The sequence below is a fragment of the Marmota monax genome, unplaced genomic scaffold, assembly GCF_021218885.2.
Source record: "Marmota monax isolate L192 unplaced genomic scaffold, Marmota_monax_Labrador192_F-V1.1 WCK01_AAM20220418_F8-fsc00376, whole genome shotgun sequence".
Taxonomy (NCBI): Eukaryota; Metazoa; Chordata; class Mammalia; order Rodentia; family Sciuridae; genus Marmota; species Marmota monax.
Genome location: NW_026692651.1, coordinates 246,836 through 318,924, shown reverse-complemented (window position 1 = coordinate 318,924; position 72,089 = coordinate 246,836). Strand labels below are relative to the sequence as shown.

At 37.7% G+C, this 72,089-nt stretch overlaps 2 protein-coding genes and 3 pseudogenes across 2 annotated transcripts; all 5 read right to left on the bottom strand.

Moving 5' to 3' along the window:
• Positions 1 to 17,843: 17,843 nt before the first annotated feature.
• On the bottom strand, positions 17,844 to 18,776 carry LOC124093819 (olfactory receptor 14C36-like). Its single transcript, XM_046446358.1, has one exon. The coding sequence runs from the start codon at positions 18,774 to 18,776 to the stop codon at positions 17,844 to 17,846; it is 933 nt and encodes a 310-aa protein (XP_046302314.1).
• A 9,949-nt stretch (positions 18,777 to 28,725) lies between these two features.
• On the bottom strand, positions 28,726 to 29,873 carry LOC124093816 (olfactory receptor 14C36-like; annotated as a pseudogene).
• A 13,882-nt stretch (positions 29,874 to 43,755) lies between these two features.
• Positions 43,756 to 44,690, bottom strand: LOC124093815 (olfactory receptor 14C36-like; annotated as a pseudogene).
• Positions 44,691 to 54,516: 9,826 nt separating this feature from the next.
• Positions 54,517 to 55,452, bottom strand: LOC124093814 (olfactory receptor 14C36-like). Its single transcript, XM_046446357.1, has one exon. It carries the CDS (start codon positions 55,450 to 55,452, stop codon positions 54,517 to 54,519), a length of 936 nt encoding a protein of 311 aa, XP_046302313.1.
• Positions 55,453 to 63,807: 8,355 nt separating this feature from the next.
• On the bottom strand, positions 63,808 to 65,005 carry LOC124093813 (olfactory receptor 14C36-like; annotated as a pseudogene).
• Between the last annotated feature and the right edge of the window lie 7,084 nt (positions 65,006 to 72,089).

Below are 72,089 nucleotides of genomic sequence, written 5' to 3'. Positions count from 1 at the left end.
CCAGTTCTATCCATTTACCTGAAAGGGCCATGATTTCATTCCTCTTTATGGCTGAGTCAAAGCCCATTTTGTTTTTGTACCACATTTTCTTAGTCCATCATCTACTGACAGGCTTCTGGACTAGACCATGAGTGGTCAGAGTGAATTGCTCTGTCTGCTGTAAACATTGATGAGCACATTTCACTGTAGTATGCTGATTTTACTTCTTTTGGATCAATACCAAGGAGTATGATTTTAAAAATACTCACCAGGGAAATCTGTTTTGTGTTCAATATTCTATTTTTATCTTTGGTTTTGGTATGAAGTAATGCTAGTCTCAAAAAATGAGTTAGGGTATACTTTCTGCCTTTTATCATATAAGAGTTTTGTAAAAGTTATTTTTTGTGGTACTGGGATTTGAACCCAGGGACTTTATATCTGAAGTCCATCCCCAGGTCTTTAATTTTCATTTTATTTTGAAACAAAGTCTTGCTGTTTTGCTGAGCTTAGCATCATACTTTTAAAAATTTGAAGAATGAAGTACAAGCTGCATTGATTTTTCTTTGTGATGTTCTGTTTAGTTTTTCTTTTTTTTGTCAATCTCTATGACTCCATTCTTTCCTAAGTTTGTGTCTAATTTATTTTGCTTGTGCTGTGTCTTCAATGTGCAAGCTAAAGTGACTGTTGTGAAGTCTTTCTTGTTTGAATCTGAGTATTTTCAAATTCAAATTGCCTTTTCCCACTGGTCTCTTGGCATCCTTCCAGTTTTGTGAGTTGTGCTTTTATTTTCATTTTTATACATAAATTTTCTGACAGGGATGGCAATTTCTTCTTTAACTGCCTGTTTTCTCATGAGACAATGTTAATTTACACACATTTGTGTATTTATAATTTTTCCTCTGTCTTTGCTATGTAGTTGCAATGCATATTTCAAGTTTATCCCTTTCCTATCACTGAGTGGAGTGCTATATAGAGGTGTGTTAGGTCCAGGTGGTATGTGGTACTGTTTTAGTGTTCTATATTCCTATCTGCTCTCTGTGGTAGCTACTAGTAAAATTCAGTTGGCTATTGAAGTATATGAATATGAGTTCAGAGCTGTCTCTCCCTTTCATTTCTGCCATTTTTCTCAAAATATTATGAAGCTCTGATATGTGGTGAATATGTGCTCATGATTGTTAATCCAGCATGTGCATGATCTTTTATCATTATGTAATCGCCATTGTATTTTTAAAAGTTTTTGACTTTGAATTAATTTGCTTTCTGATGTTATTATAGCACCCTGGTCTCTTTCAGTTGCTTCTTAAATGGAATACATTTCTTTATCTTGTTTATTATAGCCTTTGTGTGTACTAAAATCTGAGTTGATACTCCAAGAGACATAAAATGTTTGTATGGTTTTTAAGATCCAATTTGCTCACCAAGTGCAGTGACACTCTCCTGTAATTCAAGCTGTTTGATAGATAGAGACAGGAGAATCTCAAGATCAAAACTAGCTTCAGCAAAAGTGAAGCACTATGCAACTCACTGTGACCCTGTCTCTATAATCAAATACAAAATTGGGCTGGGGATGTGGCTCAGTGGTTGAGTCCCCCTGTGCTCAATCCTGGGGACCAAAAAATAAATAAAAAAATAAAAATTCAATTTGCTGATGTGTGCATTTTGATTGGAAAATTGAATCCAGTTACATTTAATGATGTTAATGTCAGAGGACTTCTTCTTGTCACTTGTTGTTTTCTATGTGTCTTGGAGCTCTTTTCATTTTTATTCATTTATTTATTGATGTCCTTTGTGTTTGATTATTATCTGTAGTGGTATGTTTTGATTCACTTCTCCTTTGTATTAAGTATTATATATATATATATATATATAGATATAGATATATATAGATATAGATATATATAGATATAGATATAGATAGATACACACACACATATTGTGTGTGAGTGTGTGCATGTCTGGTTAACTTGGGAATGATATCTATCAATCTAAGTTTATCTTGGTTCATAACACTCTGTTTTAAAAAGTCACTAAGTTAATTTTGATCATGCACAAAATTTCTACTTTCTTAGATTTGACCTTACTACATTAACAATGTCACAAATGACATATTAATATGTTATCTACCAAATAACAAACCTTAAATTATTTGGATGTTTTTTCTTCTAAACTGTAAGAAAAATTAAATGTGGAGAAGTCAACTGAAATAACAATATTAACAGCTTTTATATTTTCCTTTATCAGAGAACTTTACTTTTATATGAAGACATATCTCACTCTCTAGTGTCATTTTTATTTTAATTTAACCATTTCTTGTGGGACATGTGTATTGCTAATTAACTTGCTTACTTTTTATTGTTTCTGGAATATCATTATTTCTCTCTTATTTTAAAGAGTAGTTTTGCCATATATAAAATTCTTATCTGTTAGTTTTTCTATCTCAATGCTAAATATATCAAACCACAGTTCTCTAGCATGCAAAGTTTCTACTGAGAGACTGACCAGTAATATTCTAGAGGATTAGTTTTATGTGATGAGTTTCTTTTCTCTTGTGCCTTTTAATATTTTCTTTGCCTTTGCTTTAGACACTTTGATAATAATGACTCTCGGTCTTCAACTCTTTGGATTTATTTTATTGGGAGTACATTGAGCATCTTGGATTTGCAGATATATTTACATATATATTTATTTAATATATATAGTTTTTGTATGTTTCTACCGAAGGTCCCAAATATTTCTCTACAATCTAATATTATCTTGTAAGTATCTAAGAATATTTACTTTTTTTCATTTTCTTTTTGTTAGACTTGATAATTGCAATTTAAATGTCTTGATTCTTCTTTTGGTGAGTTTGAGTTTGATATTGAACATTTAAGTACATTTTTCAATTCATTTCTGACTTGTGGCTCCAGAATTTTTCCATTTCTTTTACTTTACAATTTTAATGAAATTGTTGGTAATTTCACTTTTTCCAGGTATAATTTTTCTGTTTTGCTTTCTCTCTTTCTTAGTATTTTCCTTTACCTTTTTGAATGCATTTAAAGCAATGGATATTAAATCTTTGTCTCGTAAATCTGGAGTTGGTGTCTTTAGTATTTGTAGATTCGTATTGTTCCTTTAACTAGACACTTCCATGTTTCTTTATGCGTTGTATGATCTTTTATTGACAAGGGGGATTTTTATAAGACTTCAACTATATTCTGCTATTGAAGGCTGGTTCTGTGTGTGCTAGAAACATCATTGATCTGAAGGCTTACTGACAGGCATATTTTTCAGCCTGTGTCTTCCCTTCCCTGTGCATGTGTCTCCTCACAATCCTCCCAAGGTCATGGACGCTTTTATATGTCTTCACTTTTCTGTGATTCTTATCTATTCTTTTTCTTAGTGACTGAAAGTTCTTTTATGTTCTTTGGCCTAAAATATCTTGCCCCCACATATCTGCAGGTCTCTCTCCTTTGATCTTTCATTCCCATGGTGCCTGCCACAGAAATTGGCAATTTCCAACTTTGGGAAACAATTTTGCTGCTATTGTCTGTGAAATATGAGTCAAGTGATACAGAAATAGCTCCTATGATGTCCCACAGATAGAACAGACTGCATCAAATTCTGTCCTTTCCCTCCATCCCAAGGGAGGTAACTGAGAATATGACTACTTCCTCTTGTATGTCATGATGTATAAATGTGATAAAGATTTAAAAGAAAAAAAATGAATATGAAAAGACTCTACAAATTTCCCTAATAACTGGATGTGAGTTTTTGAGGATTGGACATCCAGAGGGTTCATATGGGTCATTGAATAGTGTCAACTGTTCTTAAAAGGCTATCTTAGCCAATCTATAGATTTTCAATATATCCATGGGGATTGATGGTTTGTTACTGCCTAGCCCATGATCATGCTGACTTCCTATAATTTTACCTAAAAGAGAATTTTCCTGGTGTTTGTGTTGCCATAAAAGAATACCTAATTTTGTGTAATGTCTAAAGAAAGAAGAATATTTGTCTGACCATTTTGATGGCTGGAAAGTGCAAACATCATGGTACCTCCACTGAATATGGGAAAACAATGGAGAATCAAAAAGAGAACTGGCTTTGTGAAGAAGGGGCACGGTGTGAGCCAGGAGCCATGAGGACAGGGAGAAAATCCTTGGTCACACTTTACAACAACCAGGTCTGACAGGAATGCATCTAGTCCTATCAGAGCCCCACTAGTCTCTCAGATGGTGCTGCTCCCGTGTGGTATCATTCCAGGCCTCACCACCTCAGGACTGTTCTTGTTACATATTTTTTGTTGGTGCATTAGAGTGGTAAATAATGAGACTCATTTTATATATTCATACTTGTGCACATATGACAATGTAATTCACCCCCATCGCTCCCCACTTTTCCACTTTCCCTCTCCTCCTCTCTCCACTGGACACTTTCCTAAACTCTACTATCTCCCTGTGATTTCCTGAGGTCCACTCCACACACATTTTTGTCCTTTCTAGCTACCACATCTGAGATCATATATATGACCCTGGACTTTATGAGTTTGGCTTATTTTGCTCAATCTAATTTTCTCAATCTCCATTCATTTTCCAACAGATGACATAATTTCATGCTTCTTTATGGCTGAGAAAAAAAATGTGTATTACCACATACTCTGTATCCATTCATCCAAGGACTGACATCTGGGCTGTTTGCACAGTTTGGCTATTGTGAATTGTGCTGCTATGAACATGGGTATGCATCTATCAGTACAGTATGCTGACCTTAATGATTTGGGGTAAGCACCACCCATACTGTTAAATTGGGGACCATTCTCTAGCACATAAAACCATAAAGGAAATACTCAAAAGACATTCAAAACAGAACATTATTTGTTTTTAATTATAATATGGAAATGAATAAAAAGTAACAGCAATGTAGATGATATTTTGTATGCACAAGTCAAACCCATCATCTTTCATTAAAAAAAAAACATTAAATTCCACACAAGAGTTTTACTTATGCATTATTGAATATTAAACAAGGGTCACTGTGGTGTGTAGCAGGTAAAGCAAGTGAATATGAAGAAGTTAACCTGAGACTGTAGTCTGAGCTTTGATTCTGTTTCCTGGTTGTTCCCACAACTTCCTGCAAAACATCTTCTGGATGCAATATCTAAATGTTTTTTTTTTTTTTCTGGAATTCATACATATATGTTTAAAGGAGCTGAAAGTTCAATTGAGATTGTACCTCTCAGTATTTGCCCTTAGTAATTCCTGGTGATGTCATCCTCGGGATAAAGAGAGATTGCTGTTCCAGTCCTGGGACACTGGGCATGCAGATGGCAGGCACTTTCTTCAAAGCCAAGGCACATGTTGTATTGGGCTCTGTATTCAACCACCTCTTATTTTTGCAGATTAATCTCCAATATGCTGTGTTGTGTTGTGTTGTATGTGTGTGTATGTGTTTGTCTGTATATGAGTCATTTGTCTGATGCTCGTGTATACTTCCCTGTATACTTTTTTATATTGGATGTCATCTGGTCTCATTTGGATATCAAGGTTTTATAGTCACATTTAATGTGTGAAGAAAGCTTTCATTTTACTGTCTTGTGCAAAAACTCATCTAGTGCCTGTATTTTGAAGGAAAAGCATTTGATGAAGTTCTATCACTGCTGGAATGGAGCCATGGACTTAGGATATGGGATACTTCTGGCTATCAGTCATCATTTTCAGTTGCTGTTTCTCCTGTTTACATTTGTTGTTGCACAGATGGATTTTTTCAATAAAAATATAGTTTACAAAAATGTGTTTGCCTGAATATTTTTGTAGTTTTCTTCTATGAATTTTTATCTCTGCTCTTTGGTTACATGTCTTCTTCATTTATTTTCCATTAGTCCTATAATTTTCCATTAGTCCTTTGTATTTTTGCAAACGTAATATTTAATACAATTGTACATTCTTTAAGTGTAAAAAATTCTGCCATTTGAAATATTTGATTTTTCCATATTTATTTCACTGTTTGAAAATATAAACATAAATGTCAAGTGGAATATATAGTTAACGATATGGCCATATGTGAAAAAGAGCCCTGATCACTGGTGCACAGGAAGCCAACCTGCTGAAGACCAGCCTGTAGAGGGCACCACCCCCTTTAGGGGTGTGGGCACCCAGCATCGGGCCCTCCCCTTCCCCTGCTCTTTGGGACCATGCTTTCTCACAGGAGTGCTTCAGGGGCTCCTGTTTTTCTTTAGTTTTTATTTTCTGCTCAGGAAGATTATGTGGGAAGACATCAGTTAAAATCACACAGAGCACCCAGAGTAGAATCTGTATAAATCTATTCAGTGTGATGGTGGCTTCAGCCGCATTGTCTGCAGAGCAGTAGGTCCTCCATCAGTGACAGTTGAGGGGTGACCAACAGCATTTGCTGGGGGCCCCTTCCCGGCACTTGCATTTTTGATATAAGATTTATAGAGACACTGTGCTTGCTCTTTTCTAAACACTGGGGCATGAGCTGGTCCCTTGGTCCTCTGGGTAAAATGAGAGGCCAAAGATAAGTGGTGACACCTATAAAATCAAGTAACCTGCACAGTCTCAAGTCACTGCTTAGAAACTTGCTTAGTGGAGATTTGGACAGTCAAGAAGGTCTAGGCCATTTTTCATATATTTGTATATCATCTTCTGAGAAGTGTCTGTTCAGGTCCTTGGCCCATTTATTGATTGGGTTATTTGTTTTGTCAGTGCTTAGCTGTTTGAGTTCCTTATATATCCTAGAGATTAGTGCTCTATCTGATGTGTGAGGGGTAAAAATTTGCTCCCAAGATGTAGGCTCTCTGTTCACCTCACAGATCGTTTCTTTTTCTGAGAAGAAACTTTTTAGTTTGATTCCATCCCATTTATTGTTTCTTGGTTTTAATTCTTGTGCTATAGGTGTCTTATTATGGAAGTTGGGTCCTAGTCTCGCATGATAGAGATTAGGATCTACTTTTTCTCCTATTAATTCCTAGGTCCTTGATCCATTTTTGAGTGAAGTTTTGTGCATGGTGAGAGATAGAGGTTTAATTTCATTTTGTTGCATATGGATTTCCATTTTCCCCACCACCATTTGTTGAAGATGCTATCTTTTCTCCAGTGCATGTTTTTGGCACCTTTGTCTAATATAGGATAATTGTAATTTTTGGTGTTAGTCTCTGTGTCCTCTATTCTGTACCATTGGTCTACCAGTCTGTTTTGGTGCCAATAGCATGTTCTTTTTTTTTTTTTTTTTTTTTTTTCTATGTCTCTATAGTATATTTGAAGGTCTGATATACCAATGTCACATGCTTCACTCTTCCTCCCAAGGATTGCTTTAGCTATTCAGGGTATCTTATTTTTCCAGATGAATTTCCTTATTGTTTTTTTTTTTCTATTTCTATGAGGAATGCCATTGAGATTTCGATCAGATTTGCATTAAATCACTATAGTGCTTTTGGTAGTATGGTTATTTTGATAATATTAATTCTGCCTATCCAAGAGCAAGGTAGATCTTTCCATCTTCTAAGGTCTTCTATGAGTTCTCTCCTTAGGGTTCTGCAGTTTTCATGGTATAGATATTTCACTTCTTTTGTTAAGTTGATTCCCAAGTATCTTATTATTATTTTTTAGGTTATTGTGAATGAGATAGTTTTCCTCATTTCCTTCTCAGAGAATTTGTCACTGATATACAGAAATGCCTTTGATTTCTGGGTGTTGATTTTCTATCCTGCTACTTTTCTGAATTCATTTACTAGTTCTACAAGTTTTCTGGTGGATCCACTTTGATGATTATAGCAGCACAATTCACAAAGGCTAAACTGTGCCAACCTAGATGCCCCTCAGTGGACGAATGGATAAAAAAATGTGGCATATATACATAGTGGAATTTTACTCAGCATTCAAAGAGAATAAAATCATGGCATTTACAGGTAAATGGATGGTGTTGGAGAAGATAATTCTAAGTTAAGTTAGCCAATCTCTCCACCAAAATACCTAATGTTTTCTGTGATATAAGGAGGCTGACTTATAGTGGGTAGGGAGGGAGAGCATGGGAGGAATAGATGAACTCTAGATAGAGAAGAGGGGTGGGAGGAAAGGGATGGGGCAGGGGATTAGCAAGGGTGGTGGAATGTGATGGACATCATTATCCAAAGTACAAGTATGAAGACTCATTTGGGTATATATAAACAGAGATATGAAAAATTGTGGTATATATGTGTATTAAGAATTGTAATGCAAAACAAACAAACAAAAAAAACCCAAAGTACATGTATAAAGGCATGAATTGGCAATGAACATACTCTATATACAAAGATATGAAAAATTGTACTCTATAAGTGTAGTAAGAAGCGTAATGCATTCAACTTTTTTGTATTTAAAAAAAAATAAAATCAATAAAACTAAACCAAACAAACAAAAATAAATAAAAAGAATAGTACTTTAAAAGAAAAAGAATGTCGAGGCCAATGCCAAGTGATTGCGCCCTCTTGTGTTCACTGTCAGGGTGTGCGCTTTCCCATGGGGAGAGGCAGTTCCTTATGCCTGTCAGTGGGTTGCAAGACCTTGGTTGATGCAAGTTTGAGAATATTCCGGGATAGGTCTTCTGCTTTTCTTCAAATTTTCTAGGCAAACCAATTCTAAATCATTTGAATTCAGGATACACGTGCTCATCATTATTTATAAAATGACAGTGATGCAGAATGTGTATTATGTGATGTTAACATGGTCTTCTTAACAAAATAAACACCACAATGAATTAATTGACAGATATAATTCCTAATTGTTTAAATTTTGAGTCTAGTAAAAATAAAGAATTAAAACAAATGGCTATCTAAAGATGGAAAATATCTATGTGTTAGCACATTTAAGTTAACCACAAAAGTTATGACTGATTAATGTAGAAATGTATGAAGACATTATTGTCACTGTAACACTAGCAAGTGTGCATGTTCTTCTGTCTGACAATCAATGCAAACCCAGAGTGTTTACACTATCCCTATAGAAGAAAGGTACTTCCTTGTATCTCTTATTCCATACATAATCATTAACCATTTCCTGATTAACTTTTCTTTATTGAAGCCATTTGTTTTCAGGTCATGTGCGTCTCCATGCCATTTCCCAGATGTGTGCTCTAGGACAGGCTCAGACAGCAGCAAACACCTTCCCCTGACCTTAACAAAAACTTAATACAATGTGTTTCTTCCCATCCCTCTTAATAAAACTTAATTCACAAACAGATGATTATCAAATCCTGCCCTCCTTGCAGTCCCCACTTGCCTTCATATGACAACACACCTCAGTTTCAACAGAATTTCCAGGAAAGCTTAGCTATGGGAGACATCCCTCAAACTAGCATATAGTTTTTAAATCTTTTTGGTTTCTGCAAAACATAAATTTTAGGGATATAATCATATCTAAAAATTTCTCTTTTTCACAATCTCCAAGTTGGCTGTTATTTTATTCCTGCTCTGCATACTCTAACTCATTTGTGAAAGCTGAAAAGCAGGTCTGAGGGAAGAAGAGAATAGGATGGTGTCATTAAAGACATGGAAGGCCAGGGGAAGTGAGGACATAAAGAAGTGTTAGGGTGGCCACCCCGCCAGGGAGAGGAGGGAACTGGGCACTGGCCCTGCTGTAGGGCAGTTGGAAGGTACTGGAGAGGTGGGGCAAAGTCTCAGAAGGACTGGAGAGGAGGAGGATGACATGACCAGCACACAGGAAGGCCAAGGTCTAAGGAGGTTGCTCAACTTTGATCGTCACATATTTGACAGGGGTATCACATTAACATGGTGTTCTGTCTAACACATACAGACACTACATCTCAACTAAAAATAAAAATCAAAATGAGTCAAAATTAGATTTGAAGTTAAAAGCATTTATCTATTTCATTTTCTTAGATCAACATATTCACTGCAATCTTTATATGCTAGACATTGTGTACGTAGTTAAATTATAGCATGCATTAATATTAAAAATGATTTCCAAAAAGTAAATGAAATTCCATTCATTTAAGAGAAATTTTTGCAACATGGGAAAAGACGTTAGTATAACAAATCAAAAGACCAAGTGTCTATTTTTTCATCTGACTGTTCATGAGTAGACTTCAAATTAACATGATAGTCTATATCAAAATCAGTGTTGAGCTGCATGCAAAATCAAAGTTTCATATTGGTGTCATGAAATGGATTGCTTCAAAATGAATGAGCATTATGCAATGTGTTATAAATGGAATTTATTGTAGATTATTTAGAGGAAATTTTTCAGATTTTTAGAGAAAGAAGATAGAAAGGAGATGTCTTGGACCATGCATCATGAGGCCAGCTGCTGGCCAGGATGGGCCACACTGATGATGTCAATGGGTGGCACCAGAAGTTGACACTAGAGAGGAAATGATTAGTAAGGAGGAAGCATATTTTCTTCAACTTTAGTTCTTTCTTTATATTCTTTAAATATCTAAAGTCTACATTGGTCAATAAAGTTACTCTTGTATACAACTATAATTTTGAAAAATTTCTCCTAGTAAAATATTGGAGATTAAAAGCAGATGCTATATATTAAATTTATCTTCCTAAACTTAAGCAATTCAAACATTATGTTTACTTATGATGCAGATCTAAAGATGATGAAGTTCTCCATCTATATTTAAATTTCTTTCCGCACCAGGGATACATGTGACTGACAATAGTGGTTAAAAGATATCACACCACCCAAAGCCAGAGTAAATAAAATAAAATTTTATTTCAAATGTGCTATCAATTTTGCAATTATTATTTCTGTGTGTATGTTTGCACATGTGCATGTTAATTCTATGTAACAGACAATGACAATGACAATTTTTCTTCTTCCTATTCTATTGGACGCATGCTCTTACTCTATCTCACCTTCTTGTCCTGAAGTCTTCCTTGCTGAGTAGAAGTTTCAAGAAGATGATTTCATGCCTGTTTCATAACTTCCCACAGATACCTTCACTTTGCACATTACTGGTCTGAACATAGGTTGTAGTTCTTCTCCCATGGCCTGTGGCAGGTGCATGAACTTAAGATTCCTTTCCTCATTCCAGGACTCCTCTTCTGCTGCTCAGCACGCATTTCTTCATGCTGGTTTCCTGTAGTGCTTTGTGTCTCTACAAAGCTCCATTTTAAATTAATTAATATATACCAATTAAAATGAAGAAATGTATTCACAGAATATGGCAAGAATCTGCTACAAAATCTGAAGTGTCTGTATTGTGCTTCACCTATAGGGTCCTACCAAATGCTCTGAGCAGTGTCACTGGAAGGCACTGTCATTTGAGATATATCTGGTTCTGCTGGAGCCTAGGGCTCAAGTGACTGAGAAGTTTGCATGCCAACTTGGACTTGCCACAGAGCCATCTCTTCTTCTCTTTCCCACTGAGAGTCAGAGGCTTCATGGCCACCTGGTCAATGGGCTGAAGTAGCACACCCATGCAACTAGTAGGATGTCTTGGAAATTCAGAGAAGTTCTCTATCCAGCGTGACTCTTTTCAGTTGTAGAAGAGACCAGATAGAATGACTTATACTTCACATAAGAGGGCAAATCTCATGACCCAGACCATGATATTTCAGCTGTTTTCCTGACATGTGAGACCCCTGAGCTTTTTTTGTTTTTATCCAGTTTCTGACACACAAATTATTGCCAGCCAGCCAAGAGCAGTTTCTGCTTCTTGCTTGGTTTGTCCAATCAGTATTGCACAATCGACCCATTGCTACTCCTGGAGATGGTGCAGGTTGTCAAAGTCTCTGCTAAAAATCATGATGTAAGGCTAAAATGTGGATATGTACCTCATTAGGACAGTGAGGGTGTGTTTTTGGTCTTACCAGGTGAAAGAAGTGTGCTTCCAGTAGCCTGTACTAAATTATACTGGGAAAAATCAACTGCCCGTGTCAGAGAGCCCAGGAAGTTCTCATTTTCTTATTTTTCTTGGTGCACAGTCACTCTGGGAGAAGACTGTAGTCTTTCCCAGATGGCTGCCAACACTTAACAGTTCCTGTGCAGCTTTAGCAGGACTTCAATGGATTTTTCTAATAAAACCCATCTTAAGATTCACTGGGAGTTAAGGTTTTCACTTTGGCTCAGGTGAGGAATGTGCTGGAAAGCTGGGACTCTGGGGTTTCATGGTTCCATGGAGACTTGTTCCCTCAGTCAGAGCTCATGATTGTGAGTTGGTACTGATGGGTGGATACTGAAACAAGGACAGCAGGAGCCAACCCAACACAGGGCAGTGTTTCTGAGGTCAGAGTTTGTTGGGTGCAGCCTGTGAGTGAAGGTGGGTTCATTGACACAGCCTCCTGCTTCCCCGTGAGGTTGCCACCCAGGTATATGAAGACACAAGGGGGATGGTACTTCTGCTGTGACCGTGAGCTTGTCCATGTGTTTCCTGAAGTGACATGGAAAGTGGAACAGGGAATCCTCCAAGGGAGTCTCCCACATCACTGTTCAAAATGGCACTCATTTTTTTTTTTTTTTTGCTTGCTCATAGTTAGCACCAAAAAGAAGAGAGTGAATGGCTCTTAGAGTGAATGGCTATTAAGAAGCTCAGATATGATGGTTTTAAACTTGTTGACATTGACAAATGCTCCCCAAAGGTAAGAGACTACAGTTTTAGAAGAGGCTGCAGAGAAACATGGACTTTGAGTCCATTTGAAAAGAGCCTTCATCAATTGTGGTTAGCTAGCATGTAGTGAGATCCTGACAGTGTGCCCTGTGGACTCCTCCTTCAGATTTAAAACTAAGCAGTCATCCTGGAAATGACTACAGGATGCCACAGAGGAGAATTAAATCTGGACTCTGTAAAGGACATTGCAGAGCCAGTGTTCACTGTCATGCAGAGGGAAGCCTTCCCAGGGTCCTGGGACACCAGGCAGCCCCTGCCCAGCTGAAGTTGCCGATCAAAGTTCCTTGGCTGAGTGCTCTTATGTCTGAGCTCTTTGCTTTGCTGCCCTCCTCTTTAAGACTCTGGATGCATTACAGTGTTTTTACCAATTGGAGCTCTTCTTTCCTGTCACTCTTGTCATCTTGTTATTAATGTTCCTACTTTCTCCACGAAAAAGACACATGTGGTTTGATTTGACTCAGAATCTGCCTAAAACTGTCAAGCCAATGTTGTGCTTGTCCGTATTTCTCTTTGAGTACCACCAAGACACCTTGTTACTAAGATTTGGTGGTGATTTATTTATTTTCCTAACTGACTCCATTCAAACATGAGATAGCATTTTAGATGAGAATACCCCAAGTGGAAGTGACCAAAAATCCATGAGACCCAGTAAGTAAAAGCCAGAATGGAGTGTGACTGCTGAAATAAGATGTGGGCCTTTTGTAGACTTTAGCCATTGTGGGAGGAGATCCTTGCACCTGATTTGAGTTAGCTCTCTGGCTGGGTGAGAGGCACTTAGACATAGCTGTGTCAGAGCTTTCCCCACCCTTCTCCAGGTCTGAGGGCTTGTCCATGCAGAGGCATGTCTGGCAACTGCCCTGAAGACCCAATCATCACCCCTGATCTTGGGATGCTTCCCCCTTTAAACTTAATTGGATGGTATTTTCCCCAGAATTTCTTTTTCCCCAATAAATGTCCACTACCTGGCATGTTCTCTCTCTCACTAGCCTCAGTAAACCTTGCTACCACATTCGGTGGCTTGAGGCTAGAGCTCAGAGGAGCCATCCTGGAGCTGGTTTTAAAGGTAATTAGAGTCTTGTCTCTTTAATTTAAAACTTCCCAGCGTTTTCTCACAATTCAAACCTTGTTTCATGAAGCCAGCGTGAGTCGCAGGCTAGAAGCACTTCTCCAGATTTTCACAAAAATGGAGCTTAGAGAAGAACTGTGGATGTCAGTGAACAAAATTCAAGTCTTCCATCTGGGAACCTCACAGTAACCTCATTAGTTGGTGTTTACTGCTTATCTTTAGTTCAGTTTGCTGATCTTACTTCTTGAAGTCTCTCCACCTAGTAATACACCAGCGCTGAGAAGTGAGGCCCACACTGTGCTAATAGACAATTCCAAAGAGGTATTTTACCAAAAATAAATAATTTGCATTTCCACAGGGACTGGTATGTGGCCCCAGCCACTGAGAAAATGTTGCTTTCTGCTCCTAGGCCAGGCAGGGTTGTTCCCAGGGATTGCTTCTTACATTCACATCAACCCTTAAAACATCCAGGACTGATACTGTCTGCATTTTTTACTGTCATCATAAGAGATGTGACTAAGGGAGGAGAAAAGCTCACTTCCAGTTTAAAAATCAACAATTTGACTTCTGAAAGGAAGTTCTGCACTCCACCTTTTATCCTAGATCCTATACAATTCCAAGTTTAAATAAGGCTTGCAAAATTGGGGAAAAGTGCTACTGATGCCCCAAACACCATAAAATGTTCACTCTGATGAGTAGACTGAGCTGGACACATGTTAGTTTGACAGTGAAATCTGGACATGATACAGGATTCCTAAGATGGAAGAACATCCTATCTTAATGGGAATCTTGTGTCCTACAGAAGTCTGTGGCCTTTTGTGCCATTGCATTGGAACCAGTATCTTGAAATCAAAGTAGAAGCAATTTTCCTCATAGGAATTCCATTTTTTTGTTGGTACATTAGAAAGGAACTTTTCTGTCTTTGAATCAAGCATGATTGGCTGCTGGACCAGGTAGAGATGCACCACAGACTCTGATTCTACTTCTCTGCTTTTGGTGTGAATCTCTGATCTTTTAAATAATGAACAACTATGTTTGCATCCATAAAATTACAAAAATTAGAAGAACATCTAAAACTTTGAATTGAGCTTGATGTAATTATGGATCTGCACAGATGATTCAGCCAATACCAGTGCACATCTAATTGGTCCCTTCCATCCCTGGGTGTATTCTACACTCCAGCTTTGCATCACCAGATGCACTAACAAACCATGGGGTCCTGTAAGTTCTTACTGAGAAAGCAGAATCAAAGGGCTGGGGCTGGGGCTCAGTGGAAGAGTGCTTGCCTAGCATGAGCGGAGGCCCTCGTTTCGATTCTCAGGGCCACATATAAATAAAGGTATTGAGTGCAACTACAATTAAAATAAATAAATAAATAAATAAATAAATAAATAAATATTTAAAGAAAGAAAGAAAGCAGAATCAAAATACCAGAGTAACTTGAGCATTTTCTAAGGAAACTCATTAGATCCAGTAAGTCAAGGCCCATTGTGAGCTCATCAGCTGTCAGTCTGCTCCTAGGAACTGGCTCATCAAGCCATGCTGTTGAGGCTTGCCCCTTGCACCCAAGAGTCCAAAATCAGTACCTGTGCCTCCTTCATCCCCAGTCTGAGCCTTCACATAGCCAATTTCACCAAGTCACAATGACATTACTTATCATTCTATTTTAAATCATTTAACGGTAGACTCCACTAAATCACATGGTTAGGAACTTCTTCCATATCCATGTCTGTAAAGGTGATATTGTCTCTTGATGCAGATAATTTAATAAATAATATGATCACATGTGACTACCTGCTGACTTGTGAGGTAAGACAGCATGTTTCTTAAGAAGTAGTAAACTGATAATGAATCATTAACGCCCATCCATATTTAATGCATAGTGATGCAAGGCTATTGACAGTGAACTAAAAGAATTTTAAAGGAGTTGCCCTGAGAAATGCTATGTTTTTGTTTTTGATTCACAGACCATGTATATGAGAGATAAATGATTTTTAAAAAGATTAATTTAAAAGTGAAAATCTTTTCACTAACATTGATTATTTTAATATCAGATTTAACCTGGGTATTAAATGAAGCAATAAGGTATAAGCTGCTTAATATACTTGAGAAAACTCTGATACAGATTTAGATATGTACACACAAATGTTTTATTCTGTTAAAATTAAGATAACTAGGTTGAAATATGATGTGCAGATACTGAAATTGGAATTCATATTTCATGGCATGGCCTCTTTTCAGAACATTAGACTGAATTTGAGCAAAAAATAATATTTCATATTTTCATCTTCTTTAATGTATTTCTGAATAATTTGGTAATCCCAGAGAAGAACCACAGGAAATAGATTAAAACAATCCCTTATTTTATGTGTGAAAGAAATATCTTCATAATTAGCTGCTGCTATTGTATATTTTTAACTGATGTTCTCCTTTTTTTGTCCTCAAGAAGTTATCTTCAGGGCTTTGAATAATTTGACATCAGATATGGGATTCCATATAGTCTTTGTACCAATATTTAGTTATTTGCATCTCTTCTGCAACCAGCTTTTTGGGTATAAAACATCTTAAAACACAAGTTAAAAATCTAATGACTTTCACCAAGATGGATGTCTCTCAATAGGACTGGTGTATGCTATTTACTTTTTTCCAACTTTATATATTAAAATTAAACTTAATTTGCTTGTCACCTCAATTCATGCAAGATTTTGAATGCCACTCATTAGGATTCATGGTTATAGTTGGCGAGGAAATGCATGAAAAGTTGGAGGTTGCAGAATTCATCTGTGGTGCTCTGAAGGTTATTCTGCTCTAGCAAGGATATTGTAGCAGTGAGACCCAGTCCTCATGGACACAGTGGATGGAGCCTGTGTTCTGGTTGGATCACATGCCAGCAGGTCAAGGCTTCCTGCTGATTATCTGGGTGCTCATTGATTCCTACTACAAGTATTCCCTTGTCTGCAAACATTAAGAGACACTGTTATTCATTAATCACCTATATTTAGACTTCTGTGTTTTCCTAGGTAATACATACATTTATATTTTTGTCCATTATTTTCTTATTAGCGAACTGGTAAAAAAAAAAAAAAAACTGTTCTCAGAATTTGAAGTTTGATGCATTGCCTGCAATTTGTATGAACTGTTTTTTTTTTTCTTATTTTGTTATATTAAAATTTCTAGATACATTGACAGTGAGTATATGTGAGTGGCAATTAATACGTAGCAAAACACATACCAGTTAGGCCACCAAAATATGAAAAGAGATAACCTGTGTGAGAGGATGAAAGCCTGCAAAAGGCATTAAAGGACACGTACAGATACAGGCTTACATTACATACTTACAGTTGACATAGGGAGACACTTAGGTCAGATTATTATTGTCTGTCATTTCATTTTTATAAGACATGACAGATGTCTTAAATATTACATTAAGTTACATGAGGGAGACAACCATCTGAATGCTCACTTGCAACTTAGCCCCAGGGTTTGGTCCCCATCTCTGGGTCAATCTTGGACATAAAAATGACTGGCAGACACCATGGCCTAGAAAGGAAATTTGGCTTCCCCAGCAGATGGATTTAACTATCAGGACACAGGGATTGGTAACCATGGCCCTCTGTTTACTTCATGGACAAGGACTATCCTATGTTTTCTATGTTCCAGAAGGAGACAAATGTTACTATGATTCCCTCTACACTTTTGGTTATAGCTTCTTTAGGATTTGATTTTTGTGTATTACCAATGTATTTAAATTGACACAATTGTGTACCAGAGACCTTCCATATTTATTTCACACATCACTAAATGAGATCACTAAATATGATCAAATGATATAAGGTTGTTCTCATGATTGATTTGTAAGGTTTGCATCTTTGACTTTACTTGACAGAAGTACTACAAACTATTTGATGAATTATAAACAGATATAATCTCAAATGATTATAGCACACAACTTGAATTATACTCATTAATTAAAGATGCATTTTCTAACATTATACATTTTATGAAGAATAAATAGAAATGATGGCATAAATTAAAACAAAAATTATTTTACAAGTTGAAGTACCCAGGACCAATAAGGTGACATTAGAGTAAGCAGTATGACTTCTGAAGCACAGCTATGAAGAGCATGATCTCTAATTAAGAACCTCAAACAGTGAAATAAGAATAGTACTGAAAAGCATCTTCATCATTTCCCTGAGAACAACTGTCTTCCCATTAATCTCCTCACAGCGTCCTTTACCTGTTTGTTCCTGAGACTGTAGAGGAGAGGATTCAGGAAGGGAGGAACCATGGTGTAAAAGGCAGAGAGAAGCATGTCGTCGAGTGTGTCAGAGGTTGCTGAGGACCTCAGGTACACACCTGTGATGGAACTGAGGAAGACGGACACCACAAGGATGTGAGGTGTGCAGGTGGAGAAGGCCTTCCCTGGGGCTCTGATGGGAAATTTCAGCACAGCAGAAAATATGCGAAAATATGACACGACAATAAAAAGGAAGCAACCACCACAAATGACCACAGCAGAGACAAGAATAAGGACCTTGTTGCTGGTGGTGTCAGAGCAGGAGAGCCTCAGCAGAGAGGGGACATCACAGAAGAACTGATGGACCACTTTTGACTGGCAGAAGGACAGCCGAAATGTGTTCCCAGTGTGCACACCTGCATACAGCAGACCACTGAGCAATGAAGCCAGGGTCATGCGGACACAAAATTGAGGGTTCATGACAAGGGGGTACTGGAGGGGCTGGCAGATGGCCACATAGCGGTCCCAGGCCATGATGGTGAGAAACAGAAGTTCAACACTTGCACAAAAAATGACCAAGAATATCTGGGTTGCACAACCAGCCACTGAAATGGCCCTGTTGCCAGTGAGAGAGTTGACACAGGCATTGGGGACAGTGATGGAAATTAAGCACATGTCCAAGATGGACAGGTTCCTAAGGAAGAAGTACATGGGTGTGTGCAGGTTCTGGTCAGCAGTGGTGACAGTGATGATGAGAAGGTTCCCTAACAAGGTACCCAGGTAGGTCATTGGGAATACTGTGAAATAGAGGAAATTCAGATCCCAGCCATCAGGAGAGCTCAGGAGGAGAAATTCAGTTACCATGGTGGAATTATCCATTTATTGAAAATTCAGGTTGACTGGGATGATAAAGAGATAAAAGTGGAAAGAAAACAGAATTAATGCAATTACTTTATATATTCATATGCACCATGTTTACTTGTATTTTGCAGTTGATTTCCCTGGAGAGGAAAGTCACTCTTGGTTTTCTCAAATCTTTACTCATTTCTGAGCAGAGTGCTCCTCTGAGTTCAGGTGTGGAGGTCTGCAGCACAGGGTCTGGGCATGACCTGCAGGGCTTGTCCTCAGGTCCTCATCAGGCATAACCTCACCTACTGAAACTCCATGCAGAGCATGTGACAATGTGTTTTTTTAATGATCTATAATATAGTTACCTTCACTCTCTTCCATGAATATAATTTCAACATTATTTTGCCATTTTTCCACACTAAATAATTCAGAGTATTATTAATAATTCCAATTATAATTAATTTTCAAATATTTTTAAATAGGAAACTATTCATAATATAGGAGTATTTATCTCCATGAACATGAAAAAATTTTACTCATGAGGAAAGCCTCTCAAGAATTCAAACTTTTCCATACCAGGCTGCAGGTCCAGTGCTCTGGTAAAATGAGGGGATCTGACTCTCCCTGCTGCTCCTCAGGATGGGGTGATACTGTATGCAGGCCACAGAATCTCAGATAGGAATATATTCCTTTTCCCACTGGGACTCTTTTTCTCTCCAACAGATCAGTGTGAGGTGTTTAAAGCTCCAGATTCTAGCCCAGATGACATTCTCCTAAACTTTTATTTTTTGCCTTAATGTGTTTTTACTCTGTGTTCAGAACCATGAAGTTGAAGATTCCTTTGTCTAGACAATAATTTGTCATTTTCTTGTTGACACCTTCCATTTTAATCCTTTCCTCCAAATGTCATGATTATACAAAGTGATCCTGGCTGTATACCCTAAAAGGAAGATTTTGCTCATATTTATAGCACATCTGAAGCATCTCAGACTGGTTCAATCCCAAATCACCAAAATTGTCATTTCTTTAGCCCTCTGAAAACCTGGGTCCACCTCAGCACTTTGCCAGGTTAACCACACTCACCCTTAGAAAAACGATCTTCATCATGAGTTTGTCTGGCCTTTACTTAAAATTTGTGTCCTCCAGCGTCAAGGGTGTGTGCCCAGACACAGGTAGGTTGGTGTTAATTTCACAGTTAATTTCAAGGACCCCTACTCAGTCTAGCTGCAATCTCTTGCTTGCCCTATTCCCCATTTCTCACTGACACAGCCTGAATCTCACACCTCAGTGACCCCCTTGTTCACAGCATGCCCTACAACTTGCTGTCAGAGGCCCTTTTCTACTGTGACATAATGATTCCTTTTTCCCATTACTACATACTGAGCTTTAAAGGAGGCTCAAATGCAACTTTTCCTCAGAAACCCTCTTCATAGCTTCTAATTATTCTTCTATTTCTCTGTAATGTTAGAAATCGACGTGTTATTCTACCTTTCAGTAAATCAGTATGTATTTATCCCTGGAATTGCTGTTGCAAATTCCTTGATTTTTGGCTATGTATTGCTCAATGTTTTTATTCTCTTACTAGCAAGTGCATGACTTCATGCGTAATAGTTAATAAAAAATGCAATGTAGCATAATCATCTAACTGCTAACATGAACTAAGTTTTTATTTGACTTATTTAAAAATGAGTAATTCCTAAATTGGTGAAGCCCTTTCTTCACATCTATAAGAAATACAGTGTACCTTCTTTTGAAATAACTCACCCTTGCCTGTGAGCATAAGATCTTTTCAAATTAGGTAATCTTTCCCCAATTATTTATTAATGATTCATAACATGGCAAAAATCTGTTCTAGATACTGGGTTTTACTAAAAGAAGTAAATTATCATCTTTAAAATATAATTTGAGTACTGTGAAGGAAAAATAAAATGGTACATATGTAAAAAGTCAAATAAACATGAAAATTTTTGAAAGTGATATGAGACTAATCAGGTTTCTTTATGGAAATCTGACAGGTTTTTTACCTTTTATCCTGGATTCTGGGATCTCCAGGAGTTTTTGTTCACCACCCCAAAACATCCTGTCACATACAGATGGGATATAAACATGGGTTTAAATCTAAACGTTGCATAGAACTGTAGAGACATTTTCTTTCTTTTTAAAAAATGTTTTAATTTTTTGTGTATGTGGAGCTGAGTGTTGAACCCAGAGTGTGGTGCATGCGAGGCCAGCGCTCCATCAACTGTGATATGTCCCTAGTGCTCTTTTTTATTATAGTTTTTAACACAAAACCACCTCCTGCTTTTCTTTCTCCAATAGAACTTAGAAAATTCTCCACAACTAGTTTGAATTATATGAACTTACATCATTTCCTCTTTTCCTTGTGTGATTTTGTTACAGTTTGATAACTTCTTCTCAATTCAACTTTCTTTTTTCATATGCTAGTCAATATTAGGAAACTTCCAATTATGGAGAATTGATGTAAAGTCATTTATAAATGCAATAAGATAAATGTACAAAGCACCACCTATTTTTTACAGAGACCCTGACACAATTTCAGTAGATTCTAAATATATGGTGACTTTTTGAACCTGGATTTTTAAAATAAAAATATGGCTTTAAATCATCGCATAGACTGACCTTAAAATTGTAGTATGGTTCAGTATGACACCCTCATTTAAGGGGTAAAAAAATACCCATAGATGATTCCCTCTTAAAGACAATAAGATGAAGGTATAAATAACAGAAAGGGTTGGTAAAAGTGAGAGTCCGGACAATGTGTGTGAGGAGAACTAGCATGTTTTAACTCTAAGAACATGAAGAGGGACTGCCCAAGTGCTTTCTCTGGAAGTGAAAAGCCAGGAGTTTTTTTTATTTTTTGCAATTATCTTGATAGTGTTTTAAATAATTAAATATATGATAAATAGATCATTTCAAAACTGCTAAAAATTATTTGGCTTGAAAGATCCAAGAATTAATTATTTCTAAATTATATTTCCCATGTTAGGAAATTGATTAGTGTCTTTGATAAACCATTGAGGAATGCTGAGGTACATATAATCTGAAAATCAAAATATACTTCCAAAATGATGCACAACTTGGTACTTATATTGATACCACTAGACACACACATCCGTATAGTCATACTTAATATATAATCAGTAAAAAATGTTAAGAGTACAATTGAAAATTTGGGCACAGTGACACATGCTTGTAATCCAGAAGCTGAGGAGGCTGAGAGAGGAAGATGGTAAATTCAAAGCTAGACTCCCAACTTGTCAAGACTGTATCTCAGAATAAACAATCAAAAGGGCTGCGATGTGGCTCAGTGGTTAAGCACCCCTGGGTTCAATCCCTGAAACCCAAAAAACAAAAAGTAACAAACTGAAAAAGTGAAAAAAATGTATTTGTGATCAAAAGAAAGGGGTGAGATTAATGTTCAAAATATTCCAATGAAAATTGTATTCTACATTAAATATCTTATTTCTCACAGTTATTGACATATGTTCAGGTTTATCAGTTGTATAAAAGCATTCCTATCTACCTATGTATCCTATACCATATTTTGCATTTTGTTCTTGTTTTCTTAATGTGAATGTGTTTATTTTTCTCTGGAATTTTGTGAATTTTGCAAGTATAATTAATAGTAATCTGAAGAAAAGAATTTTAAACTATCCAGAATCAGCATAAAAATTTTTCACACACTATACTAGCATACACAGTGCAGACCTCCCCAAGGTCCTTGTGTTTTTATTGCAGCAGTGGCAATCACCCCCAAAACCAGTGCAGTTTTAAGGACACTCTGTGCTTGCTGTGTTCTTCTCAGAATTAAGAATCCTTTTCCTGGACTCGATGACTCTTTGGATGACACTGTAATTTTCTGAACAGAATAAAAGTGAAGCTCAGATGCATTTAAATTCTAACGGCTTATTACTTACTCCTGAGTGTCACATGTTGTCAACATGGAACAGAACCGTGTTTCCCCTTGCTTCTCCCATCAATGGTGTCTGCAGCCAGGGTGAATCTGTCCAGTCAGCCTAGTGCCATGTCAGATGTGGGGAGCTCAGTCACCTCTGCTTTATGTGAACCTGGTGCCTGGCCAGTGCGATCTGGGCCCCCAGGAGCCCAGAGCTCAGCCTGCAGAGACAACAGGAGACCTGAGCATACCACCAGACAGCAGCACCTCCAGAGCCCAGGAGAGAGGACCTGGCCACGTGCCAGCATGGACAGTGGAACTGTTCTGCCACACATGACAGTAAGTCATTACTGAGAAGTGAGTAACACTGAAAAGATTGATGGTTCTCCCTGTGTGTTTTCAACTCTCACTTGTAAGTCAGAAACAACTCACACTATCTGCAGTTCAGCAGAAAAATTTCTTATCATTGACATGAAATTCACATGACACAAAGTTTACCTTTGTGACAGTTCATGCTTATAAATGTAGTGATATTTACTACATTACCAAGTTGTAGAACATCCAACTAAACTTGTTTCCAGATACTTTTATTACTTCAAATGAACCATCTAATTTTTTACACATGGCCTTTCAGACTCTAGAAAACTCTAAGTATATTTTGTACCTTTGTAATTATATATTTTTAAAATTTCATATAAATAAAATCATTCAATATATGTTCTGAATTGACTTATCCTAACTTTTTCAAAATCAGTCCACCTTGTACAGGCATCATATGTTCATTCCTTAGGATGAACGTCATTCTGTTACATGTATATTCCACAGATCTTTAAATCAGCACATCCATCTGTAGACTTATTTCTCCTTAGTCTGGTAATATAATGTGGCTGATTTATTGTTTATCATAATTTTGGTCATTTGGTCATCTCTGGTATACACTCAGCACTCTATTTGATTATGATGAATAACTCTGTCAGATTTGCATGGCTGTGACCAAAATACGTGGTTTAAAAAAAACACGCACAATAAACAAAAACCAACCCAAAATTGGGAAATTATATTGTCTCAAGTGTTCAGAGATTTAGTCTATTTTCATCCAATTTCATGACTTTGTGCCCACAGTGGGGGCACACTGAGGACCACCACAGCAGAAGGAAGATGCTCAGAATATGGCTCCAAGTAGGCAAAGATAGGGAAGGGGAAAGAGGGTTAGGGTTAGGGTTAGAGGAAAGCTATCAGGGATTAATCCCAGTGGGCCACCTCCTCCAGCAATGTCCCAAATGCCTAAAGCAAACACCCAGTTAATTCGTTCAAATGAAGATGGATTGATTAGGTTGCAGCTCTCATAATACAACCATTCTACCTTTGAAAATTCCTGCCTGATAGAAAGGCAGCAGAATAAAATAGACACTAGTATTGCTGAATGCATATACATGTCTGTATAACCAATGTGATTCTGCAACCTGTACACTTGGAAAAATGAGATATTATACCCCATTTGATTCAAAAAATTCTTGTGTGAAAACAAGGTTTTATACCTCTGATAAAAACACTCAGGAATGAAAATTTAAAAAAGAAAGAAAAAAAGAATAAAAAATTCCTGCCTCAATTCAGGAACTTTTTGACACACCTCACATCCCATTCATAATGTTTAAACCCCAGATCTCCAAAACTTGTGTCCATTTCACAATGCAAACTGAATTTAGTCCATCTCCAAGTGTTTGATAGTCTAATAAATTCCAGCTTTATCCTAAAGTTTGAGCCAAAAATCTCACCTAAAACTGAAGGTAAAATCTTGGTTGTGAGCCCCCATGAAAATCAAAAGCAAGTTACATGCATCAATATCCACTGTAGAACATAAGCCTTCTTATTCCAAAAGGACTTAGTAGGGCTGTGGAAAGAATATATGGTGTAGAGGAATTATGAAACCAGCTGAGAAAACAACTCCATCTGTAATTCCTCATGTAGCAGCTAGGACTCTTGAATATAAGACAATATTTCCAAAAGGACTGGGTAATTCCTGCCCTTTGGCCTTGCCAGTTGCAGAACACAGGGGCTGGGGCTCTCTTTGCCTTTCATTGGCAGAGAGTTTATGCTATTGGTAACTATAAATTTCTTGGGATTCCATGCCAACTTTGGCTTCACATTCACAGCTACACCTATTCACCCTGTCAGGGGGAGACTGTAGGGCCTCAGACTATGCTACAGTTCACTTGGGCTACCAAGCCTTTCTTTGAATTGATGGTGAAAGTCATCATGACCCATTAATTTGGGCACTCTACATTCCTGCAGAGATGGCACAAAGTAAATGATGCTAAAGTCTGATGCCAGCTCACACCATAGATGGGTCCCCAAAATTAGTACAATGGTGGTTTCTTAATGTCTTCCTTGCTTATTATGGTAAAACAACTTCCTGTGCCCTCTGTGAAAGCAGGATGGCCACAAGATACTTCAAGGGAATTTTCCTTTCTACATCCTTGAGTGTGCAATAGGTATGGTCCTACAAATTTATTAGATGCTCTCAGCTTCTTTCCTATTGAAGAGGTATGAAATACTTAGCCTCTCCTTAGGGCCTGCAGTCTGTTTATAACCACTCATTCTTTGGACCCAGCTTTTAAAATGATCTCTTTAAAACTCTGATCAAATCTGGCTTTTAACTCTACTGATACAAATAACTGTATTCTTGCAGTTGATATAGTATTCTAAAAGCATTCAACATAAATATCCTAAAGGCTTTATGAAGCTGGGAAAAATCTGATGGTTCTGGCATAATATTCTCAGTCATGAATATTATGTTAAAAGTCTCTGTAGAATAAGTTACTACATTGCCTTGTTGATTGCTAAACTTTCATCATACTTCTAACTATGTACTGGGCTAAGGCTCTGTCTTCTGTAGCTTTCATACCACAGACACTTAGATAGATAACCATGGGCGATGATGATGTGCATCAGCTTTGTGATTGCCTCATGGTTGTGGTGTGCTGCTTGCACTGGGAACTCCCTGAGCAAATACACAGTTGAAAATCCCCCAGTTGCTATGGTGACACCTGGCCTGTGAAAAATCAGGGCAAAGGCTCAGAGTTATCAGTCTGAACCTTGAAACTGAGATAATATCTCCCAAGGATAGGGGATTCTGTGCACAGAAATGTAACAAGAACCACAATGTCTCATTGGTGGTGGGAGCTTCACACCTGCCTGCTTTGTTGAAACTTTCCCACAAATAACCTTTTGGTGACAAAACCTATAAAATAAATGTGCTGAGCCAGCTCTGGGTCACTAATCTCAATCAGAGTTGAATGTCCCACCTGATCCTGGCATTCTCTGTAAAGGTTTTTGTGTGTTTTTTTTAAATCTCTGGTAATCCCTGTCTGGTATCTGAATTAACATCTATGCAGGGGGCAGGACATATTCTCACAAAAGGCTCTAACAAGTACTCTTAAATATTGTGTCCTTATTAGAGTAAACCTAATATTTCATGAAAGCTGGATATCTAAAGAGACCTAACATTTCAGAAAACCTGCCTATCCAAAATATATCTTTGACATAATTGATATTACTATAAAAGTATATTCCTAGGCTCATGACAATATACAAAGTAATTTTTTGCCAACTTCTGCATATGTTCCATACCACACCAATTGACAGGGCTTTTCATTATTTGACACACAATGTGAGTTATAATGAAGTCCTTATATCAATATTTCTTTCTTCATCTCCTTTGACTCAAGGTCTTTCAAATAAAATATAAGTGAAATATCCAAAAATGTACCCCAAAGAACAACTCTCAATAGGACTGGTGGTTGAAATTCAATTTTTTTCCAAAGAAATTTATCTGTGAAATTTAAACTTCATTTATGTGGCCACCTCAACTCATGAAAAACTCATAAATTTAGATTCAGTAAGGCATAATTGAAGAGGAAATGCATGTAAAGGTGAAGTTTGCAGAATTTATCTGGGGTTCTCCAAAGGTCCTTTGCTCTAGCAGGAAACATTGGAGCAGTGAGAAACAAAAGCCATGGACATAGTTTGGGTGGAGCCTCAACTGCGGTGGATCATGTTAGAGCAAGTCAAGCCTTCTGCATCAGGCAGCCCTGAGGTGCTCATTGGCTCCTACTGCAAGTATTCCCTGGTCTAAAAAAGTTTAAGAAATGCCTTTATTAATAATCACATATATTTAGGCTTTCATATTTTCCTAGGTAATAAATACATTTTTTTCTCCCCATTTTCCTATTAGTGTATTGGTGAACAAAATTGATTGTTTAGATTTTGCAATTGAATATACTGACTGTTTTTTGTGTAAATATTTTTTCTTCATTTTGTTATATCAGTACTCCTAGGTAACTTGATATTGAGCCTATGTCAGTCATAATTAACAATGAACCAAGCACATGCCAATGAGGACACTAAAATATTTGGAGAGAAATAACTCATGTGAAATGATGAGCTGCCACAAACTGGGCACACGGGTGCACACCTGCAATCCCACACATGAGGAGGTTGATGAACAATGATTACAGGTTTGAAGCCAGCCTCAGAAACTCCTGGAGTCCCTAAGCAACTTAGCAAGACCCTATTTTCTGTGATACAATGTGGCACATTAGAAATATATCACTGGGTGAGTCTTGAAGTAGGACATTAAGTTTATTAGATGGTGGGTAGGAATGGCAAAAAGAAAGTGGGCTCTGCATCCTTCAACCTTTTGCAGAAGGTAGGGTGCATTTTTATAGCCCCAAACTACAAGCTACCAGTAAGTCAAAACCATAGTAACATGGGGAGTGGGTCAGAATTACCCAGTCAGAGTACAGTAAGCAGCCCAAGAAAAATAGGAATTAAAATGAGAACAACTTACACGTGTAGTTCCTAATAATACACTGAGAAAGAATAATTGAAACATTTTTTAGCCTTATATGTTGCCATACAGGGTGTGCTTGGCAGAAAGTGGATTACATATGCAGGGTTTTCTCATGTGAGAAGCATTTCTCATATGCAATGGAGTCTCAGGATAAAATGGAGTTTGTCTGGTCAAAGCATATATAGTTTGTCCCACAACAAAAACAGAAAAAATGGTTTAGGGATGCAGCCTTGGTTCAGTCCTGATAAATACAACAATAGCAACAACCAAAAAGATGGCCAGAAATGCTCCTAGAGGTTTACTTTACACAATCAAAAAAAAAAAAAAAGAGAGAAATTTTCAAGTTTACACAGGTCATAGAGTGAGGCCAGACAATTCCTGGTCACTTTTTCATAGTGATCATGTATGACTCATTATCACAGTTTTTACAGAAGTACCATGTGTTGGAGGAAAACCCTTAGAAAGCTGACCTGCAACTCAGCCCTGAGTTTGTGTCCCCCAAACTAGACCACTCATAGACTTAATAAAAGATTGCCAGCCATAACAGCCAGGGGAGCCCAAGGTGCTCTTCCACAGTGGATGGATTGTGCTGTGGGTTCATGATGGATGTAACCTTTGCTCTCTCTTTTCTTCATGTCAAAGGAGTATCTTCCTTTCTCTGTATATGTTAAATGGAGAAAAGTATCATTGTGATTCTCTCTACATTTATTATTATAAAGCCTTAATGATTTGATTTCCATATATTTTCAAAAATTGACACAATTTTGTATCACAGTTTGACAACAGATTATGTAACTGTACATTATCTTCATGTTTTATTTGTAAAGATTTTCTCTGTGACAGTAACTGATGAAACTTTAATATATATCCCCAGAAATGATTTTAGAAAATATATTGGATCATATTTATATATTAAAATGGATTGATAAAATTAAGCTTTTATGAAGGATCCATGGTAAATAACAAAGAAAATATGCTATAAAATAACTGAGATTCTAGTAAGGTGATAATAGGGTAGGCAGGGTAACATGTGAAGCCCATATTAGAAAAGTATTTGACCTCATTTAACTCCACTCAGTGAAATGAGGATAATGCTGAAAAGTATCTTTATCATTTCCCTGAGAACAACTATCTTTGCATCACTCTTCTCACAGTTTCCTTTACCTGTTTGTACCGGATTCTTCATGTAAGGTGATTCAAGAAGAGAGAAACTATGGTGTAAAAGGCAGAGAACAGTGTCCTGGACTGTCAGAGGTCACTGAAAGCCATCTGTAGATGCACATGATGGGACTGAGGAAAACTGAAACCACGAGGATATGAGGGGTGCAGGTGGAGCAGCCCTCCCAGACCTTCTATGGGAAATTTCAGCACAACAGAAAATATGTGAATACATGACATGGCAATAAGAGTAAAGCAACCACCACCCACTGCCACAGCAGAGACAAGAATGACCATGTTGCTGGTAGTGTCAGAGCAAGAGAGCCTCAGCAGAGAGGGGACATCACAGAATAACTGGTGGACCACATTTGACTGGCAGAAAGAAAGCCTGAATGTGTTCCCTGTGTGCACACCTGCATACAGCAGACCACTGAGCAGGGAAGCCAGGGTCATGCAGACACAAAACTGAGGGTTCATGATGAGGGGGTACTGAAGGGGCTGGGAGATGGCTACATAGCAGTCCCAGGCCAAGATGGAGAGAAACAGAAGTTCAACACATGCACAGAAAATTACCAAGAAGATCTGGGTTGCACAACCAGCCACTGAAATGGCCCTATTGCCACTGAGAGAGTTGATACAGGCATTGGGGACAGTGATGGAAATAGTTTCCCTAACAAGGTACCCAGGTTGGTCAGTGGAAATACTGTAAAATAAATGAAACTCAGATTACAGATATCAGGAGAGCCCATTGGGAGAAATTCAGTAACCATGGTGGCATTGGCCATTTAGTACAAATTCTGGTTGTCTGTGAAGATAAAGAGACAAGAGATAGGAAGCCAAAATATGATAAATACAAATACTTGGTCCTGGGTCTATAGCTCAGTGGTAGAGCACTTGAATAGCATGTGTGAGTCACTGGGATCGATTCTTAGCATGTACATAAATTAAAAAATAAGTAAATACAATATTAATGTTCATGGACAACTGAATATATATTTGAAAAATAATACAGTTAGTTTATACATTCATGTCCAACATGTTTTTTTGTACTTTTCAGTAGCTTTCCCTGAAGAGGAAGGTCACTCTTGGTTTTCTGATTTGTTTACTCATTTCTGAGCAGAGTGCACCTCCCAGTGCAGGTGTGGAGGTCTGCAGCCAAGGGTCTGAGTGTGACCTGCAGAACTTGTCCTCACCTCCCCATCAGGCCTCCCTGACCTCCTGAGACTCCCCACAGAGCACTTCTAGAGTGGCCTGCCTCCTCTTCTCCATGACCATGTGGGTCACCATGCATTCCTTTTGTTCTCCATTTTAGTCACCTTCATTTTATTTCACTAATATTACTGTCCAAAGTATTTTCTCATTTTTTTCTACATAGATAATTCAAATAAAAATTTTAAAAAAATTGTTTTATGTAGGAAATGATTCATAATGTTGGAGTATTTATTCTCATGAACATGAAAAAAAAATTCTCGTGAGGAAATCTGTCCTCCAAACATTCCCATTCCAAGATCTCAGCTCTGGTGTTACAGTAAACTGAGGTGACCTGACTGCACCTGGCTTCTCTGCAGTCCCCTACTCTCCCTGCTGCTCCCCAGGACATGAATGGTGCTGTCTCATGGTCACACACCATCAGACAGGCACCTGTTCCTTTTCCCACTGGGACCCCCTTTTCTTCTTCAACAGATCAGAGTAAGGTCCTCATAGCCTCCAGATGACATTCTCCTAAACTTCTACTTTTACACTCTTGTGTTTTTATTTCATGTTCAGCACCATGAAGTTAAAGATTATTCTGTCTAAAAATTAATTTGCCTTAGTCTTCTTGACATCTTCTATTATATTTCTTTCTTTATATTTATTTTCAATATTTTTATTTTGTTTATTCCTTTTTATGTGTTGCTGAGATTGAACCCAGTGCCTGACATGTGCAAGGCAAGCACTCTGTCACTGAATCACAACCCCATTCCTATATTTCTTTCTTCACAATATCATGATTATACAAAAAGATACTGAACAAATACATTGAAAAAAAAGAGATTTTGCTCATAGTTCAACACTTCTGTAACAGCTCAGACCACTTCAATCCCAGGTCACCTCCATCATAATCTCATTAGGGCTCTGTCATCCTGGGTCCTCCTCAGCACCTTGACAGGTTAAACACACTCACCCTTAATAAAATGACCTTCCTGATGAGCCTTCCTGGGATCCTCTGGAAAACTGTGTCTCCCAGAGAGATGGTGAGTGGCCAGACACAGGTAGGGTGCAGCTAATTGCACAGTGTCGGTGAAGTTCAAGAGGTCCTACTCAGTCTACCTGCAATCTGTTTCTTGTCATATACCCCCATTTCTCCATGACACAAACCTAAAGCTCAAGCCTGAGTGATGTTCTTGTTCACAGAATATCCTGGAACTTGTTGATAGAGCCCTTTTCTACTGTGACATAATGGTTTAATTTTACCCATTTACTTTGTACTGGTCTTTAGAGGAGGTTCAAATGCAATCTTTTCTCTGGAAACTGCTGAATAATCTTAATTTTTCCCCCATTTTGTGTAGCATTAGAGATCAGTCTGTGGAAATTTGTTAATTTGGGACCTTGTATCATTCATCTTTGTATTTTTTTAGATGCAAATGCATGACTTCCTACACAGTGGTTAATAAAGCTGGTGGCTTTGTTGACTGACCACTCACATGAACTGGCTTTCTGTATAATACTGGTTTACAAAGAAGTGTCTTCCAAACAGGCTCTGCCCTTTCTACACTTCTTTAGTACACACAGTGCAGTCTGGTGGGAGTTCATGCAAGCCCACTGCCCTGTGCACTTGAAAGGTAAGATCTCTTTACAGCAGTAATCTCTCAACAAACATTACTGATGACACCAATAGGGCCTCAGTTGTTTCAGTTGGTGACATTTTGGAAAGAAGAAATATATTGGTATTTTTGAGTAATTTGTTTACCATGATAGAAATTATAAAATAATACAATTTGACAAATTTAGAAGGTGATGGGTCATGAGACAAATCCATATGGAAAATCATGCAGCTTCTCACTCTTCAATTCTGTCTTCCAGGCACTCCAGGGGTCCTTTCTGTCCTCCCCTACAACACTTGTGTCAAATATAAGATGGAAAAATAAACATGTGTTCAAGATCTGGAAGCTGGCATAGAACTACAGGTATATTTTCTTCATTTCTGTTTTCTTTTTCCTACTAAACAATGTACTGTTTTAGTTTCTTCAGAAGAATTTAGTAAATTCTCCAGTAAGTAGTTTAATCACATGAGCTTAATTTATGTCATTTTTGCTTATTGCTTTAACTACAACTTGAACACTTCTCCAAATTTGACTTGATTTTTTTCATGGATCAGACTCATGAAACTTCAGATTTTGGATGCGATAAAATATATGAATCACGGCCTAACTTGCGTAGATCCTCAGAGTGAGGATCTACAAAATGTGATTACTTTATGAACCTGGATTTTTTAAAGTAAGAAATAAGCTTTAGCTTTTATTGTTTGACCTCAATAATTTTAGAGTGTTCAGAACTACATTGTCCTTGAAGGAGTGCAAATGCATATGTAGAATTTGGTATAAAAACAAAAGTTTGGAATCAAAATAAAACCACGATCAGGTAGCATGAAGTTCAGAAATACAAGTATGAGGAAGAGTTATCATATTTTTAATGCCAATTATTAAAAGAAGGGCTGCCACAAGTACGTTCCTCTGCAAGTGGAGAAGCTGGATGTTTTCCTTTTTGATAGTTCTCTTGGTAGTGCTTAAAATAAGGAAATGTGTGCTAATTTTCCCATGTGGACAGTGGATGGCACAGTGGAACTTCTGTGCTGGACATCATGCTTAGTCACATTGAGAATCCAGTAACACTGAGGAGAGACTGGTGGTGCTCGCTGTGTGTTTTCATCTCTGCCCTCCTCCACCTCAGTGTGAGTTAGGGGTGTTTATGGTGATCAGTTAATACTGAGGGTGATGGGCAACTCCCACTCACTCCTCAACCTGTAAGTGGGAAACATCTAAGGCTGTCTGCAGTTCAGCAGCAAAATTTCTTATCATTGAGATGAATTCCATGTGTCATGAAGTTAAGTTTGTAACAGTTTGTGGTTACCAATTCCATATTATTTACCACATGACAAAACTGTACAACTTTCAACTACCTCTTGTTCCCAAATATTTGTAATTTTTTAAATGAACCATCTAATCCATTGCACATAGTTACTGTTTATCTTTACTTTGGAAACCACTAAGTATAATCACCATGTTTGAATATATATGTTCTGATTATTTTGTATGACTAGAATTATTAAATGTGTGATATTTTTCATGATTTGAATCAGCCTGATGTTTTCAAAGAATGTCCACATTATAGCATTTATCATTATTTTATTTCTTGAATGGATGAATTTGGTTCCATTATATGTATACATCAGCATTTTCAATATCGACCTATTGATAGATGATTTCCCTTTGTTCTGTTAACCCAATGTAGGATTTGTTGGTGATTTTCTGTACATGCTTATTGCATGCTGGGATTGATACATATGAATATAGTCTATTCTGGTTTTGGTGTCCTGTGGAATTTTTTGGCTAGATTTTGTTGAGAAGGTTTGCCTATGTTCTTGTCAGGGATATTGTATTGAGGTCTACTTTTTTTGATCTGGCATTTTCTTCATTGTCCTTAGCTACTAACCCCATAAGTTGTACCTATTTTAAAGAAAAAAAAATATGTGTTAAACCAGCCAAATAGACAAAGTACAAAGATCCTGTCTTTACAGCCACCAAGAATGATGGTCACCTTGTCTTTAGGCAAGAGAACTATAATCATCAAACATGGTGATTATACTTAGTGGTTTCCAAAGTAAAGATAAACAGTAACTATGTGCAATGGATTAGATGGTTCATTTAAAAAATTACAAATATTTGGGAACAAGAGGTAGTTGAAAGTTGTACAGTTTTGTCTTTAGATTGGAGAACTAAATGAGCAGGCATGTCACTGGATGGACCCAGGGTCTTTCTTTCTTTCTTTTATTTTTGGCTGTGATTAAAGTACTCATCTACACACAATTATAGAGGAGGAAAAGTTTATTTGAGGGCTCACAGTTCAGAGCTTTTAGTCTATATAAGGCCAGGGTCAATCCTCAGGGCCCGAGATGAGGCTAAACATGGTGTGAGAGTTTGGTGGGGGGAAGAAGCTCACATCACAGTGATCAGGAGGCAGAGAGAAACTCCACTCTCCACATACAAATATAGACACCAAATCCATGCTCTAATTCCCACCTCCCCCAGTCACACCCCACCACTTCAGTTACCACTCAGTTAATCCTCATCAGAGGATTAAATCACTGATTGGGTTAAGACCCTTACAACCCAATCACTTCTACTTGGAAACTTCTTACATTGTCTCACAACTTAGCTCTCAGGGGACACCACATTCAAAACCTAACAAATGGGCATCAGCTACTTGGAGCCCTCTAGGAGTCCAGTGGTCACAGTACTGAACCCCGTGCAGGCCACGGAGTGAAAGGAGCACTATACCCTGCAGTGGACTCCTGCTTGATCTTGGCCTTGGCCTGTCTCTTACTATTGTAATTATTTTTCCTCCCAAACCTCGCAAGCCAAAGAAGTGAGCCCCATTGTCCAGGACAGAGCCAGCTGCAGACTTCTGATCACATGACACTCATCAAGCTCAGGCATAGTGCACTGGCCAAGGTGGGCATGTTGGTTGGGGGGCCTGGCCCTCCTATGCAGATGGCTTTTATGGAAGTGAGAACCCTGTACTCAGCGCTGGAGCAAATCCAGTTGTCCTGTGAGCTGCTTTAATGGAGGGATGCATTGATCCCTGAGTTTTACCAAGCACAGTGTTAAAACAAGGTTTTCTAGAAAACAGGCTGGATCAATACTGATCCCTGCAGCCAAAAGCAGCCTGTCTGCTCCAGGCACACTCCTGTGCATGCTCAGACTCATGTTCACCATGCACCACAGTCCTGCTCAGTGGTCACTGGACAATGCTGTTGAGCCTAAAGTGATCTCCTGGCTGCTCAGTCAAGAGTTTTCATTTGAACTTATATTTTCACACCCGTTCACATGCAGAGGAGCACAGAGACAAAACACCTTCTACTCTGATTTTTAATCATTTTATTTGTGACTGTGAGAAAATATATCATTGTCAAAATGTGTAAAGCTATTTACTTAACTCAGCATGTTCACTGACATATTGTGTAACTTCTAAATATATCTTTTTTCTATAGCTTTTTTCTATAGCTTTATCTTTTTCTATAGCTGAACCTAGTGTTATTTTATGAAGGATAGATATAAAAGTATAAATCACATAACTATTATGGTAAATTTTACTATACTTGGTCTTAATAAGTTGATACTAGGATATTAGTGTAATATGGAAGGCCCAGATATGAAGAGCTTTATCCAATTATGAACTATAATCAGTAAAATAAGGATGATGTTGAAGCACATCTTTAGGATTTCCCTGAGAATAACTGTCTTGGCATAAGTCTCCTTACAGCTTCCTTCACCTGGTTGTTTCTGAGACTGTAGATGAGAGGGTTCAGAAAGGGAGGAATGATTGTGTAAAAGGCAGAGAGATCCAGGTCCTGGAGGGTGTCAGTGGTTGCTGAGGACCTCCGGTATACACCTGTGATGGAACTGAGAAAGAGTGACACCATGAGAATGTGAGGGGTGCAGGTGGAGAAGGCCTTCCCTGGGGCTCTGGTGGGAATTTCAGCCCAGCATAAAATATGCAAATGTATGATGTGATTATTATAGCAAAGCAGCCACCACCAACTATTGTAATAGAGACAAGAAGAAGGATCATGTTACTGGATATTCAGCAGAGAGGGGCCGTCACAGAAAAACTTAAGGACCACGTTTGCCTGGCAGAAGGACAGCCGAAATATGTTCCCAGTGTGCACACTGTATACAGCAGACAATTGAGCAGAAATGTCAGGGTCATGTGGACACAAAACTGAGGGTTCATGATGAGGGGGTAATGGAGGGGCTGGCAGATGGCCACATAGGGGTCCCAGGCCATGATGGTGAGAAACAGAAGTACAACACATGCACAGAAAATGACCAGGTAAATCTGTGTTGCACAGCCAGTCACTGAAATGGCCCTAATTCCCCTGAGAGAGTTGACACAGGCATTGGGGACAGTGATGGAAATAGTTTCCCTAACAAGGTACCCAGGTAGGTTAGTGGGAATACTGTGAAATAGAGAAAAGTCAGATTACAGATATCAGCAGAGTCCAGTGGGAGAAATTCAGTAACCATGGTGAAATTGGACATAGAGTGGAAATTCTGGTTGTCTGAGAATATAAACAGATAAGGGAGATGAAACAAAAATATTATTAATACAAGTGGTTGGGCCTGAGTCTGTTGCTCAGTGGTAGAACAATTGAATATCATGTGTGAGCCACTGGGATGGATTCTTCGCACTGCATATAAATAAAAATAAATAAATAAAATATAAATGTTTATAGACAACTGAAACATATTTGAAAAATAATACAGTTAGTTTACCCATTCATGCACAATGTGTTTTCTTGTACTTTTTCGTAGTTTTTCCTGCAGTGGAAGGACACTCTTTGTTTTCTGATATCTTTAATCATTTCTGAGCAGACTGCACTTCCCAGTGCAGGTGTGGAGGTCTGCAGTCCAGGGTCTGGGCGTGACCTGCAGGGCTTGTCCTCAGCTCCCCATCAGGCCTCCCTGACCTCCTGAGACTCAATGCAGAGCACTTCCAGGGTGGCCCACCTCCTCTTCCCCATGACCTTGTGTGTCACCATGCATTCCTTTTGTTTTCCATTTTTGTCACCTTCATTTTATTTCATTAATGTAATTGTCCAAATTATTTTCTCATTTTTCCCACATTAATAATTCAAATCATAATTCAAAAAAATTTTAGGTATGAAGTGATTCATAATGTTGAAGTATTTATTCTCATGAACATAAAAAGAAAATTCTCATGAGGAAAGTTATCCACAACACTTTCCCATTCAAAGCTCACAGGTCTGGTGTTACAGTAAACTGAGATGACCTGACTACACCTGGGTACTCTCCCTGCTGCTCCCCAGGACATGAGTGGTGCTGTCTCATGGTCACACACCATCAAACAGGCACCTGTTCCTGTTCTCACTGGGGCTCTCTTTTTTTGTTCAACAGATCAGAGTAAGGTCTTCATACCTATAGCTGACAGTCTCCTAAACTTCTATTTTTACCCTTTTGTGTTTATATTTCATGTTCATCACTGAAAGAAAGAACAAGGCTCATTGCCGGAGAAAATGCCCATTTATTGAGGAATAGCTCTCTATATTTATAGAGCCAGGGGTGGTTTGACAGTTATGACAGATTAATGGTTGAAGAGTTTGACAATTGACATGGGGTGCTTTCTGATTGGTGGGTAAGGATCATCTGTGTCAGGAGGGCTGTCTGATTTTGGGGTAGGGATCATGTGAGCCAGTAGGGCTAGTCTAATTTGTAGATAAGGAGCATGTGAGCCAGCAGGGCTAGTCTGATAGGTGGATAAGGATCATGTGAACCAGCAGGGCTAATCTGATTGGTGGGTAAGGATCATGTGAGCCAGCAGCACTCACCATTAGACAGCAGGATCATGTAAGCCAGCAGGGCTCACCATTGGAGGGCTCTTCTTGGGGGATGGGGAAGTTAGTCTTTGGAGCCAGGGCGACTCCCAACAAGCACCATGAAGTTAAAGATTCCTTTGTCTAAAAATTAAATTGCCTTAGTCTTGTTGACTTCTTCTACTGTGTTTCTTTCTTTCTTTTTAATTTCACTATCTTCATTTTGTTTATTCATTTTTATGTGTTGCTGAGATTGAACCCAGTGCCTCACATATGCAAGGCAAGCACACTTCCACAGAGTCACAACCACAGCCCTATATTTTTTCTTCACAATTTCATAATCATACAAAAAATACTGACTGAATACACTGAAAGGAAGATTTTTTCATAGTTGAATACTTCCTTAACAGCTCAGACCACTTCAATCCCAGGTTACCTCCATCATAATCTCCTCAGGCCTCTGTCATCCTGGGTCTTCTTTAGCACCTTGACAGGTTAAACACACTCACCCTTAGTAAAATGACCTCCCTGCTAAGCCTGCCTGGGCTCCTCTAAATATGTGTATGTCTCCTGGGGTAGATGTTGGGAGGCCAGACACAGGTAGGGTGCTGCTATTGCACAGTGAGGGTGAAGTTCAAGGGGTCCTATTCAGCCTTTGAAGTAGGACAATATATATAATGTTGAAAGAACACACAGTAATATTGGTAAGGAACCACAAGCAGAACATTTAAGAAATATGGGATATCATAAAAAGACCAAATTTAAGAGTTACTGGGATAGAAGAAGTCATAGAGTTCATAACAAAGGAATAAACAAATACATATACAAAGGAATAAACAAAAATAAACAAAGGAATAAACAGTCATAGAGTTCATAACAAAGGAATAAAATTTAATGAAATAATGTCAGAAAATTTTCCACACATTAAGAATGAATAGGAAATCCAAATTCAAGAAGCCTACAGAACACCAAATGTACAAAATCACAAAAGAGTCACACCAAGGCACATTATAATAAAAATGCCCAACATACAGACTAAGGAGAGAATTTTAAAAGCCATGAGAAAAAAGAATCAAATTACAAAAAGGGAAACCAATTTAGAATAACAGCAGATTTTTAAACACAGACTCTAAAAGCTAAAAAAACCTAGAACAACATATATCAAGCTCTGAAAGAAAATGGATGCCAATTAAGAAACTTGTGTCCAGCAAAATTAAGCTTTAGATTTGGCGAAAAAATAAAAACCTTTCCTGATAAACAAAAATTAGAAGAATTTATAGCTAGAAAACTGGCACTACAAAACATACTTGGAAACATATCCCATGAAAAGGAAACAAAACAAACAAGAAAAAAACAATGAAATCATCAGAGGGAGGTAGTACCCTAAAGGAAAAACTAATCAAAGAAGAAAATCAAGTCAAATTAAATAACAAACGTAAATAAATATGGCTGGGAATATAAAACATGTCTCAATAAATACCCTGAATGCTAATGGCTTAAACTCACAAATCAAAAGACATAGGCTAACATATTGGATTAAAAAAACCAACAATATTCTGCCTCCAGGAGACTCATCTGATAGAAAAAGATATACACAGACTAAAGTTGAAAGGTTGGGAAAAATACTACCACTCACATGGACTGTGGAAGTAAGCATGGGTTTCCATTCTCATATCAAATAAAGTAGACTTAAAGCCAAAGTTAATCAAAAAAGAAAAAGATGAAAATTACATACTGCTGAAGGAAACCATACCAACAAGCCATAAAAATCATAAATATATATTCCCCACAATCATAAATATATATTCCACAAACAATGGAGCAGCTATGTTCATCAAATTTTTCTCTAGTTCAAGAGTCAAACTGACCAAAACACAAAAATCTTGGATGACTTAGCACACTACTCTCATACCTGGATAGATCTTCCAACAAAAATTGAATTAAAAAAAACTAGAGATCTCAATAGTACAATTAATAACTTTGAGTTAACTGACATATAGAGAATACTTCAACTAGCATCAAGTGGATACACCTTCTTCTCAGCAGCACATGCATCCTTCTCTAAAATAGACCATAAAATAAGCCACAAAGCAACTCTTAGCAAATACAAAAGAGTAGAGATAATACCCTACATTTTATCAGATGATAATGGAATGAAATTGGAAATCAATTTCAAAATAAAAATTGCTCCAACACCTGAAGACTAAACAATATGCTACTGAATGAACAGTGGGTTACAGAAGATATCAAGGAGGAAATGGAAAAATTCCTAGTGGTAAATGAGAACATAGGCACAACATATTGAAATCTCTTGGAAACTTTGAAAGCGGTACTAAGAGGAAAGTTCATTGCATGGAGTTCATTCCTTAAAAGAAGAAAAAGTCAACAAATGAATGAACTCAGACTATATCTCAAAGCCATAGAAAAAGAAGAACAAATCAACACCCAAAGCAGTAGAAGACAAGAAATAACCAAAATTTGAGCTGAAATCAATGAAATCAAAGCAAAAGAAACAACTGAAAAAAACTGACAACACAAAAAGTTGGTTCTTTGAAAAAATAAATAAAATTGACAAACCTTTAGCCATGCTAATGAAGAGAAGGAGAGAGAAAACTCAAATGATCAGTATATGTGATGAAAAAGGTAATATCACAACAGATACTACAGAAATACAGAGGATAATTAGAAATAAGTTTGAAAACATACACTCCAAAAAAGTAGAGGATTTGAAGGCATTGACAAATTCTTAAGTCATACAATTTTCCCAGAATAAACTAGGATGGTATACAAAATTTGAACAGACAAATATCAAGTGATGAATAGAAGACACCATCAGAATTCTATTACCAACCAAGAAAAGCCCAGGACTGGATGGATACACAGCCAAATTCTACAAGACTTTTAAAGAAGAAGTAACACCAATAGTCTTCAATTTATTTCAGTAAATAGAAAAAGAGATAGCATTCCCAAACTCATTCTATGAAGCCAATGTCATCCTGATTCCAAAACAAGGCAAAGACACATCAAAGAAAGAAAACTTCAGACCGATATCTCTAAGGAACATAGATGAAAAAATTCTCAGTAAAATTCTGGCAAATCAAATACAAAATCCTATCAAAAAGATCATACACCAAGATCAAGTGGGATTCATCCCAGGGATGGTTGGTTCAACATATGAAAATCAATAATTGTAATTCATCACATCAATAGACTTAAAAATAAAAATCATAGGATTATCTCAATAGATGCAGAAAAGAATTTGAAAAAATACACCTCCTTCATGTTCAAAACACCAGGAAAACTAGAGATAACAGGAGCATATCTCGACATCATAAAGGCTATCTATGCTAAGCCCCAGGCCAACATCATTCTAAATGGAGAAAATTTAAGGCATTCCCTCTAAAAACTGGAACAAGACAGAAATGCTCTCTTTCACCACTTCTATTTAACATAGTTCTTGAAATACTGGCCAGAGCAATTAGACAGATGAAAGAAATTAAAGGGATACACATAGGAAATTAAAAACTCAAATTGGCACTATTTGCTGATAATATGATTCTATACCTAGAAGATGCAAAAAGCTCCACCAGAAAATTTCTAGAATTAGTAAATGAATTCAGAAAAGTAGTAGGATATAAAATCAACACCCATATATCAAAGGCATTTCTGTATATCAGTGACAAATCCTCTGAGAAGAAAATGAGGAAAACTACCCCATTCACAATAACCTCAAAAAAAAAGAAAAAAGATACTTGGGAATCAACTTAACAAAAGGGGTGAATAATCTATACAATGAAAACTACAGAACCCTAAATAGAGAAATCAAAGAAGTCCTTAGAATATGGAAATATCTACCTTGCTCTAGGATAGGCAGAATTAATATCAAAATAACCATACTACCAAAAACACTATACAGATTTAATGCAATTACAATCAAAATCCCAATGGTATTCCTCATAAAAATAGAAAAAGCAATCATGAAATTCATCTGGAAAAATAAGAGACTCAGAATAGCTAGAGAAATCCTTAGCAGGAAGAGTGAAGCAGGTGGCATCACTCTAGCAGAACTTGAACTATACTACAGAGCAATAGTAATAAAAAAATGTTATTGGCACCAAAACAGACTGGAAGACAAATGGTACAGAATAGAGGACACAAAGACAAACCCAAAAAATTACAATTCTATTAGACGAAGGTGCCAAAAACATGCATTGCAGAAAAGATAGCCTATTCAAAAAATGGTGCTGGGAAAACTGGAAATTCATACACAACAAAATGAAATTAAACCTGTATCTATCACCACATTTAAAACTTCAACTCAAAGTGGATCAAGAACTCAGCATCTAATGATAAAAATAAATAGGAAATAAACCAGAGACCCTGAGCCTAATAGAAGAAAAATTAGTCCCTAATTTTCATCACGTGGGATTAGGCCCCAATTTCCTTAGTAAGACTCCTATAGTGCAAGAATTAAAACTAAGAATCAATAAATTGGATGGATTCAAACTAAAGAGATTCTTCTCAGCAAAAGAAACAATCTGTGAGGTGAATAGAGAGACTACATCTTGGGAGCAAATTTTTATCCCTCATACATCAGATAGAGCATTAATCTCTAGGGTACATAAAGAACTCAAAAAGCTAAACACCAAAAAGCAAATAATCCAATCAATAATTTGTCCAAGGACCTGAACAGAGACTTCTCAGAAGAGGACATACAATCAATGAACACATTTATGAAAAACAATGTACATCATTGCTAGCAATTAGAAAAATACAAATCAAAACTACTCTAAGATTTCATCTCTCTGTCTACTATGAAGACAAACCACAGTAAGAATTGGTGAGGATGTGGGGAAAAAGGCACACTCCTACATTGATGGTGGGACTGCAAATTGGCGCAGCCAATATGGAAAGCAGAATGGAGATTCCTTGGAACACTGTGAATGGAACACCATTTGACCCAGCTATCCCTCTTTTCAGTCTATACCCAAAGGACATTCAAACAGTATAATTTAGTGACACAGCCACATCAATGTTTATAGCACCACAATTCACATAGCTAAACTGTGGAACCAGCCTAGATGCCCTTCAGTAGATGAATGTATAAAAAAATGTGGCATATATACATAATGGAATATAACTCAGTAGTAAACAAGAATAAAATCATGGCATTTGCATGTAAATGGTTGGCATTGGAGAAGATAATGCTCAGTGAAGTTAGCCAATCCCTTCCCAAAAATGACGAATGTTTTCTCTGACATAAGGAGACTGACTCATAGTGGGTAGGGAGGGGGAGTATGGGAGGAATAGATGAACTCGAGATAGGGAAGAGGGGTGGGAGGAAAAGGGAGGGGGCAGGGGACTAGCAAAGATAGTACAGATGGATGGGAGGGTAAGGGAGGGAGCAGAGTGTTAGCAAGGATGGTGGAATGTGATGGACATCATTATCCAAAGTACATGTATGAAGACATGAATTGGTGTGAATATACTTTATATACAACCAGAGATATGAAAACAATGTGCTCTATATGTGTAGTATAGATCGTAGTGCATTCTGCTGTCATATATAACAAACAAAAATTTTAAAAATATATATAAATAAAACTCTACCAACAACAAAAACAGCAAAATTACTATCACAAATAAAGATAGAGGTTTACATTACAAATTTAAGAAAAGTGAGAGAAATGTAATTGTTGGCATGGCCCAGAAACATGTGCCAGACAACTATGGTCCATTTCTCCATGATTATTAGGACTAAATCATTATCACAAACACTACAGGAGGAAGATGTGTGGAAGAGAAACCATCAGAAAGCTGACATCAATTCATGAACATAATCAAAGACTGGCCCCTGTCATGGCCAAAGAAGCACAGGCTGCTGTTCCCTGTGGAAAGTTGTGAATGTTGGGATACAGGGTGCATTAACCATTGCCCTCTCTTTACTTCACAGAAAGGAGTCTCTTCTTGCCTGGTCCAGATGGAGAAAAATATTACTGTTAAATTCTCTACATTTTGGCTATAACTTCTTTAGGATTTGATTTTTATATATATTTTAAAAGTAAATAAATTGACACAATTATGGATCACAGTGTTTACAAGTAGGTTCTACACTGTTCTGAATAAGAGCAAATTATATAAGAATAAGCTATCTCCAGATTTGATAGGTAGAGTTTTCTTTGGTGTCAGTATTTCATATAGGTAATTGACATATGGGATGATTCTTTAAAATATATAACCACGACTGATTCCAGCAAATATATTAAATTATATTTAATCATTAAAAGATGCATTGATGAAATTACACATTCTATTATGGGTCCATGGAAACAATATGGTAAGTCACAGAAATATATCTTATGAAATAACTCAGCTTCTAATGATGTAATAGAAAGGTAGACAGTGTAACTTGTAAAGTTCAAATATGAAGAGAATTGTATCTTATTAAGAACCATGATCCATGAAATTAGGATGAAGCTGAAAGGCATCTTCATAATTTCCCTGAGAACAATTCTTTTCCCGTTACTCTCGTCACAGCTTCCTTTTCCTGTTTGTTCCCGAGACTGTATATGAGAAGATTCAGGAAGGGAGGAACCATGGTGTAAAAGGCAGAGAGATCCAGGATCTCGAGTGTGTCAGAGGTTGCTGAGGACCTCAGGTACACACCTGAGCCAGAACTGAGGAAGAGGGACACCATGAGGATGTGAGGGGTGCAGGTGGAGAAGGCCTTCCCTGGGGCTCTGGCGGGAAATTTCAGCACATCAGAAAATATGCAAATATATGACATGGCAATAAAAAGGAAGCAACCACCACAAATGACCACAGCAGGGACAAGAATAAGGACTTTGTTGCTGGTGGTGTCAGAGCAGGAGAGCCTCAGCAGAGAGAGGACATCACAGAAGAACTGAGGGACCACGTTTGACTGGCAGATAGACAGCCAGAATGTGTTCCCTTGTGCACACCTGCATACAGCAGACCACTGACCAGGGTGGCCAGGGTCATGCGGACAGAAATCTGAGGGTTCATGATGAGCGGGTACTGAAGGGGCTGGCAGATGGCCACATAGCGGTCCCAGGCCATGATGGTGAGAAACAGAAGTTCAACACATGCACAGAAAATGACCAGGAAAACCTGTGTTCCACAGCCAGCCACTGAAATGGCCCGATTGCCAGTGAGAGAGTTGACACAGGCATTGGGGACAGTGATGGAAATGTAGCACATGTCCAAGATGGACAGGTTCCTGATGAAGAAGTACATGGGTGTGTCCAGGTGCTTGTCAGCAGTGGTGACAGTGACAATGAGAAGGTTCCCTAACAAGGTACCCAGGTAGGTCATTGGGAATACTGTGAAATAGGGGAAACTCAGATCCCAGCCATCAGGAGAGCTCAGGAGGAGAAATTCAGTTACCATGGTGGCATTGGTCATTTGCTGGAAATTCTGGTTGCCTCGTAAGATAAATAGATGAGAGAGGAAGTGAAAAATAATTAATACAATTATTTGACATATTTATGTCCAGAGTGTTTTCTTATAGTTTGCATTAGCTTTCCCTGTAGAGGAAATGTCACTCTTGTTTTTCTGATATTTTTAATCATTTTTAAGCATAGTGCACCTCCCAGTGCAAGTGTGGAGGTCTGCAGCCCATGGTCTGCATGTGACCTTCAGAGCTTGTCCTCAGTTTCCCATTAGGCCTCCTCTGACCTCCTGAGACTCCCATGCAGAGCACTAGCAAGCATTGTTCACCTTCTCTCTTTTTTGAGCAACTGTGTGACAGTGTGTTCTCTAACTCTGTAATTTAGTTACCTTATTGTCTTCCATAAATGCAATTTCACCACTTTTTTGCCTTTTTATGAACACTAAGTAATTCAAATAATAATTTATAAATATTTTTTTTGGAATGGTGTCAGAGTCATTATCATCATGAACATGAAAAACACACACATGCTCAGCCATACCTTATTCAGCTCCCCCAGGGGCTATTCTTCTCTCCAGCAGATCAGTGTAAGTTCTTTAGAGAATAACATTCTACTAAACTTCTACTTTTTACCTTAATATGTTTATATTCAGTGCTCAGCACCATGAAGTTGAAGATTCCTTTGTCTAGACAATCATTGTTCCTTTTCTTTTTGACACCTCCCCTTATATACCATTCTTCTTAAAGTTATCATAAGTGTTCAAAAAGATACTGACTGCATACCCTAAAAGGAATGTTTTGCTCATAGTTATAGCACTCCTGCAGCACCTCAGACTGGTTCAATCCTTTGTCACCAAAATCATTATCTCCTCAGTCCTCTGCAACCTGGGTCCGCCTTAGCACCTTGCCAAGTTAAACACACTCACCCTTAGAAAAGAAATCTACCTGATGAGCCTGCCTGGGCTCCTCTGAAAATGTGAATGTTTCCCAAGGACATTGTTGGGTCGCCAGACTCATGGACATTACTGTTAACAGTGTGGGTGAAGTTCAAGGGGTGCTACTTAATCTACCTGCAATCTTTTGCTAGCCCCATCCCCCACTCCTCCCTGACACAAACCTGAACTCACATTTCAGTGACCGCCTTGTTCACACTATATCCTGGGTCTTGTTGACAGAGCCCCTTTTCTACAAAGACATAATTGATTTAATTTTCCCCATTAGTATACACTGCACTTTAAAGAAGCTGAAATGCAATTTTTCTCTGAAACCCTTTCTTAGCCTCTAATTTTTCTTATACTTTTCTGTTAGTGTTAGAAGTCGACATGTTATTTTACCTTTTATGAAATCTATATGTACAAATACCCCAAATCACTGATATAGAAATTCTTTGATTTTGGACCTTGTATCATTCATCTTTTTATTCTCTTAGTAGCAAGTAAGTGACTTCATGCATAGTAGTTAATAAAAAATGCAATGTAACACAATTGACTAACTGCTAACATGATCTAAGTTTCTTGATTCCACTAATTTACAAGTGAGTACCTTCTAAATCAGTGATGTCCTTTCTTCACTTCTGTAAGAAATACAGTGTGTGTTCATTTGAAATACCATACCCCACTTCTGTGCTGAAAGAAAGATTGTTTCAAATCAGGTCTTGACAAATATTTACTAATGATTTATAATATGGGAAAATCTGCTACAGATACTGAGTTTTAGTAAAAGATTGTTTTTTTTTAAAAAAAAGCATGATTTGAGTACTATGAAGGAAAAAATGGTACATATATAAAAATTCAAATTAATATGAATAATTCTGAATGTGATATATGATGATACTAACTAATAAGGAAATCTGCCAGACTTTTTACCCTTTAACCTGGATTCCAGGAGCTACAGGAGCTCCTGTTGATCACCCCAGGACATCCTGTCACATACAGATGGGATGTAAACATGGGTTAAAATCTAGAAGGTGCATAATACTGCAGAGACATTATCTTTCTTTATTATTATTTTCTACACTAAGCCAAATACTGCCTTTCCTTCTTTAGTAGGATGTAGCAAATTCTCCACAAACCAGATGAGTTACATTAACTTACTTGATGTCCTCCTTTGTGTGATTTAGCTATGGTTTGATAAATTCTTCTGAATTTGACTTTCATTTTTCATGTATTAGTCTTCAAATACTTCCATTTATGGAGCACCAATCCAAAGTCATGTATAAATACAATAAAATACATGTACAAATCACCACCTATTTTTAACAGAAGGCCTCAGATAATTTCAGTAAATTCTAAAGATAGGATGACTTTCTAAACCTGGATTTTAAAAATAAAAGTATGGCTTAGGTTGCATATATTGACCTTAATATTTTGGTGTGATTCAATACTACATTCTTATTTAAGGGGCAAAAATGCCTATAGAGAATTCTCTCATAAAGACAATAAGATGAAGGTATAAATAACAGAAAGGGTTGGTAGAAGTGAGAGTCAGCACAATGTGTGTGAGGAGAACTAGCATGTTTTAACTCCAGGAACATGAAGAGGGACTGCCCAGGTGCTTTCTCTGTAAGTGGTAAAAGCTCAGAGTTTTCTCTTTTTAATTTCTCTTGATAGTGATTCAAATAATGATTTATATAATAAATAGATCACTTCAAAACTGCAAATATTATTTGGTTTGGAAGACACAAAATATTTTTTAATTATATTTTCCATATTAGGAATTATCGATTAGTGTCTTTGATAAGCCATTAAAATGTTGAGGCACATATATTCTGAAAATAAAAATATGCTTCCAAGTGTTGCACAACTTTATTTTTATATTTACACCACTGGACACACGCATCCTCCTAGTCATACACAACATGTATTTAGCATAAAAACTTAAGGATATAATTGAAAACTTGGACATGGTGGTGTATGCCTATAATCCCAGCAGCTTAAGAGGCTGAGACAGAAAGATTTTAAGTTCAAAGCTAGCCTCAGAAACTTGTCAAGACCCTATTTCCGAATAAATATTCAAAAGGGGTGGAATGTTGCTCAATAATTGAGCAGCCCTGGGTTTAATCCCTGACACCAAAAACAAAACAAAACAAAACAAAACAAAACAAAAAAAAAAACAATGGAATAATTGAAACATGTATTTTTGAACAAAACAAAACAAATGCCAAATGTCTTCTTTGATATAAGGAGAGTAACTAAGAACAGAGTAGGGTCGAAGAGCATGAGAAGAAGATTAACATTAAACAGGGATGAGAGGTGGGAGGGAAAGGGAGAGAGAAGGGAAAATGCATGGAAATGGAAGGAGACCCTCAGAGTTATACAAAAGTACATACAAGAGGAAGTGAGGGGAAAGGGAAAAATAATACAAGGGGGAGAAATGAATGACAGTAGAGGGAGCAGAGAGAGAAGAGGGGAGGGGAGGGGAGGGGAGGGGAGGGGAGGGGAGGGGGGATAGTAGAGGATAGGAAAGGCAGCAGAATACAACAGACACTAGTATGGCAATATGTAAATCAATGGATGTGTAACTGATGTGATTCTGCAATCTGTATATGGGGTAAAAATGGGAGCTCATAACCCACTTGAATCAAATTGTGAAATATGATATATCAAGAACTATGTAATGTTTTGAACAGCCAACAATAAAAAAATTAAAAAAAAAAACAAAGAAAGGAGATTAATATTCAAAATATTTCAATGAATCTTTCCTACCTCATTAAATATATTTCCCACAGTAATTGACTTACGTGCATGTGTATCAGCTATTATAATATCATTCCTATCTACCTACATATCCTATACCATGTTTTGCATTTTATTCTTGTTGTCTAAATGTGAATGTATTTATTAGTATTCTATGGAATTTCTGTGCAAACTACTTTGGATGTTATCTAAGTAAAAGTTAAAGTAATCTGAAGAAAAAAATTTTAAACCAATAAGAAGCAACATGAAGGACTATTACACACTTAACTTCCATACACCATGCAGATGTCCCCAAGGTCCCTGTGTTCCTATTGCAGCAGTCACAATCACAGCAAACAACATAATGCAGTTATAAAGACTCTCTGTGCTGCCTGTGTTCTTCTCAGAATTCACCAAACCCTTCCTGGGCTAGCTGACTCTTTGGATGAAATTGCAATTTGCAGAGCAGAATAATTATGAATCTTAGATGCATTTGGACTCTAAATGCCAAGTACTCACTCCTGAGTGTCACCTGTTCTCCATGATAGGTGCAGTACTACATCTCCCCTTGGCTTCTCCCATCCACTCTGTATGCAGCCAGGGTGGATCTGTCCAGTCAACCCAGTGCCATATGGGTTGTGGGGAGCTCAGTCGCCATTGTTTTATGTGAGCATGGTACCTAGCCAGTGGGAGTAGGGCCCCAGGGAGCCCAGAGCTCAGCCTGCAGAGGCAGCAGGAGGCCTGAGCCCACCACCAGGCAGTGGAATCTGCAGAGCCCAGGAGAGAGGACCTGGCCATGTGCCAGCATGGACAGTGGATGACACATGGGAACTCCTCTGCTGGGCATTGACTTTAGTCGTTATTGATAAACTAACGACACTGAGGAGAGACTGATGGTTCTCACTGTGTGTGTTTTCATCTCTGCCCTCCTTCACCTCAGTGTGAGTTAGCAGTAGGTGTTTGTATGGATTAGTTAACATTAAGTGTGGTGGGCAGCTCTAACTCATTCACCAACCTTTAAGAGGGAAACATCTAAAACTATCTCCAGTTCAGCAGCAAAAGTTTCTTATCATTAAGATGAAATCCACATGATTTAAAATTAACCTTTGTAATAGTTTATGGTTCTCAAGTCAGTGTGAGTTACCACATTGCATAATTGTACAATTTCCAGCTACATGTTTTTCCAAAATACTTTTTTACTTCAAATTGGCCACCTAATCCATTACACACATTTTCCATATTATCAAAGATTTCAGTCATTGGAGAACACTAAATGTATTCTGTATCTTTGAATTTACATATTTGTGAAATTGCGTATAAATAAGTCACTCAGTATATGATGTGTATTCTGGCTGAAGTGAGTGTAACATCATTGAAATTAGTCCACTTGTAGCATGTATCATTTGTTCATTTCTGAAAGATGAATGACAAACCATTATTTGCATATGCCAGAAATATTTTAATCAACATATCTATTTGTGGACATATTTTTCATTCTCTAGTATAATTTGACTGAATTTTTGATTATCTTATATTTTGCTGTATTTGACTTCTCTGATAAAAACTCTACACTCTCTACGATTATGTTTAGAACCTTTCGGTGAGCTTTGCATTGCTGTGACAAAAATACCTGAACAAATACAAAAAACAGCCAGGCACTGTGGCACGTGCATATCATCCCAACAGCTCCTGAGGCTGAGGCAGGTGATTTGCGAGTTCAAAGCCAGTCTCAGCAACAGCAAAGTACTAAGAAACTCAGTGAGACCCTGTCTCTAACTAAAATACAAAATAGGGCTGGGGATATGCCTTGGTGGTTGAATGATCCTCAGTTCAATCCCCAGTACTGCAAAAAGAAAAAAAAAATTCCTTAGATGCTCTCAGCCACTTTCCTGATGTCTCTGTGTGAAATGCTTAGTATCTCTTTAGGTGCTGGTATCTATTACAATTACACCTTCCTTGGCCCTAGTTTGTTAAATAATCCCTTTAAAACTCTGATCCAATTTGTTTTTTAATTCTACTAATATAACAACTGGTATTTTTACAATTCAATATATCTCTGGTATTAATTTAAATAATTCTAAAGTCTTTATAAAACTTAGAAAAGTCTGAATGTTCTGGCATAATAGTCTCAGTCATGAATATTACCATAAAACACACTATAGAATAATTTACTACATCTTCTTGTTGGTTGCTAAACTCTCATCAAATTTCTAACTATGTGTTGTTCTAAGTCTTTTGTCTTCTGAAGTTTTGATTCTACAAAGCACAGAAAAACATAATCACAATAAAGATTCTAACAAGTACTCTTAAATATTGTTTCCTTAAAGGGTAGAGTTAATATTTCAGAAGAGCTCACTTTTCAATAGATATCTTTCACATAATTTATATTACTATAAAAAAAACCTATTTCTTTGTTCATGACTAATCCACAAAGAAAATGGTTTTGTAAATTCTGTAGAAATTTTATATCATTCTCATGCACATGCACGGTTTTGTGTTATTTGACAAAAGATTTGAAATGTCACAAAGTTCTTATACCAATGTTTCCATTTTTCATATCTTTTGCTACCAGATCTTATGATACAAAATATCTTAAAACAGGTGTTAAATATCCAACAGCTTTTATCAATACAACAGGTGTTTGCTTCTTAGTTTGAATCCATGCCAATTTTTGATTCTTGATTTTCTTTTTTGAGATTTATGAGTCTTGTTAAGTAAGTCCAGTGCTAAGCTGACACAACAAAAATTTGGGCAGACTTTTAGAATGGAGTCAAACTAAAAAGCTTTTTCTCAGAAAAGAAACAAAGTATAACATGAAGAGACATCCTATAGAACGAGAGAGATAATCTTTACCACATGCAACTCAGGTAGAGCGCTAATCTCCAGGATATATAAAAAACTCAAAAAACTTAACTCAAAAAAAATGAGAGGAAAAAAAACCCCAAATAACCCAATCAACAAATAGGCTAATTATCTGAAGAGACACTGTACAGAAGAAGAAATACAATTGATCAACAAATATATGAAAAATGTTCAACAACTGTAGCTATTAGAGAAATATAAATTAAAATTACTCTAAGATTTTATCTCAATCCAATCAGAATGGAAATTATCAAGAATACAAATAAGCATTGGCAAGAAGGTGGGTAAAAAGGTGCACTCATACATTTCAGGTGGGACTGAAAATTGGTGCAAACACTCTGGAAAACAGTATGGAGATTCCGCAGAAAAATTAGAATGGAACCACTGTAAATAATCTCAAAGAAAGGAGACATAGAAACAAGGTGCAGAAGCAGGGAAGGAGGCAGAGTGGCTCCTTTTCCAAGTGGCCACATTTATTTATAACAATAGGTTACATTAGGTCATTAGTACCATAACCACATTATTGTTTAGAGTATCAGGAAAGTTGCTTATTCTGCAGTTTCATTTCACAGTTACAATATGCGATGTCAGGAGCTTTGTGCAGTTCTCAAGAAAGTCCGTTGTCTGAAGTTATTATTAGGTGGGCAGCTCCAGGAGCACCAGAGCTTGATGAAACATGGTAGTTATCTAGCCAACAAATTCTTCTATTCCCAGGAGCTATGTGCCTAAGATCAAGATTGCAACCCTCATGAAGAGCATTACTACAGTGGTCAGGCATCCCATGTCTTTAACATGCAAGTTTTCTAGCAGACAGGCATTCTGCACCTTTGCACAGAAACTTTCTAGCCACCAAAGTGCCACAGTCATGAAGTTTATCAGAGACCCAATCTCAAACACATAACTCCTACAAACCACCACTTGACCCAGCTATCCCAGTCTTTGGTTTATATCCAAAAGAAAATGTCAGCAAACTATTGTGACACAGCCACATCAATATTTATGGTGGCTCAATTCACAATAGCTAAACTATGGAACCAACCTAAGTGCCCTTCAACAGAATTGATAAAGGAAATGTGGTATAAATAAATGGAATATGACTCAGCATTAAAGAAGAATGAAATTATGGCATTTGCAGGTAATTGGACAAAGCTGCAGAATATCATGCTGATGGAAATGAGCCAATTCCTAAAACCAAAGGCCCAATGTTTTCTCTGATACACAGATGCTGATCTGTAATGGTGGGAGGGCTAGGGAAGAATGGACAAACTTTAAATTGGACAGAGGGGAGTGAGGGTAGGGGAGTGTGGGGTGGGAAGACAGTGGAATGAGGACATTATTATTCTATATACACGTGTGATTGCACCACACATGACTCTGCCTCATGTACAGCCAGAGGATGAGAAGTTGTGCTCCAATTATGTACAATGTGTCAAAATGCCTTCTGTAAAACTAATTAATTAGGACAAATAAAAAAAATACCATCTATACAAAAAATAGAACTGTTGTTTATAATTTAATTTCTTTCCAACTTTTTACATTAAATTTAAAATTAATTTAACTAGCCCTCTCATCCATGTAAAATGTCTACTCACTAGCATTCAAAAAGCTACAGTTGTAGAGGAAATGCATATAAAGTTAGAATTTACAGAACTTATCTGGGGTTCTTTGAAGGTCTTTCTGTTCTAGCAGGGAACATTGAAACTGTGAGAATCAGAAGCCATGGGACACAGTGAGGGGATGGTTGGATTCTGTTAAGCAATTTAAGGTTTCCTGTAGCGGTCAGTGCTGGGGTGCTCTTTTGCTCCTACCACAAGAATTCCCTTGCCTAAAAGCTTTAATAAGTGTATTCATCAATCAATCATATATGTTTAGTATTTTGTATTTTCTTAGGTAATAAGTACATTTATGTTTTTCTTCATATTTTCATATTATTGTAATGTTGAACAAATTGTTTTTCTGAATTTGTAATTTAAAATCTTGAATGTGATATTATATAAATATTTTTTCTCATTGTTTTATATAAGTAAACCTAGATAAACTTGTCCTTCAGCATATGTCAGTTATTATTGATAATTATCAAAGTATATGCCAGTGAGGGCACTAGAATACTTGGGGAGAAATAACTTTTGGGAGGTGATGAAAGAGTGCCACAAGACAGGTGTGGTGGTGCAAGCCTGCAATCACAGTGCCTCAGGAGGCTAAGGCAGGAGGATCAGAGGTTCCAAGACAACATTAGCAATGGAGCAAGGCCTGAAGCCACTTAGCAAGTCTCCATTCTAAGAAAAACACAAAAAAAGGACTGAGAATGAGACCTTAAGTTCAATCTTTGGTTAAAAAAAGAAGAAGAATGAAAATGATTGTGATGATGATGATGATGATGATGATGATAAAATAATAATAATAATAATAATAATAATAATAATAATAATAATAATCAGAGAGCACATACACTGCCATAAAGTTTTAGCGAACAAGTATAGACAGATGTACTTTAAGAAGTACAGTAAACTGGAGGAAATTTAAGAGTTGACCCAAGTCAGAAATTTAGGCAAAAATATTAGGGTCCACCTTGTCATAATTTTGAGGCATGACATATTATCAAAGATGTCACAGAAGTAACATGTGTAGGAGGTAAAACATCAGAGCTGACCTGCAACTCATGCTCCAGGCTTTGTCCCCCACACTAGTCACTCATGGACATAATAAAAGACTGGCAGCTGCCACTGCCAAGGAAGCACTGGGTGCTCTTCCTGGTGGATGGATATGTCTGTTGGGAAACATGGCCCTCTGTGTATTCATGGACAAGGAATTACTGTTCTCATGTTCAAAATAGATTGGTTATAACTTCTTTAGGATTTAATTATTGCATATATTCAAAGTAGTTAAATTGATACAGTTATGTACCATAGTGCTTAGTAATTTGCTTGATGTTTCTCTGAATAAGAGCATATTATGTGAGTGTAAGTTTTCTTCATATTTGATTGGTAAAGATTTCCTCTGAGACAGTACTTGATACAGGTACTGCAATGTATTTGGTGAATCTTTAATGCATTTTTCCACAAATGGTTTCAACAAATATATTAAATTATTTTTACTCATTAAAAGACAAATTGATTAAATTACACATTTTATAAAGGATTCATGGAATAATAGGTAAATGAAAAATCAATTAATAAAAAAATCTCATATTCAAATAAAGTGACATTAGAGTAGGCAGTTTAACTTGTGTCACCCAGATGTGAAGAACATTTGACCTAATCTTGAACTTCACTCAGAGAAATTAGAATGATGCTGAAAGACAGCTTTATCGTTCCCCTGAGAACAACTGTCTAACCATTACTCTCCTCACAGCGTCCTTTACCTGCTTGTTCCTGAGACTGTAGATGAGAGGATTCAGGAAGGGAGGAACCATGGTGTAAAAGACAGAAAGAACCAGGTCCTGGAGGGTGTCAGAGGCTACTGAGGACCTCAGGTACACAGCTGTGCCAGAACTGAGGAACATGGAAAACACGAGGATGTGAGGGATGCAGGTGGAGAAGGCCTTCCCTGGGGCTCTGATAGGAAATTTCAGCACAGCAGAAAATATGCGAATATATGACATAGCAATAAAAAGGAAGCAACCACCACAAACAACCACAGCAGAGACAAGAAGGAGGACCATGTTGCTGGTGGTGTCAGAGCAAGAGAGCCTCATCAGAGAGGGGACATCACAGAAGAACTGGTGGACCATGTTTGACTGGCAGAAGGACAGCTGGAATGTGTTCCCAGTGTGCACACCTGCATACAGCACACCACTGAGTAGGGAAGCTAGAGTCATGCGGACACAAAACTGGGCGTCCATGATGAGGGGGTACTGGAGTGGCTGGCAGATGGCCACATAGCGGTCCCAGGCCATGATGGTGAGAAACAGATATTCAACACATGCGCAGAAAATGACCAAGAAGATCTGGGTTGCACAGCCAATCACTGAAATGGCCCAGTTGCCAGTGAGAGAGTTGACACAGGCATTGGGGACAGTGACAGAAATGTAGCACATGTCCAAGATGGACAGGTTCCTGAGGAAGAAGTACATGGGTGTGTGCAGGTTCTGCTCAGCAGTGGTGACAGTGATGATGAGAAGGTTCCCTAACAAGGTACCCAGGTAGGTCATTGGGAATACTGTGAAATAGAGGAAACTCAGATCCCAGCCATCAGGAGAGCCCAGGAGGAGAAATTCAGTTACCATGGTAGCATTGGCCATTTACTGGAAATTATGGTTGTCTGAGAAGATAAAGAGAGAAGAGGGAGGAATGGAAAAGCATGAATAATACAATTATAATGAATAATACAATAATATTCATGTCCAGAGTGTTTTCTTCTATTTTGCAGTAGCTTTTCCTGGAGAGGAAGGTCACTCTTGTTTTTCTGATATGTTTACTCATTTCTGAGCAGAGTGCACCTCCAAGTGCAGGTGTGGAGGTCTGCAGCCCAGGGTCTGGGTGTGACCTGCAAGGCTTGTCCTCAGCTCCCCATCAGGCCTCCCCTGACCTCCTGAGACTCCATGCAGAGCACTTTGTGGGTTGCCCACCTCCTCTCCTGCATGGCCACCTGTGTGACCATGTGTGATTTAATGTTGTCTTTAATAAATTAGTTGCTTTCATTCTCTTCCATAAACACATTTCTAACATTATTTTGACATTTTATTAGCTCTAAACAATTCAAATCATGAATAACTATTCAAATTATAATTATTTTTTTAATGTTTCTACATTAGAACATGACCATAACCTTGAAGTACTTAACACCAGGAACATGAAAAACTTTTACTCATGGAAAACCATCTCAAGAATTCAAACTTTCCCCTCAGGCTCACTGGACCATTTTGTGGAAAACTGGGGTGACCTGACTGACCTTGTACTCTCCTGCTGTTCCCCACTCTCCCTGCTGCTTCCCCAAGACATGGACAGGGCTGTCTCACAGCCTCATGCCTTCAGACAGGGACCTGTCCCAGCTCCCACTGGGGCTCTCTTTTCTTTGCCAACACATCAGTGTGATGTCTTTAAAGTCTCCTGGTTCCAGCCCAGCCTACATTCTCCTAAACTTCCATTTTTTACCTTAATATGTTTTTACTCTGTGTTCAGCACCATGAAGTTGAAGATTTCTTTTCCTATATAATGGTTTGCTTACTTTTTCTTAACACCTTCCATTATATTCCTTTCTTCTCAAAGACATCATAAGTATACACAATTATACTGACTACATTTCCTAAAGGAAGTTTTTGCTTGTAGTTAAAACACTTCTTCAGTAGCTCCAACAGTTCAATATTGAGTCTCCTATATTGTCATTTCCTCTGACCTCTGAAAACCTAGGTTCTCCTCAGCAACTTGCCAGTTTAACTACACTCACCCTTAGAAAAGCCATCTTCCTGTTGAGCCTGCTTGGGCTCCACTGGTAATAAATGTGTCCCCAAGGTTAAAGGGTGGGTGTCCAGACACAGGTAGGTTGGTGTTAATTTCACAGTGGGGGTGAATTTCCAGTGGTCCCACTCAGTCTACCTGCAATCTGTTTCTCCCCTGCCTGATTCCTCCCTGACACAAACCTGAAGCTCACACCTGAGTGACATCCTTGTTCACAGCATGCTCCTTGGACTTTGGGACTCAGCCTCTTTTCTACTTGACATGCTGATTTGATTTTCTCCATTACTATGTATTCGGCTAGAAAGGAGACTCAAATGATAATTTTTCTCTGGGAACTCTGTACAATTTAATTTTTTTCCCACTTTTATGTAATGTTAGAAACAGTGCATCATACTACCCTTCACTAAATAAGTATGTATTCATCAGTCAAAACACTAGTACAAATTCCTTGACTTTGAACATTGTATCATTCACATTTTTCTCCTTTTAGTAGCAAGTGCATGACTTCCTGCCCAGTGGTTAGTGAACTAATTCCTGGTGACTTTGTTGACTGACTACTCACCTTCACTGGCTTTCTGTACTCTACTTATTCATAGATAATGAGCTTCCAAGCAGTCTCTGCCCCCTCGACACTGATGTAGCACATGCAGTGCAGGATGCTGTGAGGTCATGCAAGCCCAGGGCCCTGTGCACTTGCAAAGTCAGCTCTCTTTAAAGCAGTAATTTGTCAACCGGTGTTTACCAATGATAAAAATATGGCTACAGGTGTTTTAGATGCTGAAGTTTTGGAAAGAAGAAAGGTATTGGTATTTTTAAATAATTTCATTATCATGAGAGAAGTAATACAATGATACAAAGTGTAAGAAAATAAATGAATTTGACTAGTTCAGAAGATGTTGGGTGATGAGACAAATCCATATTGAAAACCTTGCAGGTTTTCACCCTTCAATACTGACTTCTGAGCACTCCAGAGGTCCTTGCCAACCACCTCTAGATATTTGTGCCAAATATAAAACAGACAATTCAATATTTATTTGGGATCTGGAAGCTAGCACAGAACTATAGAGACATTTTCTTTGTTTCTAGTTTTTGCTACTAAAACATGTACTGTTTTTGTTTCTCCAAAGGAACTTAGTAAATTATCCATTTTGAATTGTATGAGCTTAATTGATGCTCTTCTTTGCTTATATAATTCAACTCCAACTTGAAAAATTCTTCTCTAAATTTGACTTACTGTTTTCCGGGGTGAGTCTCCTAGGAAAATTCAGATTATGGATGTGATACAATAAATATATGCATCACCACCAAATGTTCATGGGCACTCAGAGTATTCCTGCAGATGTACAAAATATGGTTACTTTGTGAACCTAGAATATATAATATAAGAATTAAGGTTTAGTTTCTATAGCTTGACCTTAACAATTTTAGAGTGTTCAGAACTACATTCTACTTTAAAGGGTAAAAGTTATCATTGAAAATTCCCTCAGAAAAGTCCAAAGAATGGGTCATAAATAAAGCAAATCTCTGGTAACATGAGCCTCAGGAACAAAAGTAGGAGAAGTTAGCATGTGTTTAACGCTCAAGTATAAGAGGGTTGGCTCCAAGTGCTTTCCTCCTAAAGTGGGGACAGCTGGGAGCTTTCCCTTTTGTTACTTCTCTTGACAGTGCTTAACATGAGGAAAGGTATGACACACAGATCGCATGTAAAAATGTAAAGATTTCTTGGGTTTTAAGATACAGGTATTCATTATTTCCTAAATTACATTTTTCCTTATTAACAATTATGGCTTAGTGTTGTTGATCAGCCACAGAGGAATGCTGAGGGGTACTTTATTACTTCTTGACCTTCATAAGGTTCTTCTGAAAGCCACACAAGTCTCTTTTATTTTCCTTTAATTCTACCAATAGGCACACATCCTCATACTCACATCTAATAAACCTTTAATATAAAATGTGAAAAATTATCAAAAAAGAGAATATATTTGTGATCAGCGCACAAAGGTGAGGTTGATAAATTCAAAATGCTTCAATGAAAATTGTATAGAATATGAGATGTTTTTATTTTCCACAGCTATTGAAAAATATGTAAGTGTGTAATTTGCATAAATTAATTCATATCTACCTCCCTGTCACCTGCAAGATATTTGGCATTTAGTCCCTGTTGCCTTAATCTGAATATATTTCTTTGTTATCCCTCTAATCTTTGCAGATAAATTTGTGCATTTGTATTTGTGTTAAGTAAAAGCTAAATGAAAAGTAGGATTTTAAACCCATAAGAGGCAGCATGAAGAACTATCACAAGCGGTACTTGCAAACACTGTGCAGATGTCCACCACACTCCAGGTACATTACTAGTGAAGAATAGAAATCATCGCAAAAACTACAGTGTTTACAAGACTCCTGTGTGCCAGTTATTCTTTGCAGAATTAACTTCCTGGTCTAGCTGACAATATGGATGAGATTGCAGTTTGCTGAGCAGAATAAAGATGAGGCTCAGATGCCTTTGGACTCTAAATGCCAAGTACTCACTCCTGAGCAGAACTGAGTCTCTCCTTGGCTTCTCCAATTAACCGTGTTTGCAGCCAGGGTGGATCTCTGAAGTCAGCACAGTGCTATGTGGAATGTGGGAACCTGAGTCATCTCTTCCTTATGTGAACCTGGTGCCTAGCCAGTGGGATCAGGACCCCAGGGAGCCCAGAGCTCAGCAGAGACAGGAGGAGGCCTGAGCACATCACCAGGCAGCAGTACCTCCAGAGCCCAGGAGAGAGGACCTGGGCATGTGCCAATGTAGACAGTGGATGACACAGTGGAACTCCTCTGCTGGGCATCACCCTAAGTCGTTATTGAGAATCGAGTAACACTGAGGAGAGACTAATGGTGCTCACTGTGTGTTTTCATCTCTGCCCTCCTTTATCTCAGTGTGAGTTAGAGTGTTTATGGGGATCAGTTAACAGTGAGGGTGGTGGGCAACTCTCACTCACTCCCCAACCTGTAAGTGGGAAACATCTCACACTGTCTGCATTTTAGCTGCAAAGTTTCTTATCTTGGAGATGAAAGGCACATGTCATGAATTTACCCTTTGTAACAATTTGTAATTATCAATTCAGTGTTATGTACCACAATATGCAATTGTACAACATCCAACTACATCTTATTCCCAAATACTTGTTTCAGTGTTAATGAGACACCGACCCATTTTTCCTTCTCAACTTTACTTACTGTCAATTGAAGCCACTACGTATAATCACCACATTTTAATTTATGTCTTGGAGATTTTTTTGTGAGTAGGTAATTCATTATGTACTTTTTTTATGGCTTCACTCAGCCTGATGTTTTCACAATTGGCTCACATTATAGCATTTATCACTATTTCATTCTTTTAGTGGACGAATAAAGTTCCATTACATATGTATAAGAGCACTTTAAAAAGCCCATATATATAGCAATAGCCATTTCATTCTTTGTTCTGTTAATGTGGTGTAAGATTTGTCAGTCACTGTCTGGTGGGCTTTGTTGTCCCTCTAGATAGATTCCAAATGTACACCATGTGGTATCTTTTTGATGTGCTATTGGATTTGGTGTTCTAGGTTTTGCTGAGAATGCCTTCCTATGTCTTCATCAAGGATATGGGTCTGTAATCCTCTTTTTTTGTGGTATTGTTGTGTAATTGCCTGGGTCTAGGAAAATGATGGTTTTGTGGTACGTGACTTGAGGAGTTCAAGTTCATTTCAGTTCCCGTGGTTTCAGAACCCCTGGTGTCAGTTCTCTTTGAATGTTTGATAGAACAATAGTGAATCCATGAGCTTCTGGAGTTTTCTTTACTGCAAACTGGTATTCCTGATTTAAATTTATTAGTCATATTAATGTCCAGGTCTTATATTTTCTCATAATTCAGATCTTGTAGATTTTCTAGTATGTTGGTATGTGTTTGTTGATAAGAGTTGCTAGTAGGCCATTGCATTTCTGTAGCATTAGTGAAAAGGTCTCCTTTTTATTTTCTGATATTTTATACATTTGGGGCATTTTAATTGTTAGTATAACTAAAGGTTTGCTACTTTTGTTTCTATTTTCACAAACAAGCTTTTGTATCCTTTATATTTTGTATTGGTATTTAGTGTTGATTTCTTATTTCTGTTCCAATGTTTATAATTTCTTTTCCAACTGTTTTTTTTTAGGTGTGATTTGTCTGTTTTCTATTGTCATGGTAGGGTCTGTACTTACTCTTTCTGCTTCATTGATGCAGGGATTTAGTGCAACACCTTCTGCCTTACTAGTGCTTCATGAATGAAAGAGGTTTTGCTTTGTATGATTCTATTTTCATTAATAGACTTAGTAAAAGGGTGTTTTCCAGTGGCTTCTAATATCTCTCATTTAAAGTTAGTTTATTCTTGATTTTTAAAAAGGAAGTTTGATCATCAGGACAAAGTCCATACATAACATTTTTCCCAACTTCAGAAGTGTGAAAGAATTATCAACCAACAGACTATGACCACATATAAATTGTCAGACATTTTCACACATAATACATGGAAAGTACACAGTTCAGGTAGCACCTCTGTGGGTTGATCTTGGTATGCACTTAGGCCAATATTTGAGGGACAACTTTGTGCATATGATGTTGGACTAACTGTTCTACTTGCCAGAAGTATGTGAGTACACTGATTTCTCTCAACTGTAGCTACAAGAGTTCCACCAACTGACCTGAAGGTTATGGCTAGTCAATATCATTTTGCTCTCTTTTTTAAAATTTGATTTATCCACTTTTAACACAACCCACACTTTCAATCACACACTTGAGGGGACATTCCTTTCTCCTCACAGTGGTTCAGAGTCTCCTGTTACAGTGGATATGAAGGTAGGAAAATCCAATCTACTGTGTAACATGTCTTCTGTGCTCTGATCTCTTCCACTGTGTCTTTTGCTCTTTCCACATCTCTTCTCTGCCTGACTCAGTGTACCCAAACAGACCAGGGGAGCTGCAACTCCAGCCTGGGTGGCCCTTTGCCCTCAGTGCCTGGTTCAGCTGTGTGCACTGAGGACCAGAGGGCTGAGTCTATTTATTTTTTTCTGTCTTAATTTCACTCATCAAAATTTTGTAATTTTAAGTGCACAGATTGTTCACTTCTTAGGCTACATTTAGTTCTAAGTAGTTTAGACACATTTTTAAAAAATTGTTCTTTTTACTTATACATGAGAATAGGGTATATTTTGACAGATTTATACAAACATGAAGTACATCTTATTATAATGAGAATCCCAGTCTTTTGAAGCATTTACATAGTTTGATGTTATTATAAAAATAATGCATTTTCTTATTGATTTTTAAATTTTTTTGGTTGTGGACAGACACAATACCTTTATTTTATTTATTTCTTTTTATGTGGTGCTGAGGATTGAACCCAGTGCCTCACACATGTAAGGCAAACACTCAACCAACTGAGCCACAACCCTAAGCTGCTTAATTGATTTTTTAATAGTACATTATGGTGAGCAGAAAAGCCATTGTTGGCAAAATCGTCAAAATAAAAAAAAATTCTTCTCTATCTCATTCTCTTCTGTAATTCAATGCATATCAATCCTCTGTAATTATTCCTCAGTAATTCCTGAGAATTGGGCATATTATACATTATTTTTTTACAGTTTCTCTTGTGTGTGATAACAGCAGTTAATACCAGTCACTGGGTTCTTCTGCTTTATCTCAGGTCATTTTGAGAACCAGCCTCATTGAACTCTTCAGGGATACCTGCATTGGCTAGGCACAGTTCCCTACCAGAAGTCCACATCCTGGCATTGTGAGATCCAGCTCAGAACCCCCAATGCCAAGTTCACTGGATAGATGTTGCTTACAGAAGTCTCTTCTGCAGCTTTGAGGGGTCATCTCTCCCCTTGTCCCCAGCATTTACCTGATGTGCTACATTTCCAATAGTAGAAACTGCTTATCTCAGAATCTATTTATGGAATCCTTTTTATTTATTTTGCTTTTATTAATGCTTTTTAGTTGTACATAAAGACTCACTACATAATCACACACACATGGAAAATAATTTACTCTATTACAGTCCCTGGATCTCCTCTCTACCCGCCTCATATTCCCGATTCCCTTGGTCTATTCTACTGATCTATCTTATCCTTGTTTATTTATTTATTTTCAGTTGGAGTTTTATAGATGCATATAGAGGGGGAACCCACTGTGGCACATTTACACATACTCTTGACCCTTTTCCCATCCCTTCTTCCTTTCTCTGGATCTCCTTCCTCTATTTCACTGACCTTCTCTATGTCATATCCAACCCCGTTTTTCCACTTACTTTCCTCTAGATTCTGCATCTGAGAGAAATCTCTTGACCCTTGACTTTCTGAGTCTGTCTTATTTCACTTAGAATGATGTTTTCTTCTTCCATCCATCAACCAAAATATGCCACAATGTAAATATTCCTTTTGAATCAGTAAAACTTTACTGTGTACATATATCACATTATCTTTTCATTCATTCATCTGTCAACCACCATCTGGCTAGTTTCATAACTGGCTATTGTGAATTGTGCTTCCATAAGCTATGATATGGCTGTATCAATGTAGTGTACTGATTTTAGTTCTTTTTGGGTAAATACAAAGGAATTGTAAAGCTGGGTCATATAATGATTGAATAAATGTTGTCAAATGGCCATACTGTACAAAAGTATTATACAGATTTAATGCAATTCCAATTAAAATCCCAATGATATTCTTCATAGAACTAGAAAAAGAAATCACAAAATTTATTTGGAAAAATAAAAGACACAGAATAGCCAAAGCAATTCTTAGAAAGAAGAGTGAAGCAGGAGACATCACAATACCAGACCTTATAGTATACCACAACTATAGTAACAAAATAGACATGTAGACCAATGGTACAGAATAGACAGCAACAGAGACCAACCCCCATAAATACAGTTATGACATACTAAACAATGGTGCAAAAAAATACTTCAGAGAAAACATAACTTCTTCAACCCACAGTGCTGGGACAACTGAAATCCATGTGCAGCAAAAGGAATCTAAACCCCTATCTCTCACCCTGCATAAAAATCACCTCAAAATGGATCAAGGACCTAGGGAGTCCCTGTGCCTAATAGAAAAAAATTAGATGTGAAGAGCTTTATCTAAGAACCACGAACAGTAAAATTAGGATAATGCTGAAATGCATCTTTGTCATTTCCCTAAAACAACTCTCTTTGAATTAGTGTCCTCACAGTGTCCTTTACCTATTTGTTCCTGAGACTCCAGATGAGAGGATTCAAGAATGGAGGAACCATGGTGTAAAAGGCAGAGAGAACCATGCCCTGGAGGATGTCCGAAATTGCTGAGCTCAGGTACACACCTGTGCTGGAACAGAGGAAGAGGAACACCAAGAGGATGTGAGGGGTGCAGGTGGAGAAGAATTTCCCTGGGGCTCTGGTGGGAAATTTCAGCATAGCAGAAAATATGTGAATCTGTGACATGATTATTATAGCAAAGCAGCCACCACCAATGATTATAATAGAGATAAGAATAAGGACCATGTTGCTGGCAGTGTCAGAGCAAGAGAGCCTCAGCAGAGAAGGGACATCACAGAAGAACTGATGGACCATGTTTGACTGGCAGAAGGACAGCTGGAATGTGTTCCCAGTGTGTATACCTGCATACAGCAGACCACTGAGCAGAGTAGCCAGGGTCATGTGGACACAAAACTGGGGGTTCATTATGAGGGGTTACTGGAGGAGCTGGAAGATGGCCACATAGTGGTCCCAGGCCATGATGGTGACTGAAGTTCAAACATGCACAAAATGACCAAGAAAGTCTGGATTGCACAGCCAGTGACTGAAATGGTCTACTTGCCAATGAGATAGTTGATGTAGACATTGGGGACAGTGATGGAAATGTAGCACATGTCCAATATGAACAGTATCCAGGGGAAGAAGTACATGGGTGTGTGCTGGTTCTGGTCAACAGTGGTGACAGTGACAATGAGCAGATTCCCTAACAAAGTACCCAGGTAGATCAGTGAGAATACCTTGAAATAGAAAAAAAAAATCTCAGATTCTAGGCATCAAGAAAACCTTGGAGGAAAAAAATTCAGTTACAACAGTGAAATTAGCTATTTGCTGGAAATTCTGGTTGTTAAAAAGGATAGAAAGATATGAGAGAGAAAGCAAAGCGTGATCAGTACTACTCCTTTACATATTCATGTGCACATTATTTTCTTCTATTTAGCAGTAGGTTTCCCAGCAGATAAAAGGTCACTATTCTTTTTCTGATATAAACATATATTTTCTGGTATAATCATTTCTAAGCAGAGTGCACCTCCCATTGCAGGTGTGGAAGTCTGCAGCCCAGGGTCTGGGTGTGATCTGCAGGGCTTGTCGTCAGCTCCCCCATCAAGCCTCATCTGACCTCCTAAGACTCCCATGTGGAGCACTTCCAGGGTTGCCCACCTCCTCTCCAACATGCCCACCTGGGGGATAGTGCATTCCTTAATTGTCTGTGTATTTCTTACCTTCACACACTTCCATGATAAAATTTAAACATTATTTTCTCATTTAACCCACAATTAGTAATTCAAATTATAATTCCTAATTCAGATTATAATTTTTTTTATTTTTTAATATGTATATAACCTTGGAGTACTTATCACCATGAACATGAAAAAAAAATCACTCGCAAGTACAGAGTCTCTAATAAACAACCTATTCCATTTCAGGCCTGCAGGTCCTGCGTGGTAAAAAATGCGGTGACCTGACAGCATCTGGACTCTCCTTCAGTTCCCCACTCTCCCTTTTGCTCACCCCCACACGGATGTTGCTGCCTCCTGGCCACTTGACCTCTGCCAGGAACTTGTTCCAGCTGCCACTGGGACTCTCTTTTCCTCTCCAAAAATTGGCATAAGTTTCCAGTCCAGGTGATGTACTCCTAAACTTCTTTTTACCATAATATGATTTTACTCTGTGTTCAGCAGCACAAAGTTGAAGATTCCTTTGTCTATACAATAATTTGCTTTCCTCTTCTTGACACTTCATTTTATTCCTTTCTTCTCAATGGCATCACAAGTATACAAAAAGATACTGTATATCTTAAAAGGAAGGTTTTGCTCATAGTTATAGCACTTCTGCAGTAGCTCAAACCAGTTCATTCTCAAGTCACCTACATTGTCATTTCCTCTGCCCTCTGCAAATCTGGATTCTCCTCAGCAACTTGACAGGTTAACCACACTCACACTTAGAAACATGACCTACTGCTGAGCCTGCCTCAGCTCCTCTGGAAATGTGTGTGTCTCCCATGGTCAGGGGAGGGTGGCTCGACGCAGGCAGGCTGCTGTTAATTTCACAGTGTGGGTGATGTTCAAGGTGTTCTACTCCCTCTACCTGCAATCTGGGTCTTTGTGCATCCCCCATCCATCCCTGTCACAAACCTGAATCTCACTTCTGAGGGACTTTCTTGTTCACAACCTACCCTAGAAATTGTTGACAGAGCCCCTTTTCTATTGTGACAATGATTTAAATTCACCCATTAAACGGGAGTTCATAACCCACTTGAATCAAAGTGTGAAATATGATATATCAAGAACTATGTAATGTTTTGAACAGCCAACAATAAAAAATTAAAAAAAATAAGTAAAATAAAAATCAATCAGTTAATTAAATAATTGAAAAAAATAAATTCACCCATTACTATGTACTGGGCTTTAAAGGACAGTCAAATGCAACAATTTCTCTGGAAACTGCTTTCCAGTCTCAATTTTTTTCCACTCTTGTGTAGTGTTAGAAATCAGCTTGTTGTACTACCTTTCACTAAGTCAGTAGGTATTCATCAGCCAAATCACTGGTGTAAATTTTTTGATTTGGGACTTTGTATCTTAAACTTTATACCCTTTTAGGAGCAAGTGCATTACTTACTGCACAATAGTTAAAGCCTGGTGGCTTTACTGACTGACCATTCCCCTGGACTGACTTCCTTTATGCTACTGATTTACAAAGGAATAGCTCCCAAGCAGACTCAGCCCCTTACACACTGCTATAGCACACACAGTGTATGTTGGTCGAAGGCCATGCAAGCCCAGGGACCTGTGCACTCGCAAGGTAAAGTCTCTGTACAGCTGTAATCACTCAAAAAGCATTGTTTATGACACAAATATGGCCACCGCTATTTCAGATGGTGAAGTTTTGGAAAGAAGAAAAATATTAATATTTTTAAGTATTTTGATTACCATGACAGAAAAAATACAATAATATAATAGGTAAGCATGTAAATCCATATAACAAATTCAGAAGGTGATGGGTGAAGAGACAAATCCATATTAAAAATCTTGCAGCTTTTCACCCTTCTATACTGACTTTCAGGCCCTGTAGGGGCTACTTTCTGACCATCCCTAGACATTTGTGTCAAATAAAAGATGGAAAAATACATATGTTTTCAGGATATGGAAGCTCACCTAGAATTATAGAGACATTTTTTGTTTCTATTTTTTTTCCTACTAAACAAGATAATATTTTAGTTTCTCCAAAAGAACTTATCAAATTCTCTAGTAAAGTAGTTTGAATTATATAACTTATTTGATGTCTTTCTTTGCTTCTGTTGTTTAATTATCTCTTGAAAAATTATTCTCTAAATTTGACTTACTTTTTTCATGGATCATTCCCATAGGAAACTTCAGATTATGGTGATGGTAAAATACATATATAAATCATATCCTAGCTTTCATACAGCCTCACATCCTGTAGATCTACAAAATATGATTACTTTATGAACCTACTTTTTAAATTAAGGAATAAGCTTTATGTTCTGAAGTTTGATTTCAATAATTTTAGAGTGTTCAGAACTACATTCTCCTTTAAGGGTGAAAAGGTTTATTGAAAATTCCCCCAGAAAAACCATAAGATGGTTCATAAGTAAAACAAATCTCCGTTAGCAGGAGGGTCATGAAAATGAGTATGAGGAGAGATTAGCATATTTTTAATGCCAGTAATATGAAGAAAGACTGCTGCAAGTACTTCTCTCTGTAAGTGGGGAAGCTGGGGTTTCCCCTTTGGTTCTTCTCTTTTTATTGCTTAAAATAAGGAAATTTAAATATCATAAATTGATTGCATTTAAAAAATGTAAAAGATTTCTTGGATTATAAGATATGGGAATTAATTACTTTATAAATTACTTTTCCCCCCTATTAACAATGATCACTTAGTGCTATTGATCAATCAATGAGGAATGCTGAGGGACATTTTATTACATCATAAACTTCATAATATGCTTCCAAAGCTCTGTAATCCTATTGTAATCATTTTGCCACTGGACAAACATCATCATCACACACAATATACCTTTAATATGAAATGTGAAAAATTATTGAAAAGGAGAACATAATTATGGTCAGGACAAAAAGCTGAGGTTAATGAATTCAAAATGGTTTAATGAAAATTGTACATTCTGGTAAATGTTTTTATCTCCAACAGTTACTAAAAAATATGAACGTTTGTCATTTGCACAAATAAATTCTTCTCTATCTCCTTGTCACCTGCAAGAAGTTTGGCATTTTGTCCTCCTGTTGCCTTTATAAGAATATATTTTTTTTCTTTCATTTTGTAAATTTCTTTTCAAAACATTCTGTGTTGTTCTTGGGATGCATTACACCAATATTTGATGGACAAGTTTGTGCATATGATAGTGGACTAACTTTTGTTCTTGTCAGCAGTATGTGAGTACACTCATTTCTCTCAACTGTAGCTACAAGAGTTCCACCAACTGACCTGCAGTTTATGGCTAGTCAATATCATTTTACTCTCCTTTGCTTTTTATTTAATTTACTCATGTTGAATATGACCCACACCTTGAGTCACAAACCTTCAGGGGACATTTCTCACTTCTCACAATTGCTCAAAGACTCCCCTTACACTGGGAGTCCTCACAGTGGGTATGAATGCAGGAAAATCCAATCTACTAGGTTTCATTTCTTCTGGGATCTTATCTCACCCACTGTGTCTTTTGCTCTTTCCACATGTTTTCTCTGCCTGGCTCAATGGTCCCAGACAGACCAGGGGAGCTGCACCTCCAGCCTGAATAGCCCATTGCCCTCAGTGCCTACCCCAGCTAATTTCACCTGGTCCAGAAGCCTGAGTCCATTTATTTTTTCTTCCTTAATTTTATTCATCAATACTTTGTAGTTTTAAGTGCTCAGATTGTTCACCTCTTAGGTTAAATTTAGTCCTAAGTAGTTGATACACATTTTTTTAGATCTGTCCTTTCTAGTTATACATGGCAGTGGAGTATATTTTGACATATTTATATGTAGTATGATTTGAGATATGTTATTGTGATGCCTCCAGCTTTGCTCTTCTTCCTCGGGATTGCTTTGGCTATTCTGGGTCTCTTATTCTTTCAAATGAATTTTAGGACTGTTTTTCCTAGTTCTGTAAAGACATCATTGGCATTTTGATGGGGATCACACTAAATATGCACAGTTCTCTGGGTACTGTGATAATTTTGTCAATGTTAAGTCTTCTTGTCCAAGAACTGGGAGGTCTTTCCATTTTTTAAGTTTCTTCAATTCATTTTTTCAATTTCTTTCTTCAGTGTTCTATAGTTTTCATTGTAAAGAATTTCATCTTCTTGGTTAGATAGTCAATTAAAAAAAATTGAGGTTGTTATGAATAGGATAGTTTTATTGATTTATTTCTCAGCAGATTTATTATTGGAGTACAGGAAGGCTATCAATTTTGATATTTTATCTTAGTATTTTGCTAAAGTTATTTATCATCTCTAGAAGTCTTCTGGTGGATTTTGTGGAGTCTTATATAGAATCATGTTATCACCAAATAGAGATAGTGTGACCAGCTCTTTTCCTATCAGTATCCATTTAATTTTTTTCTCTTGCCTGTGGTGAGAGTAGATATCCATGTTTTGTTCCTGATTTTAGAAAAATGTTTTCAGTTTTTCTCCATTTAGTATGAAATTGGCTTTGAGTTATTCATATATACCCTTTATAATGTTGAGATAAGTTCTTTTTATCCCTATTTTATCCAATATTTTTAACATGAAGGAATGCAGAATTTTATCAAAGATATTATTCCACATGTATTGAGATGCTCATGTGATTCCTGTTCTTAAATGTATTTATTGTATTTATGTTGTGTATTGCATTTAGGGATTTGCATTTGTTAAACTAACCATGCATCCCTGGGATAAAATCCACAGGATCCTGGTGTATTACCTTCTTAATGTATTTTTAAATGTGATTTGCTAAAAAAAATGTTAAGGAATGTTGCATCTGTGTTCATCTGGAAGATTGTTCTATGGTTTTCTTTCCTTGGTGTGTTTGTCTGTTTTTGGTATCAGGGTTATACTGGCTTCATAGAATGTAATTGGAAGTGTTCCCATTCTTACAATATCTTGGAAAATTTTGAAAAAGACTGGAGTTAGTGTCATTGATATAATGGACAAGTATAATACCTTGTGGAAGAGACAGATGATCAAGATCTCTACAAACTAAGCTGTGACACAGACCTGGAAAGTTTTTGTACCTCTGAGGAAGGACAATGAACGTACACTACTGGCCTTGTCAGCTGAGAGCAAATTGTTTCTGGTGGTACTTATGCACCAGGATGGGAAAAAAAAAGCATTTCCCAAATCAATAGCCACATACCAAGTACCAGGAGTCACCACCTGAATAATCTTATGATAATAAACTTCCATTCTCCAAGAACCATCTGTCTTCTGCTCAGACCAGATAAGAGAGTTAAATGGGGCTGTCATGGGAATCACCACCCTTGCATCCTTCAAGTCCTTGATGTTGGCATAAATCTCTACAATCCTCCAGGGATGCGCTATTGCTGTTGATTCACTATTTTCCCGGGTATAGGCAATTTCAGAGGTTTCCCTTTAGACTTTCCCACCATAATAGCCCTCACTCCACAGATTAGAGAACCAATGTGTGAGTTTTTCCAAGTGTGAAGTCTATCTATCCTGATTATATGTTTTGAGACTCAGAAATAACCACAGGATATATTGGGGGCCCACTGGACCCACTGTGAGTTGGACCTTGGCCAAAACATCACTGATAACCTGACCTCCATAAGCCTTTACATGTAGTGGAAGGATATAATGACATTTTGCATCTCCCAGAATCAATATCACTTCAGAGCCTGTGTCTAGTTGTCCCCAAAAGTCTGATCATTGCCTTTTCCCCAATGTATAGTTACCCTGGTAAAAGGCCTTAGGTCTTTTTGGGGAAGGATGGGAGAAAGATTAACAGAAAAGATTTTTGATATTGTACCAAGGTCCTCCATCAAGGGGACTTGGCCTCACCTTCATTCAACAGGTTCTGGATCTGTAAATTGACCCAAAATTGGAAAGTGGTTAAGTGGCCGTGATTCTCTGGTATTGATTTGGGGCAGAATTTTGTACAATTTGCCCTGGAAATTTTCTGTTAATATAAGTCAAGTAAGAATTTGGTGGGTTTCCCATTTATGTGGCTTCTAGAAACACCATGCTTAATTAACCAACACCAGAGATTTACAAGAGTCAGGCCATTGTGTTCATTTCTTACTCTTTGCTGTCCATTATGCTAACTATGATCACCCCATCTTTGTCACCAAAGGGGCACTTTGTCACCAAAGAGGCCACTTGTCCTCTTTCTACCTGAGATTCAATCATGTCCATCACATTGAAGTCTTCCATTGATTGACCCCAGCTCCCACAGTAAGGTCTGGCATGCAGAGAAGAGCAATGACAGAGCCCTGCAGGGATGCTGTTGCTCCACTCATAAATGTGTTTCTTATACTTTTGGTGAAGCACACATGTTCTGGACTGCCCAGGTATGGAGGAGAAGGTGGCACATGACAGATCCACTCCAGCATTCCAGTCTCTTTGAGACTCTGAATTTCCTCATCAATAGAAAAAACAAGGTGAAAGGATATTTGCAGAGTTGACACAAAGTCTAAAGAACATGCCACTCACCAGAATCTCACGCAAGAGATTTATTGTTAGTAGAACACCAACAAGGCTGATCTTCTGAGGAAAGCAGCAGCCTGTTGGCACTCACATAGCAGCTTTAGAGCCCACAAGACAAATTTCATAAGCTATGTAAGAGTTGTGTCCTAAGATGGATGGGGTTTATCCTTTAACAGGCTGTGTGGATGGCCTCAGGTCTGAGTCTAAGCAACTCCATTTGAAAAACTCCAGTTTGAATCCTGCAGTCTCACCAGGCACACCTATGGAGCCCTGCAGTGTGTCCCACAGGCACCAACAAGTCACTTCCTCCACCCTGACAAACTCAGAGTGAAGCCTCTGGCAGCCTGTCCTCGATGGATAAGAGGGAAAGGTGCCCCCAAGAGGGAAAAATTAAAAGATCAGGGTCTGACCACCGACCAGATGTTCTAACCCAGGTAAGTGATGTCACTGAGAGGCCCTGGTGGCATTAAAGGGGAGTCAAAAGCTCTAAAATAATGGAGCAAATGAACAGATGTTCAGTCAGCTG

Bases quoted from the DNA above. Each gene is read 5' to 3' on its own strand.
- LOC124093819 (XM_046446358.1), bottom strand. From the start codon at position 18,776: ATGGATAATTCCACCATGGTAACTGAATTTCTCCTCCTGAGCTCTCCT.
- LOC124093814 (XM_046446357.1), bottom strand. From the start codon at position 55,452: ATGGCCAATGCTACCATGGTAACTGAATTTCTCCTCCTGGGCTCTCCT.